The 72,089-nt window shown below is 43.0% G+C and overlaps 1 pseudogene; it reads left to right on the forward strand.

Annotated features, from left to right (window-relative positions):
* The first annotated feature begins 28,125 nt into the window (after positions 1-28,125).
* On the forward strand, positions 28,126-55,718 carry LOC123426975 (annotated as a pseudogene).
* Positions 55,719-72,089: the final 16,371 nt, after the last annotated feature.

Below are 72,089 nucleotides of genomic sequence, written 5' to 3' on the forward strand. Positions count from 1 at the left end.
AAATACCTCAAGGATGTTCTGAGGAAATTCGACATGCATGAATGCAGAGGTGCCAAGACTCCAATGCCTACCAACGGCCACCTCTGCACTGATGAAAATGGTAAAGAATTCGATCAGCACGTATATCGCCCCATGATTGGCTCTTTACTGTATTTGTGTGCATCTAGGCCAGATATAATACTTAGTGTTTGCATGTGTGCACGTTTTCAAGCAAAACCGAAGGAATCACACCATAAGGCTGTGAAGGATATTCTTCGATACTTAGCTCACACACCAACAATAGGATTACGGTACCCCAAGGGCTCAAATCTTCATCTTGTGGGATATTCTGATTCTGATTATGCTGGTGACCGTGTGGATCGCAAGTCAACCTCTGGCACATGTCATTTCCTCGGAAGATCACTAGTCTACTGGTCCTCAATGAAGCAGAACTGCGTTTCACACTCCACTGCCAAAGCTGAGTACATTGTTGTTGGTTCATGTTGTTCTCAAATCCTATGGATGAAGCAAACCTTCAAGGACTACGGCATCAACATGAAGAATGTGCCTCTCTACTGCGACAATGAGAGTGCAATCAAGATTCCGTACAACCCAGAACAACACTCGAAGACCAAGCACATCCAGATTCGTCATCATTTTCTTCGGGACCATGTCCTCAAGGGCAATATCCTCATCGACCATGTGAAGACTGACGATCAACTGGCAGATATCTTCACTAAGTCCTTGGATGAGAAAAGGTTTTGCAAGTTGCGGTGTGAGCTAAATATCTTAGGGTCTTCAAATGTTTTGTAAAAACATGCACACATCCTAACACTTATGCAAAATTGATGACTTAGATGTGCAACACAGGATGAATCGATTTTCTTCAACCAATAAAGAATATCACTCTTAGTGTGAGGAAATCAACGAAGAAATTGATTCTTAGGGCCCTATGACAATTGTACGCGGGGTCCGAAATCAATATTCTTATATGGTGGGTCACGCCACCACCCAACTTGAAATTCCTCAAGTTGAATTTCTTCAAAGCTGAATTTCTTCAAAAGTTGATTTTCTTCAAAACAGTTGCTCTTCAACCTTGTTTTTCTTCAAAACTGAAATTCATCATCATGACGCTTTGTCACAAAATCCTCATGTTAATCAAAATCTTCAAAAAAACACTTGATGATTTTCATTTACCTAGATAGACTGTGATTTCAATGTCCTCAACAACATTCACTTATAGCTATTTCTTCAATTTGATATTTCATCTAAGTGAATGTGATTGGACCCTACTTTCCCTCTATGCTACTCTCACCCAGTCTATTCACTTCTTCATATGCGTTCTACTTGAAACTTTGTTCAAAATCCTCACCGCGTCCTTGTCAGGTGATGATTTTGTAACAAAATCCTCAAATCTTCAAAAATATTTTTTTGTTGTTACACAGTAACTGAACCCCACTTTCCCCGTTCGGATAACCACGATGTTCACGATCCCCACCGCTTCGGTCGTGGGCTACACGTGTCTTGCGGAGACGTAGAGACAGGGGCTATTTGGTCCGACAATTTTGCGCCAACAGTTACCACATGGCTATGAATATGTCCCCATCTCCATTCGGTGAAATCTTCTTCGTCCCATCGCCCTCGTGCTACAGAAAAGCTCAAAAGCCCTACCGCCACCGCTAGAATTCTCGACGCCGGCGAGGAAATTCTTGACTGCCTCGACCTCTCCGTCGCCGAAACCACGCCGAAACCGGACCATCTTCGTCCGCCGACGCCGTAGCTGTCCTCTGTTGCCGAGTTAGGGCGCAGTGGACTCGCACCGAAGAGCATCTACTGCTACTTCCTTCTCTGTTCTTCATGCGCGCTATCTAGGGTAAATAAAACCCTATTTTTACAGCTCTTTTGATCTACTATTTTACCGCAGAGATGTGAAATATGTTTTTCCTCAAGTATCCATCAGTTTCTTTTCCTCAAACACTGCTTATTCCTCAACTATTGATGAACTTCACTAAGCATCTAAAATCTTCACGAGATTCCTCAATTGTGCAAATTTTCGAATCTGTACAACAGTGGAACCCACGAATAGTGTGCTTAGACGAATTCCCCATCCACTGGTCAAATTCCTCAACCTTTAATTTTTTTTATTTCATCAAATCTGAGAATGCATATGAGCTCTCCAAATTCCTCGCAACTATACTCTGTTCACAGGTACAAACATTTCAGCTGATGAATCTCTAGGTTCTCATCAACTTAACTCATTTGCAGCGTTTCTTGAAGAAAATCTGCAAGTTTCATCTGAATCCTCAAGAGTTCAATTTCCTCAGCAAAAGCCTTAGCTGAAGAAAATGGAATGTGAAAGGAAGCAAAAGGGTGGCAAGAAGCTCGAGCAGAACACTGCCATTGATATCCCTGAGGATATATACTTGGAATATTGCATTCCTGATGAGCAAGAGACTATGCCCAAGAGGAAGATAAGGCTTCAAAAGATAGAACACCGATGGGCTAAGGAGTGGAAGGAATACAGATTTGTCACTCCCACGTATGCGAAGAAATTCGCTCTGAAGCCTCCTGGCAAACGACCTCCTCTTGAAGATTATCAAGATGCACACCCCTCAAGCCTCAAGACAATTGATGACTATCCTGAAGAAAAGTCAAAACATTTGTCAAAGCTTCAGAAGCAAGCAGAAGCCGCCGTGAGGAAATTCAATGAAGAATCTGCTGCTGCTGCAACTACCGCCACCTCCTGTGTAGCTGAAACTTCTGGTATGGCCATTCCTAAAATGAAGTCTGTGCCACCGAAACCAAAGGCTTCAAAGCCTGAGGAGAAAATGCCTCAGAAAGTTGCACCAGCATCCGCACCAAAACCCTCAGCACCACCGAAGGCTTCAAAGCGTGAACAGAAGCAGATTGTGAAGCAACTGCCCACTGTCTCCAGTTCCTCTGTTCCATCTCCAACAAGCTCCAAGACAAAGTCTTCGCCGACTCCCCTGAAGACTAAAGTGACTGCTGGGAGAGGAACCAGACGAAGCCCTAGCAAAATCATCAAAGTCCCTTCTGCATCAGAAGGTAGTGATGAATATGATGATAAGACTGTGCAAGCCATTATCAGAAACAAGCAGGAGAGGGTAGCACAAGCTTCACGCAGCTCCATTCCTCTAGCTATGGACCCAAAAGTCCTCTTCGATTACATCAACATGTCGTATGAGGACCCCAACACTCCAATCGATGATTTGAAGCTTCATCCACGCATCAGCCACATGGTGGCCAGATTCATCAACGAGGCCAAGTGGAAAGAGCAGCTAGCCAAACAAGCTAAGGTTGCAAAGCTCAAAAAGGAGAAATTCCTCAGACAGAATCTCCACAACCTGACGCCCGATGCACTTGTGTCCACACGGGCAGAATTGAAGACTTTGACTAACAAGTACACTAAGCTCTCTGATCGTCAAAGTCTCAAAAACAATTTCATCAAATTTGCCACTGACGCAGTTGATGACTACAACAAGAAGGCTGCCCCTCCAGCAACAACACCTCAGCTTCTTATTGAGGAACCAGCTGATGAAACTGCTCATGCTGAGGAAATTCCTCAAGAAAGTCGTGCTGATGAACCGGCTATTGAGGAAATTGTGAAGGAAAATCCAGCTGATGACTCTGCTACAGCTGGTGAAACTTCTCTAGCTGCTTCTAAGCCAGCCGATGACTCTGAACCAGCTGATGAAACCGTTTTAGCTGAGAAAACGCCTTTACCAAAAGCTTCAAAAGTGAAGAAAATGACTCCGTCTGCATCAGACGTGATGGAGACCAGAGCTCCTGAAAAGGAAGCCAAGAAGAGAAAACCTTCCTCTCCAGAAGAATCAACTGAGGCCAAGCGCCTCAAATCTCTTAATGAAAATGCACCTCTGGATCCTGTGCCTCTCAACGTTGCTCCATCTTATGAGATGACTCCCTTCTAAAGAGAAGGCAAGGAGCACTTCGCTGATGAGGAAATGAAGAATGCTGAGTTTGTGGAACACACTGATGAGGCAATTCGAATTGATGATAGTCCTCAGACCTTCATTCCTCCTGAAGAAACCACTCTAGGATCAGCTGCACCAGCTGATTATTCTGGCTCCTCCACCAAGCAAGCTCCTCAAGCTGAGGAAAAACAAAGTGAAAATCCTCAGCCTGATGAAATCCAAAATCCTGAGAAAAATCCACAACCCGAGGCTCAGGATGACCGAATTCTTCCTCCTGAGCAAAATCCTCAACCGGAGGCTCAGGATGAACCAATTCCTCCTCCAGAGCAAAATCATCAACCAGAAGCTCCCGTTGATGACATTCCTCAACCAGAGCAAGGTCCTCAGCCTGAAGCATAAGCAGATGAAATTCCTCATCCTGAGGAACATGATGAGGAAAATGCACCAGATCCAGAGAATGCTCGCGTCGTCATCAATCCAGAAACTGCGATGATTGTCTCTCCTCAAGGCAAGACGCAAAATCTTCAGCCGATGCAGCGTCAGCGTTCTCCAAGCGGCGGAAGTTTCAAAAGGAATCCTTCTTTGAAGAACACATGTTCTTCATTGGAGAAAATCCCTATGACAAGCCTCGCATCAGGCATCTGAAGTTTTGGACCAGGACACAGCTCAACTTCTATGCATCTGTGTTGTGTGGAAGAAACAAGATTTTCCAGCACAGGCTTATTCCTCACGTTGAGCTTGAAGAAATTCCTTGCTTCGCCCGAGTCCTCAACGTTCTTTATGAAGCAGGACTGATCCCTATGTGCTCAGATATCTGCGATTGGAACAATGACATTGTTCTTCAATTCTATGCAACTCTACACATCTCTGGAGATCCAACAGACATCAACACTTGGGTGCTGGCTTGGATGATGCAGAACACACACTTCAAGGCTCCTGCCAATGAGCTGTTGTGTGAACTTCCAGTGTCAATTCCCTCAGAGCAGGCAGTCAAGTTGTATGATGAACGTGAGATGGCAAACAAGCTGATGGAAGTCCTCATGAAGCTTTTGGCTAAGGGGAAACCACCAAGAACAATCTTCCTGGTCCATGAGTTGAAGTATGAACCCATGACGGTTTACAGAATCCTGTGAAGTGTTCTTCTGCCTATCAAGGGTCATGATGATGAAGAAGACGTCGTAGGCATCATGAAGAATATCCTCCTCAACATCATACATAGCATTCCCATCAACATCCATGATTTCTTCTTAAGGATTCTGGCGGAAAATGCTATGTCCCCTTTTGACCTGAAGATTTACGCTCCATGGATCATGAGATTCATCAGACGCAGGTCAAGCATCAACTATCACGCTGATTTCAACAATCATATAGGTTATATGCCTCCTCTAAGGGTCAACGAGACGACTTTCGAGCCTGTTGAAAGAAAAGGCAAGTCTGTCATTGATGAATGCAGTCGGCCCCTTGATGTCCAGTTCCGAGATCGAGATGCTTATTCCTCATTGGATGACGCTGAAACCCATCCACCAAGTCCTGTTGCTCCAAGGGTGATGAATACCAGAGAGCTTCTTCTCAGTCTTCACCAAAAGGTGGATCGGAATCACAAGTGGGTCAAATGCCAGTTCGGCGCCATTGCGAAAACCCTCAATGAAACACAAAATGCCGTGAAGCTTAACCATCATTATCTTCATGAGGTTTTTGATCGCACCTGGGCCACACTGACTCATTTGAAGACTCCAGCAGAACTTGAAGAATTGGACTTTGTGCAGGTCTTCGACTGGTCATGGCAACAAACAAGAAATTCAGGCCAATTCTAGTTCGAGACCTTGAGGACAGTTCTTTTTCTTTATTCTGCACTGCTGAATCAGATGAAGATCAACAAGATACTGCCACTGGTCCAAAGAGGAAGTCTGCTCCCAAGAATCCTCACATGTCTTCCTCAACTGCCAAGAATTGAAAGTCTTCACGGGCGTTAGTCCTCAGTTTGTCCCTTTTTGTCACTTGATGACAAAGGGGGAGAAATCTGAGTGTTAGTCTTCACGCGGGATATATTTTGGGGGCTTATAAACTTTATCTAAGTTACAAACTCTTGGCTCTTCTCAAGTGTTTTATGTAATGAGTTGTAACTTAAGCCCGATGGTACTCTAACGCTTTTGAACATTTTTCTTCGCATGCTTATTCCTCAAAATTTTAATGCACGCATGCTGGAAGTCGTCAGATACCATTTGTCATCATGCATCCTCAATTTCTTCATACTATATGTCGTATGTATGCATGATTTACAAGACTCAGGGGGAGATCTCCATGATATAAATCATCAATGTCCATTTGCTGTGAAAAGCAAAATCCTCAAGATAGGCACATATTCAGGGGGAGTCTCTCTGAATCTTGATTTCAAATTCCTCAAATGAGTATTTACACTTCATATTTTTATCCCCGTTGAAGACTTAACCTAATTGTCATCAACCACCAAAAAGGGGGAGATTGTAAGTGCATCTAGTGCCCCTTAGTGATTTTGGTGGTTTGAAGACTTATAGGTTAAGTATCTAATGTGTTCGTAAGTGTACACATGATCTATAAGTTGCTGAGGAGTTTTAAATATTTGATGAATATCGACCCCTAAATGTGTATATCTTCGGCTGAAGAAATTGGTCTGAAGCTAAAGAATTGAATCGCGAAGAAATTGCGATGAAATTGATATTCCTCATGAAGATATTGAAAATGAGGAGTTCGGTGCGTCCTGGAGAAAATCAATCTGAATACTTCGAAGCATGAAGATTTATCCTTTCTATTTTATTTTCTTCACACTTGAGTAATAGGAACACCGTACTGTTAAAGGGGGTCAAAGTAACACATTGGAATGAATTTCCTCATGATGCTTAACCCAAGCCTAATCCTACCAAAAGCCTCATGTGAGGAATATGAGAGACATGAGGACTCTCATAGTTGAGGGTCCCTACCGATAGCGATAGTCGCGCCACATCATTGGTCTTATCCACACCAACTGTCATATTATTTAAGGGCATTAATGTCAAATCATGTCGGGATACTCACAGGCTATAAATAGCCGCCCCCACAACCTTTAGTTGGTTGGCTGCTCTGTTAGAAACTGACACTTGTCATAAGAGCAACCCAAATTCCTCAGAGTCTTCGAGAGTAATTCATCAGTGAGAAAATACCCCAAACACCAAACCACAAACCGGAAACCAAGTGATTGAGCATCACTGAAGAAGTTGTTCCTGTGTGGGACTGAAGCCTTTTACCTTTGAGGACTCTACATCCTCCAGACGGTTAGGCGTTATGGTTGAGAGCAATCCAGCAGTCAATTGTGGATCACCAGGTGACCAAGTTTGTGAGGGTTTGGAAGTCCGCCCTGAAGACTTACCACGAGTGTTGGGAGAGGACTGTGTGTTCTTAGCCCAAGGAGAATAAGGTAGGGACTGTGTGTATTTTGGTTTCAATACCAAGCCGCTCCAAACCAGATGTACAACTGTCATAGCAGTTGGAACTCGGTCATCAACCACTGTCTTCACTATGAAACGGGTTCTATTTCTTCAACTATTTACATTCTTTAGCTTGTGTGTTGATGATTTTCACTGCCACTGTTTGACGAATTTGCTGAAGACTTTCTCTGAAATTCTTAACCCCAAATTCTTCACGCGAGTTAATCATCATCTGCTTTCTTCGTGCCTGCGTATTGTGCAAACTGTTTTTCATATTCCTCACCCTGAAAAACTGTTGTAGTGATACTTTGCACTCCTGATCTTTTTGTTGTTTCCGCTGCAAGTTAGTCATCAGAGAGGAATTTCCTCAAAAGGAATTTCCTCAGTGATGAAATTCTAAAAACTCCTATTCACACCCCCTCTAGTCGATATAACGCACTTTCAATCATAGGGTTTACTCTCTGTCCTCTTCTAGGAGATCAAGACTATTTTAACGTGTTGCCTCAGCTTCAACTTCATTGTATTGTTCCACTCGGCAGGATTGTGACGCAGGTCACTCGCCAAAACGGCTTCAGACATGTACACCATGAAGAAGGGAGTGTGATTGGTGGAGTGATTCAGGGTCGCTCGCATGTCCCATAGGATGGACGACAACACTTTGACCTAGGCCCTTGTAGCGTACTTTAGGTCCCTCATTAGTCTAGGGATTCAATCCTTGTAAAATCAATCCATTCGATCGCACTGCTTGTCCATTCGACTGTGGCTTAGGCACGAAGGCATACTTAACCCAAGCGCCCTGGGAGTAGCATAACTCGCAGAATTCATCAGAATCAAAGTTGGACCCATTGTGAGTGATGATATCATGTGGAACTCCGAATGTGAAGATAATCTGCCGAATGAAGCTAACACTAGTCGCTGAATCCAGGCTTTTGATGGGCTTCGCTTCGACCCACTTGGTCAACTTATCGGCCGCCACTTGAAGGTGGGTGAATCCACTCGTCCTGGTCCTTAGGGGGCGACCATTTTGAGTCCTGACACGGCAAATGGCCAGGTGAGAAAAATTGTCTTTAGTGCGGGTGCAGGCTTATGTGATTGATTCTTGCAGAACTCGCATCCTACACATAGTTCAACCAAATCTCTTGTTGCCTAATTGGCTCGGGCCCAATAAAAACCCGATCACAAGGCTTTGGCAACCAACGTCTGGGAGGACGCATGGTAAATATCGTGTAAGATTTGTAGCCCTTCCTCTAGGGAAATGCATTTCTAGCTGACTTATGTAGTGTTTTTCTTGTATAGCTGGTCTCCCATTAGTTCGAAAGATTTAGGCTGTCGGACAATTCGACACGATTCATCTTCCTCTTCTGGGAGCTCTTGCCAGATCAACTATGCTAACTAAGGTTGATTCCACTCAGGAGTGATTAGCCGCATCTCGTGGATCAAGTCGATCACTTCTAGAACGTCAACCTCAGTCGAATTTGATGGGACGACTACCTGTGGGGGCTCCTTAGTGAATGGATCATGTTTAATTTTAGGGGCGTGAAGAAGTTCCAGGAGCACGCCCTTTGGAACGGCTCGCCGTGTGGATCTGATCTTGGCCACGTCATCTGCCGCCTGGTTCTTGGCCTGGGGTAAATGGTGTAGCTCCAAGACTTTTGAATTCTTCTCCAGCTTCCTGACTGTGTTGGAATAACCAGTCATGGATGGGCTCCAAATGTCCCACTTGTTCATCACCTGATTGACAATGAGGTCTGAATCACCATTGGCCATCAAACGGTGAATGCCGAGTGAGATGGTCATACGAAGCCCATACATGAGATCTTTGTACTCGGCCTCATTGTTAGATGAATCAAAGTCGACTAGAGTATGTAGCTTAGTTGGTCTCCCCTGGGGGAAACAAGAACGACTCTAGCCCCGAGCCATGGAGCAACTTGGATCCATGGAAGAACATAGTCCAATGCTCGAGGATACTTGGTGCTGGCTGCTCTTGTTATATCCTTTCGGCCAAGAAATCTACCAGGGCTTGAGACATGATCGCCTTCTTGGCTTCAAATTTGATCTCCGACGAGAGGAGCTCAATTGCCCATTTGGCCACTCTGCCAGTTGCATCTCTGTTATGCAGGATTTCCGACAGGGGGGCATCGCTGATAAGTGTGACCGAGTGATCTTTGAAGTAATGAACCACCTTCTTCACCGCCAGCTAAATACCATAGACCATCTTTTGGTAGTGTGGATTCCTTTGTTTAGAGGGGGTCAAGACTGATGAAATGTATTAGATGGGTCTTTGAACCTTGTATGGCTTGCCTCACTCCTCACGCTCCATAGTGATGACCACTTAGCTAGTGGTTGCACTATACAGGAGTAATGTCTCTCAGCTGGACAGAGCAGCTAACACCGGCTGGGTGGAGAGCAAGGCCTTGAGTTGATCGAATGCGACTTGTGCTTCAGGGTTCCACTCGGATCTATCAGATTTTTTCAATAATTGGTAAAATGCAGTGCATTTTCACCGAGTCTTCAGATGAAGCTAAACACGGCCGCAAGGCAACCTATGAGCCTTTGCACATCATGTAAGCGCTCTTGTCATCTCATTTGGACTATAGCGCTGATTTTCTCAGGGTTAGCATCGACCCCATGTTCGAAAGCGAAGAACCCGAGTAACTTGTCATCCGACACCTGAAAAGTACACTTGGTTGGATTGAGCTTGATTCCAAAATGTCGTAGGTTCGCAAAGGTTTCAGCGAGGTCATTCAAGAGGTCGGAACCTTTCCTAGACTTGACCACTTTGTCATCCATATACGCTTCCATGTTCCGACTAACCTACTTCTGCAAGCACTTATCAATCATGCGTTGGATAGTGGCTCCGGTGTTTTTAGGACGAATGGCATAGTTATGCAGCCGAAACACCTGAATGGGGTGATGAATGCTGTTTTTATGACATTTGGCACATACATTTGGATCTAGTGGTACCCGGAGTACGCATCCAGGAATGATAGAAGTTCACTATCGGCAGTGGAATCTACAGTCTAATCTATGCGTGATAGAGGGAAATGATCTTTCGGGCAGGCCAGATTGAGGTGCTAGAAGTCAATACACATATGGAGTAAATTGTTCTTCTTGGGCACCATGATCACATTCGCGAGCCACTCAGAGTGGTAAACCTCGCGAATGAACTTAGCCACTAGGAGCCGAGCGAACTCCTCGCCAATCGCCTTGTGCTTTCCTGCGAAGGAACAACGCAAGTGTTCCTTGACGGGCTTGACCTTGGAGTTCACTCGGAGACGGTGCTCAGACAGCTCCTTGGGAACGCCTGGCATGTCAGACGGCTTCCATGTGAAGATGTCCCAGTTCTCATGGAGGAACAAGATGAGCTCGGATTCATATTTTTCATTGAGTGATGTGGAGATATTCGTCATGGAAGCACTCAAATCATTGGGATGAATGTGGACCTGCTTGGTTTTGCCGGCCGAATAAAAAGCAGATTTTATAGATGGTTGCTTCGACATGAGAAAGCCAGTAGCATCCATTGTTTTCTTGTATCCATCGAGCTCGACTACGAGCACTTGTTCGTTGGCGATTTTGGCGCCCTGTTGGAGGCACTCCTGAGCTACCTTCCGATTTCCAGTAACCGTGATTACGCCTCCTGGCCCTAGCATCTTAATACTAAGATACACTAACATGGTCTAGACATGAAACTTGCATAGGCGAGCCTACCCAGGACTATGTGATAGGCGCTACGGAAGTCCACCACCTCGAAGGTCAGTCGCTCCTTCTGGTAATTTTCCTCACCACCGAACACGATATTCAGGGCGATCTATCCGACTGATTCTGCCTTCTTCTCGGGAATGACCCGTGGAAGTGCATGTTTCTCTTGCTCAATTGGGACAACGGAATGTCCATTGCCTTGAGCGTGTCGGCATATATGATGTTGAGGCCACAACCTCCATCAATTATGACCTTGCACAGTTGGACTTTGTTGATAGTCGGATCGACAACCAGCGCCTACCGCCCAGGGGAGGATATGTGGGCTGGATGATTAGACTGGTCGAATGTGATGGTCATCTTTTCCCAATCAAATTATTTGGTGGCAGTTAGAACTGCCATGTTAACCTCTGGATTGAAGACCTTTAGTCAGCTCTTTCTCTCAATGTTGGGGAAGATTATGAGGTTCTTTTTGACATTTGGGTACCCAGAGGCATCCTCTCCTTCTTCGCCATTCTCCTTTTCCCTCAAGGGGTCTCTGCCCATCTCCTATGAGAGCTAGCAACAATCTCGAGCGATGTGCTTAAGGTAGATAGGGTTGCCTTCGTCATCCCTCTTGGTATGGATTTGGCATGCATCCAAGAGGTCATTCTTGGGTTCAGTATTCTTTTTTGGCCGCCCAATCCTTCTTTTTCTTCTACTTGGACTTCCCTTGGCCTTGTCGGGGGACAACGACGACTTCAGCCTTGCCCAATGCACCGACCTTTCGTTTATGCTTTTTCCATGTGTTACCCCCTGAGTAACACTCGGCCCTTGCCGCTACGGTGGCGTTCTTGTTGTTGGGGAACGTCGCATGGGAAACAAAAAATTTCCTACGCGCACGAAGACCTATCATGGTGATGTCCATCTATGAGAGGGGATTTCCGATCTACGTACCCTTGTAGATCGCACATCAGAAGCGTTAGTGAACGCGGTTGATGTAGTGGAACGTCCTCACATCCCTCGATCCGCCCCGCGAACCGTCCCACGAACCGTCCCGCGATCCGTCCCACGATCTAGTGCCGAACGGACGGCACCTCCCCGTTCAGCACACGTACAGCTTGACGATGATCTCGGCCTTCTTGATCGAGCAAGAGAGACGGAGAGGTAGATGAGTTCTCCGGCAGCGTGACGGCGCTCCGGAGGTTGGTGGTGATCTAATCTTAGCAGGGCTCCGCCCAAGCTCCGCAGAAACGCGATCTAGAGGTAAAACCGTGGAGATATGTGTTCGGGCTGCCGTAGCAAAGTTGTGTCAAATCAGCCCTAAAACCTCCGTATATATAGGGGGAAGAGGGGGAGCCTTACCTTGGGGTCCAAGGACCCCCAAGGACTTCGGCCGAGCCAAGGGGGGCAACCCTCCCCTTCCAAACCGAGTCCAACTAGGTTTGGAAGGAGGAGTCCTTCCCCCTTTTCCCACCTCCTCTTTTTTTTCTTTTTTCTTTGATTTTCTTCCTATGGCGCATAGGGCCTTCTTGGGCTGTCCCACCAGCCCAGTAAGGGCTGGTGCGCCACCCCCAAGGCCTATGGGCTTCCCCGGGGTGGGTTGCCCCCCCGGTGAACAATCGGAACCCATTCGTCATTCCCGGTAACTCCGAAAACCTTCCGGTAATCAAATGAGGTCATCCTATATATCAATCTTCGTTTCCGGACCATTCCGGAAACCCTCGTGACGTCCGTGATCTCATCCGGGACTCCGAACAACATTCGGTAACCAACCATATAACTCAAATACACATAAAACAACGTCGAACCTTAAGTGTGCAGACCCTGCGGGTTCGAGAACTATGTAGACATACCCGAGTGACTCCTCGGTCAATATCCAATAGCGGGACCTGGAAGCCCATATTGTATCCTACATATTCTACGAAGATCTTATCGTTTGAACCTTAGTGCCAAGGATTCATATAATTCCGTATATCATTCCCTTTGTCCTTCGGTATGTTACTTGCCCGAGATTCGATCGTCAGTATCCGCATACCTATTTCAATCTCGTTTACCGGCAAGTCTCTTTACTCGTTCCGTAATGCAAGATCCCGCAACTTACACTATGTCACATTGCTTGCAAGGCTTGTGTGTGATGTTGTATTACCGAGTGGGCCCCGAGATACCTCTCCGTCACACGGAGTGACAAATCCCAGTCTCGATCCATACTAACTCAACTAACACCTTCGGGGATACGTGTAGAGCATCTTTATAGTCACCCAGTTACGTTGTGACGTTTGATACACACAAAGCATTCCTCTGGTGTCAGTGAGTTATATGATCTCATGGTCATAGGAACAAATACTTGACATGCAGAAAACAGTAGCAACAAAATGACACGATCAGCATGCTACGTCTATTAGTTTGGGTCTAGTCCATCCCGCGATTCTCCTAATGACGTGATCCAGTTATCAAGCAACAATACCTTGTTCTTAATCAGAAGACCCTGACTATCTTTGATCAACTGGCTAGCCAACTAGAGGCTTGCTAGGGACAGTGTTTTTTCTATCTATCCACACATGTATATAAGTCTTCATTCAATACAATTATAGCATGGATAATAAACGATTATCATGAACTAAGAAATATAATAATAACTAATTTATTATTTCCTCTAGGGCATATTTCCAACAGTCTCCCACTTGCACTAGAGTCAATAATCTAGTTCACATCACCATGTGATTCCAACGAATCCAACACCCATATATTTATGGGGTCTGATCACGTCTTGCTCGTGAGAGAGGTTTTAGTCAACGGTTCTGAAACTTTCAAGTCCGTGTGTTCTTTACAAAACTTTATGTCATCTTATAGATGCTGCTACTATGTGCTATTCGGAAATACTCCAAATATCTACTCTACTATAAGAATTTGTTTCACTACTCATAGTTATTCGGATTAGTGTCAAAGCTTGCATCGACGTAACCCTTTACGATGAACTCTTTAACCACCTCCATAATCGAGAAAAATTCCTTAGTCTATCAGTTACTAAGGATAAATTTTGACCGCTGCTAGTGATTCAATCATGGATCACTCTGTGTACCTCTCAACAGAGTGCAAGGCACACATCAGGTGCGGTACTCAACATGGCATACTTTAGAGCCTACGGCTAAGGCATAGAAGACGACCTTCGTCTATTCTCTTTATTCTGCCGTGGTCGCGTTTTGAGTCTTACTCAAATTCACACCTCACAACGCAACCAAGAACTCCTTCTTTGCTGATCTATTTTGAACTCCTTCAAAACTTGTCAAGGCATGCATTTTGTTGAAACTTCTATTAAGCGTTTTGATCTATCTCCATAGATCTTGATGCTCAATGTTCAAGTAGCTCAATCCAGGTATTCCTTTGAAAACTCCTTTCAAACAACCTTGTATGCTTTACAGAAATTCTACATTACTTCTGATCCACAATATGTCAACCACATATACTTATCAGAAATTCTATAGTGCTCCCACTCACTTCTTTGGAAATACAAGTTTCTCATAAACCTTGTACAAACCCAAAAGCTTTGTTCACCTCATCAAAGTGTATATTCCAACTCCGAGATACTTGCACCAGTCCATTGAAGGATCACTGGAGTTTGCATACTTGTTAGTATCTTTAGGATCGATAAAACCTTATGGTTGTATCACATACAATGTTTGCTCAAGGAAACCGTTGAGGAAACAATGTTTTGACATCCTATGTGCAATATTTCATAAATAATGCAGCAACTACTAACGTAATTCCAACAGACTTTTAGCATCGCTACGAGTGAGAAAGTCTCATCATAGTCAACTGTTTGATCTTGTCAGAAACATCTTTGCGACAAGTCGAGCTTTTCTTAATAGTGACTTATCACCATCGTCGTCTGTCTTCCTTACAAAGATCCATCTTTACTCAATAGTCTTACTACCATCAAGTAGTTCCTCCAAAGTCTACACTTTGTTTTATATATGGATCCTCTCTCGGATTTCATGGCCTCAAGCCATTGGACGGAATCCGGGCCCACCATTGCTCCTCCATAACTCGTAGGTTCACTGTTGCTCAACAACATGACCTCCAAGACAGGGTTACCGTACCACTCTGCAGTAGTACGCGACCTTGTCAACCTACGAGGTTTGTAGTAACTTGATCCGATGCTCGATGATCACCCTCATCAGCTTTCACTTCAATTGGTGTAGGCGCCACAGGAACAACTTCCTGCGCCCTGCTACACACTGGTCAAAGTGACGGTTCAATAACCTCATCAAGTTCTACCACCCTCCCACTCAATTCTTTCGAGAGAAACCTTTCCTCGAGAAAGGATCCGTTTCTAGAAACAAACACTTTGCTTTCGGATCTGAGATAGGAGATGTACCCAACTGTTTTGGATATCCTATGAAGATGCATTTATCCGCTTTGGGTTCGAGCTTATCAGACTGAAACTTTTTCACATTAGTGTCGAAGCCCCAAACTTTCAAGAAACGACGGTTTAGATTTCTCTAAACCTCAGTCTATACTTTGTCATCTCAACGGAAATACGCGGTGCCCTATTTTAAAGTGAATGCGATTGTCTCTAATGCATAACCCATAAACGATAGTGGTATTTCGATAAGAGACATCATAGTATGCACCATACCAAATTGTGCGTGGCTATGACATTCAGACACATCATCACACTATGATGTTCCAGGTGGCATGAACTGCGAAACAATTTCCACATTGTCATAACTGCGTACCAAAACTCGTAACTCAGATATTCATTTCTACGATCATATCGTAGACAGTTTATCCTTTTGTTACGATGAAATTCACTCTGAAACAGAATTGAACTATTCAATATTTCAGACTTGTGATTCATTAAGAAAATACTCTTGTATCTGCTCAAATATTCATTGAAGTAAGAACATAATGATATCCACTGCGTGCCTCAACACCCAATGGACTGCATACATCAAAATGTATCACTTCCAACAAGTTACTATGTTGTTTCATCTCAATGAAAACAAGGCCTTGCTCATGTGGTATGATTTGCATGTCACTAGTGATTCAAAATCAAGTGAGTATAAAGATCCATCAGCATGGAGCCTCTTCATGTAATTTATACCAACATGACCCAAGCGGAAGTGCCACAAGTAAGTGGTACTATCATCATTACCTCGTGTCTTTTGGCACCAATATCATGAACATGTGTAACACTACGATCGAGATTCAATGAACCATTGAAGGTGATTATTCAAGCAAATAGAGTAACCATTATTGTCTTTAAATGAATAATCGTATTACAATAAACACGATCCAATCATGTTCATGCTTAACGCATGCACCAAATAACAATTATTTAGGTTTAACACCAATCCCGATGGTAGAGGGAGCGTGCGACGTTTTGATCATATCAATCTTGGAAACACTTCCAACATGTATCGTCACCTCGCCTTTAGCTAGTCTCTGTTTATGCCGTAGCTATCATTTCGTGTTACTAATCACTTAGCAACCGAACCGGTATCCAATACCCTCATGCTATTAGGAGTACTAATAAAGTACACATCATGTATATCAAATATACTTCTTTCGACTTTTGCCAGCCTACTTATCTACCAAGTATCTAGAGTTGCTCCGCCTCAGTGACTGTTCCCCTCATTACAGCAGCACTTAGTCTCAGGTTTGGGTTTAATCTTGGGTCTCTTCATTAGTACAGCAACTGTTTTGCCATTTCACGAAGTATCCCTTCTAGCCCTTGCCTTTCTCGAAACTTAGTGGTTTTACTAACCATCAACTATTGACGCTCCTTCTTGATTTCTACTTTCGCAGTGTCAAACATCGCGAATCACTCGAAGATCATTGTATATATCCTTGATATGTTATAGTTCATCACTAAGCTCTCACAGCTTGGTGGCAGTGACTTTGGATAACTATCACTATCTCATCTGGAAGATTAACCCCCACTTGATTCAAGCGATTGTCGTACTCAGACAATCTGAGCACACGCTCAACGATTGAGATTTTCTCCTTTACTTTCTGGACAAAGAATCTTGTCGGAGGTCTCGTACCTCTTAACAAGGGAACGAGCATGAAATCACAATTTCATCTCTTTAGAACATCACTTATGTTCCGTGACGTTTCCAAACGTCTTCGGCGCCTTGCTTCTAAGACATTAAGTATTTTGCACTGAACTATCGTGTAGTCATCAGAAACGTGTATGTCAGATGTTGACAGCATCCACAGATGACGCTCGAGGTGCAGCACACTGAGTGGTGCATTAAGGACGTAAGCCTTCTGCGCAGCAACGAGGACAATCCTCTTCAAAGTTTGCTACTATCAACTTTCAACTAAATTTTCTCTAGGAACATATTAAAACAGTAGAGCTATAGCGCAAGCTACATCGTAATTCATAAAGACCATTAGACTATGTTCATGAAAATTAGTTCAATTAATCATATTACTTAAGAACTCCCACTCAAAAAAGTACATCTCTCTAGTCATTTGAGTGGTACATGATCCAAATCCACTATCTCAAGTCCGATCATCACGTGAGTCAAGAATAGTTTCAGTGGTAAGCATCTCTATGCTAATCATATCAACTATACAATTCATGCTCGACCATTCGGTCTCATGTGTTCCGAGGCCATGTCTGCACATGCTAGGCTTGTCAAGCTTAACCCGAGTGTTCCGCGTGTGCAACTGTTTTGCACCCGTTGTATGTGAACGTTGAGTCTATCAAACCCGATCATCACGTGGTGTCTCGAAACGAAGAACTGTCGCAACGGTGCACAGTCGGGAGAACACAATTTCGTCTTGAAATTTTAGTGAGAGATCACCTCATAAGGCTACCGTCGTTCTAAGCAAGATAAGGTGCATAAAGGATTAACATCACATGCAATTCATAAGTGACATGATATGGCCATCATCATGCGCTTCTTGATCTCCATCACCAAAGCACCGGCACGATCTTCTTGTCACCGGCGCCACACCATGATCTCCATCAACGTGTCGCCATCGGGGTTGTCGTGCTACTCATGCTATTACTACTAAAGCTACATCCTAGCAAAATAGTAAACGCATCTGCAAACACAAACGTTAGTATAAAGACAACCCTATGGCTCATGCCGGTTGCCGTACGATCGACGTGCAAGTCGATATTATCTATTACAACATGATCATCTCATACATCCAATATATCACATCACATCGTTGGCCATATCACATCACAAGCATACCTTGCAAAAACAAGTTAGACGTCCTCTAATTTTGTTGTTGCATGTTTTACGTGGTGACCATGGGTATCTAGTAGGATCGCATCTTACTTACGCAAACACCACAATGGAGATATATGAATTTCTATTTAACCTCATCCAAGGACCTCCTCGGTCAAATCCGATTCAACTAAAGTTGGAGAAACTGACACTTGCCAGTCATCTTTGAGCAACGGGGATACTCGTAGCGATGAAACCAGTCTCTCGTAAGCGTACGAGTAATGTCGGTCCAAGCCGCTTCAATCCAACAATACCGCGGAATCAAGAAAAGACTAAGGAGGGCAGCAAAACGCACATCACCGCACACAAAAACTTTTGTGTTCTACTCGAGAAGACATCTACGCATGAACCTAGCTCATGATGCCACTGTTGGGGAACGTCGCATGGGAAACAAAAAATTTCCTACGCGCACGAAGACCTATCATGGTGATGTCCATCTACGAGAGGGGATTTCCGATCTACGTACCCTTGTAGATCGCACATCAGAAGTGTTAGTGAACGCGGTTGATGTAGTGGAACGTCCTCACGTCCCTCGATCCGCCCCGCGAACCGTCCCGCGATCTGTCCCACGATCTAGTGCCGAACGGACGGCACCTCCGCGTTCAGCACACGTACAGCTCGACGATGATCTCGGCCTTCTTGATCCAGCAAGAGAGACAGAGAGGTAGATGAGTTCTCCGGCAGCGTGACGGCGCTCCGGAGGTTGGTGGTGATCTAATCTCAGCAGGGCTCCGCCCGAGCTCCGTAGAAACGAGATCTAGAGGTAAAACCGTGGAGATATGTGTTCGGGCTGCCGTGGCAAAGTTGTGTCAAATCAGCCCTAAAACCTCCGTATATATAGGGGGAAGAGGGGGAGCCTTGCCTTGGGGTCCAAGGACCCCCAAGGACTTCGGCCGATCCAAGGGGGGCAACCTTCCCCTTCCAAACCGAGTCCAACTAGGTTTGGAAGGTGGAGTCCTTCCCCCTTTTCCCACCTCCTCTTTTTTTTCTTTGATTTTCTTCCTATGGCGCATAGGGCCTTCTTGGGCTGTCCCACCAGCCCACTAAGGGCTGGTGCACCACCCCCAAGGCCTAAGGGCTTCCCCGGGGTGGGTTGCCCCCCCCCCCCGGTGAACACCCGGAACCCATTCGTCATTCCCGGTACATTCGCGGTAACTCCGAAAACCATCTGGTAATCAAATGAGGTCATCCTATATATCAATCTTCGTTTCCGGAACATTCCAGAAACCCTCGTGACGTCCGTGATCTCATCCGGGACTCCGAACAACATTTAGTAACCAACCATATAACTCAAATACGCATAAAACAACGTCGAACCTTAAGTGTGCAGACCCTGCGGGTTCGAGAACTATGTAGACATGACCCGAGTGACTCCTCGATCAATATCCAATAGCGGGACTTGGATGCCCATATTGGATCCTGCATATTCTACGAAGATCTTATCGTTTGAACTTTAGTGCCTAGGATTCATATAATCCCGTATGTCATTCCCTTTGTCCTTCGGTATGTTACTTGCCCGAGATTCGATCGTCAGTATCCGCATACCTATTTCAATCTCGTTTACCGGCAAGTCTCTTTACTCGTTCCGTAATACAAGATCCCGCAACTTACACTAAGTCACATTGCTTGCAAGGCTTGTGTGTGATGTTGTATTACCGAGTGGGCCCTGAGATACCTCTCCGTCACACGGAGTGACAAATCCCAGTCTCGATCCATACTAACTCAACTAACACCTTCGGAGATACCTATAGAGCATCTTTATAGTCACCCAGTTACGTTGCGACATTTGATACACACAAAGCATTCCTCCGGTGTCAGTGAGTTATATGATCTCATGGTCATAGGAACAAATACTTGACACGCAGAAAACAGTAGCAACAAAATGACACGATCAACATGCTACGTCTATTAGTTTGGGTCTAGTCCATCACGTGATTCTCCTAATGACGTGATCCAGTTATCAAGCAACAATACCTTGTTCATAATCAGAAGACCCTGACTATCTTTGATCAACTTGCTAGCCAACTAGAGGCTTGCTAGGGACAGTGTTTTGTCTATGTATCCACACATGTATATAAGTCTTCATTCAATACAGTTATAGCATGGATAATAAACGATTATCATGAACTAAGAAATATAATAATAACTAATTTATTACTGCCTCTAGGGCATATTTCCAACACTTGTTCCTTGTCATTCGTGTATCAATTGGTGATCTCCATGACGCGACTAAGGCATAGATGCGTAACCCGACCAAACTTGAAGATCAACTCTCTATACCGAGTGCCTGCCTTGAAGGCGCACATGGCTTGGTGCTCACTTACATTTTCCATCGTGTTGTGCAGCATGGTCCATTGTTGGATGTACTCGCAGATATTTCATTGCTTTTCTGGATGCAGAGATGCAACTTTGTCAAACCATCGGGGTGCTTGTAAGTGCCCTCTAATGTTTTGACAAACACTCAAACTTAGTCATCCTAGCCGTCGATACTGCTGGCGGGTAGCTTGTTAGGCCATGCCCTTGCCGACCCCTCCAACATGAGGGGTAGGTGCTTCATCGCGATGAAGTCGTCACCACTGCCGATCTGGATGGCCACTCGGTAATCCTCAAGCCAGGTTTCCATCTTTGAAACGCCATTAAATTTGCTGATCCGTGTAACTAACTTGTAGTTGCTGGAGATTTCCGATTCACAAATGTGCCTACCGAAGCAATCGAGGTCGGAGACGCCTTGTCCGCCCGGGTGCTCCCTGCCGGCTCGAGCTTGGTTAACCACGCCCAGGGCTTTGATGGAGATCGCATTGAGCGAGGGAGCGCGACGGTGGTCTTCTCCGTAACCCCTGCATTGCTTGGGGCTTGGCCTACAGTCTTTTTCGTGGCGCCATGTGCCATCATAGGATCAGTGTCAAGTGAACCACTCCTTGGAGGAGGTGTCCGATTGTGAATCCGATCATCGCACCACCGATTCGCATACTGGCCTCTTGGAGGAGGATGTGTTCTTTCGTGCCTTTCGGGTGCATAAGAGCTATCAGCCGACTGCATCCTATCCACCCAGATAGACCTGTTGTGAATTTGGTGGTGCAACCGGGACACCACACAGTTGTGCTATAAGGCGGTCTTCAGCACAACCTGGATCTGCCGAATGCCTTCCCCAGCCACGAACCCACTCGACTGAATAGAATCAGCGATCCGAGTGGCCGCAACCAACTTGTGCAGCGGTGTACGCATCACCTATATGTTATGTTGGCGGTCGTTCGAGAACAACTCCCTGTGGTTGCGACTGGAGCTGGGCTGATCTCCTCACGCGTCTTTAGTGTCAAGTAGGAGGACTCTCACTAGGCGTGCTCGATGACGTAGCTAGGACCCGGAGATTGGGAGATTGACACGGGAATGAGGCTCCATCCGCGAGACCTTGTTTTCGGATCAATCGCCTGATCGTAGTGGTAGATCTCCTTTTGTGCTTAGAACGTACTCAATGTAACCCTGGGAGTATACAAACAGAAAATATTGGGTACTTTCTGTAAAATATTAAGGCTTCATCATTTCTTGATGAAAATCCGCACGAGCCCACACTCGTCTATCTTTACTTCCTACACTCTACGGGAACGCTTGCCGGTGCGCGCATCTCAGCCACGAACGCCTTCAGGAACAAATCATTGGCAACATCCCAGCGACACTGCCGATAGGGTCATTTTTTTTGTCCTTGCCGCGACTACTTGGAGTTTTTAGCTAAGACACCCAAGTGCTCAACAATTTTGACAAGGGCCTTATAGGTCGCTTGCCAGTACACGCATCTTCATGATGGGTGTATTTACGATTAAGTCCTTCATATCTCGGTGATGACACCGCTATAGGCATGGCCACTTCATCATCCTTGCCGCAGTTTCTCGGGGTGTTGAGCATGCTCAAAAACAACTAAGCGTGCAACAATTTTGACAAAAGCCTCTCATGTGCAAGTCTTATTACACGAGCGCTAACTTAGTCATGGGAAAAGAAGTAACTTTTGAGAAATTTTTACTTAGCTTTCTCTCACCGCCTTCCTTGCCGCCAGGTGGTTGTTGCTGCGTGTGTAGATGTCCATATGGTCACTCCCCCCGGAAGACTTGCATGTGGGGGTTCTTCTCCCTTTTAAGAAAAAAGAAGAAGAAAAAATAAAGGAGGCTAGGAACCTTGGCGATCTGATAGCCACCTTATACAAGTGATGGGGGACCACAACATTTTACGCAAAAATACAAAACATAAATATGTACTTTGACAAAGGGTTGGAGAATACTTAGCTTTATTTACTATGCACATGGTCATCACCTCGCTTTGTACAATGGATTGCACACCTTGTCGGGAGACTTGTAAAAAAGTGGTTGTTCGGGTGGACCGACAACTGTGCCTTACGGGTAGAACTTGCAAAGATGCTCAATATTCTAAGAATTCTAAATCCAGGTGTCGTCTTTGGTGTCCAGGTGGACATCACCAGGCCTGGTGACTTGTACAACCCGGTAAGTGCCTTCCCACTTCAGCATCAACTTGTTGAATCCCTTTGCATACTGAACCCGTCAAAGAACAAGGTCATCTTCCTCAACACTCCTCGAGCGCGCCTTGCGGATGCGATAACGGTGCAAGGCTTGCTAGTACCGAGTGGCATGCAGTGCAGCCTAGAAATGATCTTCCTCGAGGAGCATGGCATCATCTTGCCGTAACCGCTCTTGCTGGTCCTCGTTAAAGGCCTCCACTCTATGTGACCCATATGTGAGTTACGTGGGGAGCAATGCTTCCTCCCATAGACAAGGGAGAAGGGTGTCGTGCCGGCGGCTCGATTTGTTGTCGTTCTGATTGACCAAAGAACCTGTGGCAGCTCATCAACCCAACGCCTTCCATGCTTGTTTAGCTCCGGAAGACTTCAACGTTTTCTCTCTCTTCTTGGTTGTTGATCCTTGGGTGAGCAACTGACGCAAAGCCGATCTTGGCGCCAATGTCTCCGCAGTATTGCATGAAGGTGTTGCTGGTGAACTGTGTGTCGTTGTCGGTGATGACCCCGTTGGGCATGTCGAATGGGCAAACTATTCCTTTGAGAAAATTGACTGTTGCTTGTTGTGTTACCTTTCTCACCGGCTCTACCTCAGTCCACTTTGTGAACTAGTCGAGTGCAATGAATAAGAATTTGAAGCCCCGGGTAGTATGGGGGAAGGGCCCGACTATGTCGAGCCCCCAGACTGAGAATGGTCAAGAGAGCGGTATGATGTGAAGGTCTTGTGTTGGTTGATGTGTTTTCTTGGCATGATGCTAGCATGCTTCACACATCATCAGCACCGCGAAGGCGTCTTTAAGGGCGGTCGGCCAATATAAACCTTGCTGGAACACCATTCCGACAAGGGCCACCGACCCGATGTGGCAGCGAAAAACCCCTCCATCTTCCTCTGCCAATAGCTGATATCCTTCCTCCCGACAAATGCACCTCAATTTCAACCTATTTGGTCTGCTTCTGTAGAGGACATTGTCCATGAAAAAGTACATACTTCACAGCGGGGCTACTCTTTCCACCCGCTCTTGATCCTCAGGGAGGTATCCTACCAGGAGGAATCGAACAATTTGTTGTGCCCATGTCATAGCCTTGGGCTCGACGACAAGGACTAAAGGCGTTTCTTCTACTATGGGAGCGCTGGCTTCGACGGCAAGGGCCATCGGGCCATCGGAGCTTGCTGCTCATTTGCATGTGTTCTGTCGTCCTTGGCAACCTTCTTTGCAACCACTGGTGGCTCTGTTTGGAAATATTCACCAGAGTTGACCTTCCTTTTCTTGGCTCGCCGATGTGATGGCGTGATGGATGGCTGAGTGAGTCGGAGTACAAAGGTGTCTGGTTCCACGGGCGGCTTCTGAGTGGCTCGTTTTGATAGCTCATTGGAAATGTCATTGTCCGCACGGGTGGCATGCTCCATTCGCAGACCATCAAAACGCTCCTCCAACTTCCTCACTTCATCCAAATATTCTTCCATTAGAGTACTGTAGTAATCCTTGTTTACCTGGCTCATAACCAACTATGAATACCCTCGGCCTATCAACTTCCTAATACCAAGGTTGGCTACTACCCGTAGTCTGGAAAGCAATCCTTCATACCCAGTTGTCTTGCTAGTTGATATCGCTCCAGGAAAATACATCTGGATTACATACTTGATGTGCTCTCTGGTGGGCTTGAGAAGCAGCACTCTGGCACCGGTGTCTTGTAGCAAAAAAGCCTCGTTAAAGTACATGATCCACTCTTGAAGCGCTTCCTTTCCATGAAAGTTTATTTCTGGTATTTCTTCATATGGAGTTAGCGTCCGTTCATCAATGAACTCTGTCAGGGCTTTCCTTTGTATAGTTGTTGTTCTTTCAAAACTCAGGTCAAAGCTAGCCAGTTCTCGAGCCCGCTCGACAGTCTTGTCGGTTGCTTCCGGGTTCCTAAGGATTCGTTGCAGCTGTAGGCGTTTGACGACGGTGATGTGGTGCGCTTGGAAGTAGTGGCAAATCATCCGAGAGGCCATGAGAAGGACGAAAATTAGTTTCTGTATACCAGAGTATCTTGATCTAGCCCCCTGTAGGAGGGAGATGACAAAGTATACTAGCCACTGCAGCACCTTCTTTCTTTGCACAACCTGTCAAACTGCCTCGTGTGATGCATCCTTGATGTTGGCTCCTTGGCTTGTCGAAGATGTCCCTGGTTTGCCGCTTGCAACCTCAGGGGTTGTAGCCTCATCTTCCTCACCTTCCCTCTCCCTCACCAGTGCAACGCTAATCTCTTTGTTTGTCTCCTTCATATATAGGAGCAAGGACTCCTCTGGTTTAGGTGCGACTAGGATTGGTGTACATGACATGTATTCCTTCAAATCTCATAGTGCCACCTCCGCTTTTGGGGTCCTTGTCATGGGATCTGCCTTCTTCAAGATTTTGAAGAACGGCAAACCTCACTCCATGGTTTTGGAAATAAACCTACTGAGGGCAATGATGTAGCCCGCCAAACGACGTACCTCCTTGACGCGCTTTGGACCTTCCAACTGCTCGATTGCTTCAATGTTGGTGAGGTTGGTTTCTATCCTGTGATGTGACACAAAGAACCTGAGGTGCTTGCCAGATGGGATGCCTAACATGTACTTCTCGGGGTTGAGCTGCAAATTGATCTTGCACAAATTTCCAAAGGTTTCTTCTAGGTCTTCAACCAGCGTTGACTCATCCTTGGTTTGGACCACAATGTCATCCATATAGGCTTCCACATTCCAGTGTAACTGTGGACCAAGACCACTTTGGACAGCCCTCACGAAAGTTGATCCAACACTCTTGAGTCCAAATGGCATGCGCTTGAAGCAGTACGTGCCATAGGGAGTGATGAATTGTGTTTTCTCTTCGTCTTCCCTGGCCAGGAAAATCTGGTGATAATCGGAGTAGGCGTCAAGGAAGCACAAACGGTCGCAGCCAGTGGTCAACTCCACTATCAAGTCAATGCGTGGCAAGGGAAAGGGGTCCTTCATATAGGCCGTATTGACATCAGTGAATTTGATGCAAAGTCTCCAGTTCCGTTCGCCTTGCTCACTACCACACGATTTGCCAACCATGTTGGGTGAAGGACACCTCTAACCAGGCCTGATGCTTCTAGTTTCTTAATCTCTTCAGCAATGATCTCTTGCTATCCTACTGCTTGCTTCTAGACCTTTTGCTTGATGGGGCATGTGTGGGGGCACACGAGAAGGTGTTGTTTGATCACCTCCCTAGGAATACCAGGGATGTCAGATGGTTTCCAGGCAAACACATAGACATTCGCTCGCATGAACGAGACAAGGACGCTTTCCTATTTGTTGTCGAGGGTGGCACTTATGGTGAAAATGCACCCTTGCCATGTTCCCGCGCAGCCACTTGCTTCTACTTAGGATTGGCCACTTTGTTTTCCTTGCTCCTGGTGGCAGAAGTCTCACGTAAGTCCATGACGGGTGTGTCGCACTCTGCGGTTTGCTTCGCGGAGTCCTTACGAGATTCGCCAGAAGTCTTGGTCTTGTTCTCCCCCCGGGAGTTTTGCCAGCAAGAGTGAGTGCCTTGTCGACAGATGCTGCAACTGCCTCCCGTTATAGCTTGTCGATATAGAGGACCACGCCTTGTTATTAGCGTGGATGGTGATGATGCTCATCGGACCTGGTATCTTGAGTGTGTTGTAGGCATGATGGAATGCCACCATGAACTTCGCCAGCGTTGGTCGGCCCAAGATCCCACTGTATGGCAAGGACATATTGGCAACATCAAAGGTTAACCTTTGTGTCCTAAAGTTGAGCTCGCTGCCAAACGCAATGGCAGAGTGATCTTCCCCTTGTGCTACAGTCTTCCTAGGTTTACCACGTGGAAGGACCCCGTCATCTTGAGACCCGTATCACGAATCTGCAACTGGTTGATCATGTCGGGCAGGACCATGTTCATACCAGCCCCACTGTTGACCAAAATTGATGTGAACCTCAGGTTGCGAATCGTTGGTGAAACCAACAATGGCACACACCCGACGGCAGTGGTGCACTCGGGGTGATCCGTTGCATCAAAGATGATGGTAGTGTAGGACTATTTGAGGGGCTTCCTTGCCTCTAAGCTGGTTCTACTGCATTGAATTCATGGGCCCACTGCTTGAGATGCTTGTGGGAGGAGTTCCAAGATGTACCTCCTTCAACGCACATATCATCTACACCCTTCTAGTACTCCTAGCTAACAAATCCTTCTCCGTCCTCATCATCATCCGCTGCTTCATCATCTGATTTCTTGTATGGGCCTCGAGCAGGTTTCTCTTTCTGCCAATTGGCCTTGCCACAGGGGCCGACATGGTTCTTCTTGCCGGATAAACCGACACCATCCTGGCCCTTCTCCTTGTCACTCCTTTCATACTCTTCTTTCTGCTTCTCAGCAAGTTCTCTACTTGGCAGAACTCGGTGATGTCGTGGCCCTTGGTGAGGTGGATCTTGCAGTATAGCCTGCTGGTCTTTTCTCCTATCGTGGCCTCTTCGTCTCTGAACCAGGCAGCAACGTCCATGCCGTACCCCTCAGACTTGGTCTTCTAGTCGGTACTAGAGTTGTCGACACTGTCGACAACCATAACTACCTTTCCCTTGTGCTTCCGATTACACGTCTGCCCCTTCTTTGTGGAAGCGAGCATGCTCTCGTCATCATCTGAGTTGACTTCTCCACCCGTGTCCTCTCTGGGGAGCCTTCTTCCTTCTTCATCCTGTGCACATTTGTCATCCATAGCGTAGATCTCGCAATGTCCCGCACCTTGTTGATGCTCATCTCCTCGCGCATTCGGCAATTGCGTACATTCGTATGGAACGCAGCAATCACCGCGGTAGAGTGGATGTCAGGGATGTTGTCATGTACACGGCTGAACCTATGAATGTACTTGCAGAGGGTCATCCATATCTATGAGAGATCACATGCAAATCACTAGGCTGCCCCGGGAGTTTACGGCCCCCATGGTATCCGCCAACAAATTGGTTGCACAAATCCGCCTAGGAGTACATAGACCCGTCTGCCAAGTTCATTAGCCAACTCCTCATGTTGAGCTTGAGCTCCAGTGGGAGTGGTTGGAGAGCACTTTCTCATCGTGTCCCTTGGCAACTTGCACCAATATGGTGTAGATGCCAGGAACTCTGATGGGCTAACCTTGTCGTCGTACTTGTCTGACAGTTCTGCCTTGAAGGTTCTCCTAGAGGGCCAGTGGACTTGCCGCGGCTCGTAGGTGAATGTCGGGCAACCAAACATGTAATGAGTGTTGGCTCGTCGACAACTGGATCCGTGCGGTCATCCGATTGGTGACACGTCTCCCATCGCCTCTCAATGGTGGTGCGCGTGTCCTCCTTGCACGTGTCCTTCAAGACCTGGCGTTGGTCTCTCTTCTGTCGCGAGTCTCTTGGGCATAGGACATCTCGTCTTGCACGTCGGTCCGGCGGGAAGTTTGTTGTTGTTGTTGGGCAACTATACCATAGGTTCCTTGCTTGCACCGCATCTAGTGTGGGCCTCGTCACAGCCGCATGGCGTGCGTGCGAAGGCCCCGCTATATCTAGACTATCACAGTTCTCAAAGCTCACCTGGCTTTGTATAATCACCCTCGAGTCCTCCATGTTGTCTAGTACAGGTCAGAGTTCAACAACAGCTGGGCCTGTGACAGGGCTTCCCCGGCGGTTTTGGGCAAGGAGTGGTTCGAGGCTTGGGTGGCGCTCTTACTCTTGGCATTGCTAGGAGGAGCGCTCCCTCGTCTTGCTGTACGTGCATTCCCTCCTCGAGAGGTTGACGCGAATCTTGACCCTTTGCACCCTGAGAATGGCGCGCTGAGGTCTTCTCCGCACGCCTGTTGAGGTCGCCTCCCCTTGGATGCTGGTTGCGTTTGTCTTGTGAAGCACATGGCGGAAGCACCGTTGCATGCATCATGGCATTAGCCGTGGCTTTTGCCATCATTGCTGATGTAGCGTCACCTTCGGACATCGTCGGTGCATCCTCGGAAGCTACGACTACTGGGTCTGGATCGTAGCTCACGAAGCTTCGTGCGGTATTGTGGTTGTGCTATCTAGTGTGGTGTGCATGATGGTCGTCCCTGCCTTAATCGCCCATAGCATCTAGCGAGGGCAACTTAGACAAACACAAGATGGTTGTTGATGCTCCCCTGGACTTCTTGGGTGCCATTGTGAAAGCACATATGCTCCCTTGGTGGTTTTCATAAATCTTGACAACATACACTGTCTCTTGGACTAATACTTTTACCTAGTATATTTCAGGAATAGTCCACACACATGCATTGGCTAAGGATTGTGTGGAGAAGCACCAAGGAAGGAAAGGAATGGGATTGGCCAAGATTGAAGCTACAAGACTCTACATTTTATATTTGTGAGAAATCACATTTGAGTCCATAGGAAAGCCAATACTATGAAAAGGGGGTGAGGTATCTATGATGAATTGGTTTCTCAAGTTCTTAGAGATAGCCACCAAAAATACTCAACCATTCTCCCACAAAATTCTCTGTCCAAAGCCTAAACATCTTCCACTTGGCCCTACTGATTTTTAGAGACAAAACATATGCCAAACCCTAGAATCACGGTACCAACAACTTCCACTTTGGTGCCGCCGAAAATCAGTGACCAACTTTCTAGTCTATCGATTTCAAGAATCAGAATTTCCAATTTTTGAAATTGGTCTCACCAAGATTTAGAAACTGCCCTAGGTCGCCATATCGCTATCACCGATATTCCTATATCGTTTTCACTGAGAATCCGAAACTTGCCACATTTATTGCAACTAGGTGCCACCGAGATTAATTTTGGTTTCATCGAGTTGGGAAATAATGTTGTAATTGTTGGATTTTTGGAGATGCCTATACATACCCCTCCACCACCTCGCACTTGTAGAGTAAGGACTGAGAACCCACACACACACACACTTGCCCTATCAATTTTCCTGAGAGAGAGAGAGAGCAACCTGCTCATGTGTTGAGATCAAGATATTCCATTCCTACCATTTGAAACTTGATCTCTATCCTCCCCAAGTTGCTTTCCACCCAATCAATGTCTTCTACCTAAGCCAAATCTATGAGAGAAGATTGAGTGTTGAGGAGACTATCTTTTGAAGCACAAGAGCAAGGAGTTCATCGTTCTACGGCATTTATTATCTTTTGGAGGGTCGTGCCTATTAGATTGGTTAGGTGTCCCTTGGGAGCCCCCTACTTTGTGTTGTGGAGTTAAACCAAGAAGTTTGTATATTCAAGGAGATCGCCTACTTCGTGAAGATCTACCCCGAGTGAGGCTAGTCTTGTGTGGACATAATCCCCGGTGGAATAGACAAGGCCGCTTCTTCGTGGACCCCTTGTGGGTGGAGCACTTCATGGAATCTCACAGTTGTTACCCTCCGTGGGTTCAAGTCTTCACTAACGTGGAAATACGATAGCACCACCTATCGAAACCATGCCAAACATCATCATGTCGATCTTTACTTTTTATCTTCCTAAACTCTACTCTTTACTTATATGTGCAATGTCTTTACTTTTCGCTGCCATATATGTTGACTATCATGTGTAGGGTGCATTATACTTGTTAGAATTGCTAAAATATGGCAACAATTAAAATTGTGAAAAGGTTTGGTTTTAATTTATGCCAGTAGTCTATTCATCCTCCCTCTAGACATCCCTTCTAGTGATCTCACAATTGGTATGAGAGCTTTGGTCTCCATAGCCTTCGTTTAATCACCATTGGAGGAAGATGGATGTGTCTACTTTGGGGAATCTTAGATGTAGAGTGCATGTTCTGAGTGGATATTATTATGGACAATGGAAAGATGAAATGCTTGATATATTTGACGAATTCCTTTTGAGAAAATATGTTCAAATTCCCTATGTGCCTCCCATTTATCCCTTATATCCGTCTCATGATGAAGAAGTTAATATGCTTGGCAATCTTAAAATAGTTAATCTCGTCATTAAAGGAGTGTTAGGATATGTGCTTAATCAAATGAATAACTTCAATGTGCTTATACTTTGTGGAAAGATTTGGAGAAAAGATATTTCGGTTACTCCATGAAAAATCTTGATGTCAATTTCCAAAAATCTATTGCCTTTCACAAGATGAAGCCAAATGATCTAAATTTTCATAAATATTTATTTGATCTTCGTGACCTCATGCATGCTAAAGGAGATGCCATTGCCATTAATAACATCATTCTTGAAGCCATTCACATGCATAAACATGAACATTGTCATGGTCAACACTCTGACGAATCTCTTGATTCTTCTGACGAGGATATTCCATCTCACGATGATAATGTGGAGCATGTATAGTATGATGATGACGGGAAGTTTGACATAGAGTATGAGAAGACCATGAGGATCCTTAGTCTTATGGCAAACCTTAGAGATTACATGGTCGGAGAAAAGGGAGTGGATACTTGAAAGTGGATACACAGATCACATGATCGGAGATAAAGACATGTTTTATAAGATCACACTAAATGGTGGAAAATGAAGGTATGTAATTTTTGGTGACAACTCCAAGGGTATGGTACTTGGTCTTGGTAAGCTGTCCATATCTGATGATAGTTCCATTCAAAATGTCATGCTTGTTGAATCGCTTGGCTACAATCTTATTTCCGTATCTAGATTATCCGATTTTTGTTTTGATGTGCTATTTACGAAAGTTTATTTCCAAGTGTTTCATCTTGATAATCATAACATGATCTTTACTGGTTTTCATAGAGGCGATCTATAGATTGTTGATTTCGCTAAAAATCCAAACCTCGTACATGTCTTATTGCAAAATCTTCTAAAGTTTGGTTATGGAATAGAAGGCTAGGACATGTTGTTATGCGTCATCTTGGTGGTATTATCAAAGGTGATCATATTATTGGTGTTAAATATGTTATCTTTGAAAGAGAGAGACTTTGTAGTGCTAGTCAAGCAGGTAAACAAGTTGTTGGAAGTCACCCCGTGAAGAACACCATGACAACTAGAACACCACTTGAGTTGCTTCACTTGGATCTCTTTGGTCCCAATGCTTACAAGAGCCTCGGTGCAAATTCTTTTGGTGTAATTATTGTTGATGACCTATATAGATTTAGGTGGGTATTATTTCGTGATGACAAGTTCCTGGTACAAAAGATCTTCAATAACTTTGCTCGGAAAGCCCAAAATCAGTTTGAAGTGAAGATCAAAAAAGTTCGGAGCGACAATGGATTGGAGTTAAAGAAAACAAATGTGCATACTTTTCTTGATGAAGAAGGTATCTCACATGAATTGCCGGCAATGTACACACCTCAACAAAATGGAGTTGTTGAGAGGAAGAACCGGACTCTCATAGAGATGTCTAGAATGATGCTTGATACGTCCATCTTGCATCATTCTTTTATGTTGATACTTATCGCTTTATGGGCTGTTATTACACTTCACGGTACACTACTTATGCCTTTTCTCTTTTATTTTACAAGGTTTACATGAAGAGGGAGAATGCCGGCAGCTGGAATTCTGGCCTGAAAAAGGAGCAAGTTAGAGATATCTATTCTGCGCAACTCCAAAAGCCATAAAACAACGAGGAATTATTTTGGAATTTATGAAAAATACTGGGTAGAAGAAGTACTAGGGGGGAGCCATGAGGAGGCCACAAGCCTGCTAGGCGCGGCTTACCCCTCTAGCCGCGCCTAGGGGGCTTGTGGGCTCCCTGTTGGCCCTCTGGCTCCCCTCTTTTGCTATAAGGAGGGTTTCGTTCCAGAAAAAATCAAGAGGACGCTTTCGGGAGGAATCGCCGCTGCCACGAGGTGGAACTTGAGAAGAACCAATCTAGAGCTCCGGCAGGGCCGTCCTGCCGGGGAAACTTCCCTCCCGGAGGGGGAAATCATCGCCATCGTCATCACCAACACTCCTCTCATCGGAGGGGACTCATCACCATCAACATCCTCATCAGCACCATCTCATCTCCAAACACTAGTTCATCTCTTATAACCAATCTCTGTCTCGCGACTCCGATTGGTACTTGTAAGTTTGCTAGTAGTGTTAATTACTCATTGTAGTTAATGCTAGTTGGATTACTCGGTGCAAGATTATATGTTCAGATCCTTGATGCTATTCAATACCTCTCTGGTCATGAACATAATTATGCTTTGTGAGTAGTCACTTTTGTTCCTGAGGACATGGGATAAGTATTGCTATAAGTAGTCATGTGAATTTGGTATTCGTTCGATATTTTGATGCGTTGTATGTTGTTTTTCCTCTAGTGGTGTTATGTGCACGTCGACTACATAACACTTCACCATTATTTGGGCCTAGAGGTAGGCATTGGGAAGTAGTAAGTATATGATGGGTTGCTAGAGTGACAGAAGCTTAAACCCTAGTTTATGCGTTGCTTCGTAAGGGGCTGATTTGGATCCACTAGTTTAATGCTATGGTTACCCTTTGTCTTAATTCTTCTTTCGTAGTTGCGGATGCTTGCGAGAGGGGTTAATCATAAGTGGGATGTTTGTCCAAGTAAGGGCAGCACCCAAGCACGGGTCCACACACATATCAAACTATCAAAGTAGCGAACGCGAATCCTATGAACATGATGACAACTAGCTTGACAGAAATTCCCATGTGTCCTCGGGAGCGCTTTACCTCCTATAAGAGTTTGTCCATGCTTGTCCCTTGCTAAAAAAGGGATTGGGCCACCTTGCTGCACCTTTGCTACTTGTTACCTACTACCTGCTACGAATCATCTTATCACACAACTGTCTGTTACCGATAATTTCAGTGCTTGCAGAGAATACCTTGCTGAAAACCACTTGTCATATCCTTCTGCTCCTCGTTGGGTTCGACACACTTACTTATCAAAAGGTCTACGATAGATCCCCTACACTTGTGGGTCATCAAGACTCTTTTCTGGCGCTGTTGCCGGGGAGTGAAGCGCCTTTGGTAAGTGGAATTTTGTAAGGGAACATTTATATAGTGTGCTGAAATATATAGTCACTTGTCACTATGGAAACTAATACTTTGAGGAGTTTGTTCGGGGTATCTTGACCTCGAACGGACGCACAAGGAGTTGCTCCTCAACTTGCTGCACCTACTGAAAATACTTGTTATGAAATTCCTTAGGGTATGCTTGAGAAACTGGTGCCTAATCCTTTTAGGGTTTATTTAAGCTTTCAGGTTTGCCCGAGGATGACGTCAAGAAGAAGGTCTTTCCCTTATCTTTGGGGGATAAAGCATTGACATGGTATAGGCTATGTGATGATACTGGATCATGGAACTACAACCGATTGAAATTGGAATTTCATCAAAAGTTTTATCCTATGCATTTGGTACATCGTGATCGGAATTATATTTATAATTTTTGGCCTCGTGACAGAGAAAGTATCACTCAAGCTTGAGCGAGGCTTAAATCAATGTTATATTCGTGCCCTAACCATGAGCTCTCGAGAGAAATTATCATTCAGAACTTCTATGCTCGGCTTTCTCCTGATAATCGCACCATGCTTGACACTTCTTGTACCGGTTCTTTTATGAAGAGAGATATTGACTTCAAACGGAATTTATTGGAAAGAATTGAACGCAACTCTGAAGATTGGGAGTTTGAAGAACGTAAGGATTCAGGTATGAATCTCAAGTTTGATTGCGTTAAATCCTTTCTCGAAACAAATACTTTTTGTGATTTTAGCGCTAAATATGGACTTGACTCTGAGATAGTAGCTTCATTCTATGAATCATTTGCTGCTCATATTTATCTCCCTAAAGAGAAGTGGTTTAAATATCATCCTCCCTTAGAAGTCAATGTAGTTAAGCCCCATCCAGTTGAAGAAAAAGTAATTGCTTATAATGATCCTATTGTTCCCAGTGCTTACATTAAGATACCACCTTTCCCTGTTAGGATAAAGGATCATTCTAAAGTTTCAACTGTGATACGTATGGGCTACATTAGAACACCTACACCCCTGAACAAATTAGAGTTGAACCTACCATTGCTATTATCAAAGATCTCTTATCCGACAATGTTGATGGACATGATATTCAGTTCTCTGAAGATGCTGCTAGAATTGCTAAACCACATGCTAGAGACAAACATAGGCCTCTTGTTGCCACGCCTGTTGTTTCTGTTAAGATAGGAGATCATTGTTATCATGGTTAATGTGACGTGGGTGCTAGTGTTAGTGCAATACCTCAATCTTTATATGATGAAATTAAAGACAAGATTTCACCTGTCGAGATGGAACCCATTGATGTCACTATTCAACTTGCCAATAGAGATACTATCCGCCCTTTGGGAATTGTTAGAGATGTTGAAGTCTTGTGTGGTAAAACTAAGTATCCTGCTGATTTTCTCGTTCTTGCTACCACACAAGATAGCTTTTGTCCCATCATATTTGGCAGACCTTTTCTCAATACTATCAATGCTCATATTGACTGTGAGAAGCAAACTGTCACTGTTGGCTTTGAAGGTGTGTCACATGAGTTCAATTTCTCCAAGTTCGGTAGACAACCTCATGAAAAAGAGTTGTCTAGTAAGGATGAAATTATTGCTCTAGCTTCTATTGTTTTGCCTCCTATCGATCCTTTAGAGCAATACTTTCTTGAGCATGAAAATGATATGCATATTGATGAAAGGAATGAGATAGATAGAGTTATCTTTGAACAACATCCCATCCTTAATTATAATTTGCATGTTGAACTGCTTGGAGATCCACCCCCACGAAAGGGTGATCCCGTGTTCGAGCTTAAACAGTTGCCTGATACTCTTAAGTATGCTTATCTAGATGAAAAAGAGATATATCTTGTTATTATTAGTGCTAGCCTCTCAGAGCATGAAGAAAAGAAGTTATAAAAAACTCTGAGGAAGCACCGTGCTGCTATTGGATATACTCTTGATGATCTTAAGGGCATTAGTCGCACTCTGTGCCACCACAAAATTAAAGCCGATCCTGATTCCAAACCAGTTGCTGATCATAAACGGAGATTAAATCCTAAGATGAATGAGGTAGTAAGAAAAGAAATACTAAAGCTCCTGGAAGCAGGTATTATCTATCCTGTTGCTCATAGTGATTGGGTAAGTCCGGTGCATTGCGTCCCTAAGAAGGGAGGTATTACCGTTGTCCCTAATGATAAGGATGAATTGATCCCACAGAGGATTATTACTTGCTATAGGATGGTGATTGATTTTAGGAAATTGAATAAGTCCACTAGGAAAGATGATTACCCTTTGGCTTTTATTGACCAAATGCTAGAAAGATTGTCTAAACACACACACTTCTGCTTTCTAGATGGTTATTCTGGTTTCTCCCAAATACCTGTTGCACAATATGACTAGGAGAAAACCACTTTCACCTGCCTTTTCGTTACCTTTGCTTATAGACGTATGCCTTTTGTATTATGTAATGCACCTGCTACCTTTCAAAGATGTATGATGGCTATATTCTCTGACTTTTGTGAATAGATTGTTGAGGCTTTCATGGATGACTTCTCCGTTTACGGGTCTTCTTTTGATGATTGCCTCAGCAACCTTGATCGAGTTTGGCAGAGATGTAAAGATACCAATCTTGTCTTGAATTGGGAGAAGTGCCACTTTATTGTTAATGAAGGCATTGTCTTAGGACATAAAATTTCTGAAAGAGGTATTGAAGTCGATAAGGCTAAAGTTGATGCGATCGACAAAATGACATGCCCTACAGATATCAAAGGTATAAGAAGTTTCCTTGGTCATGCTGGTTTCTATAGAAGGTTCATTAAAGACTTCTCTAAGATTTCTAGGCCTCTTACCAATCTCTTGCAAAAGGATATTCCTTTTGTTTTTTACGATGATTGTGAGGAAGCCTTCGAAATACTTAAAAAGGCCTTGATAACTGTGCCTATTGTTCAACCACCTGATTGGAACTTACCTTTTGAAATCACGTGTGATGCTAGTGATTATGCTGTTGGCGTTGTTCTAGGACAAAGAGTTGATAAGAAGTTAAATGTTATTCACTATGCTAGTAAAACTCTAGACAGTGCCCAAAGAAACTATGCTACTACTGAAAAGGAATTTTTAGCAGTCGTGTTTGCATATGAAAAGTTCAGATCTTACATAGTTGATTCCAAATTAAGTATTCACACTGATCACGCTGCTATTAAGTATCTCATGGAAAAGAAGGATGGTAAACCTAGACTTATCAGATGGGTTCTCTTGCAACAAGAATTTGATTTGCATGTTGTTGATCGGAAGGGTGTTGAGAACCTCGTAGCAGATAACTTGTCTTGGTTGGAGAATGTTCTTGATGACCCACAACCTATTGATGATAGCTTTCGTGATGAACAATTGAATGTCATCAATGCTTCACATAGTACACCGTGGTATGCTGATTATGCAAATTATATCGTTGCCAAATATATACCACCTAGTTTCACATACCAACAAAAGAAGAAATTCTTCTTTGATTTGATACATTACTTTTGGGATGATCCTCAACTTTATAAAGAAGGAGTAGATGGTGTTATTAGACATTGTGTACCTGAGCATGAACAGGGACTGATCCTATAGAAGTGTCACTCCGAGGCTTACGAAGGACACCATGCGGGAGATAGAACTGCACACAATGTATTGCAATCAGGTTTCTATTGGCCCACTCTCTTCAAGGATGCTCGTAAGTTTGTCTTGTCTTGTGATGAATGTCAAAGAATAGGTAATATCAATAAACGTCAGGAAATGCCTATGAATTATTCACTTGTAATTGAACCATTTGATGTTTGGGGTTTTGATTATATGGGACCTATTCCAAAATCCAATGGGTATACTCATATCCTAGTTGTTGTTGATTACGTTACTAAGTGGGTAGAAGCTATCCCAACTAGTAGTGCTGATCACAACACCTCTATCAGGATGCTTAAAGAAGTTATTTTCCCTAGATTTGGAGTCCGTAGATATCTCATGACTGATAGTGGTTCACATTTCATTCATGGTGCTTTTCGTAAAACGCTTGCTAAGTATGATGTCAACCATAGAGTTGCATCTCCCTATCATCCTCAGTCGAGTGGTCAAGTAGAGCTAAGCAATAGAGAGATTAAACTAATTCTGCAAAAGACTGTCAATAGGTCTAGAAAGAATTGGTCTAAGAAGCTTGCTGATGCACTGTGGGCTTATAGAACTTCTTATAAGAATCCCATGGGCATGTCTCCGTACAAAATGGTTTACGGTAAAGCATGTCATTTACCTCTTGAGCTAGAGCATAAGGCTTATTTGGCAATCAAAGAGCTCAACTTTGATTTCAAACTTGCTGGTGAGAAGAGGTTATTTGATATTATCTCACTTGATGAATGGAGAGCTCAGGCATATGAACATGCCAAGTTGTTCAACGAAAAGGTTAAGAGGTGGCATGATAAAAGGATACAAATGCGTGAGTTCAATGTAGGTGATTATGTCTTGCTATATAATTCTCGTTTAAGATTTTTTGCACGCAAGCATCTCTCTCAGTCGGAAGGTCCATATATTGTTGAGGAAGTATATCGTTCCGGTGCCATCAAGATCAACAACACGGAAGGTAATTTTCCGAGAGTGGTAAATGGGCAAAGAATCAAGCATTATATCTCACATACTCGCATAAATATTGAAAGCAATATTATCAATACCATAACTCCGAAGGAGTACATAAGGGATATTTATCAGCCTATTTCAGACTCCGAAAACGAAGAGGTATGTGATTCGGTAAGTAAACCGACTCCAAAACTTTTCCAGTAGGAGTTTTTCTCCGTTTTGGAATTTTTAGAAAAATAGAAAAATTTAAAGTAGTCCGGAAAGCGCACGAGGAGGCAACAATCCTGCAGGCGCGGGCCATCCCCCTGCCCGCGTCAGGGGGGCTTGTGACCACCTCGTGTGCCTCCCGGACTTCGTTTTCTTGCGGTGTACTCCTTCTAGTCGGGAAAAATTCATTATATATTCTCTCGAAAGGTCTGACCTCCGTATCACGCAATTATCCTCTGTTTTCGTTTCGAGCTATTGTGCACACAGATCTAGATTGCTATGGCGTGACCAAAAGCTCCAAAGGACAAGTTCTTCGAGAAGGTCATCAATCCCTACCTCGCGGGAGTGTTGCAACACCCTCAATCTATCGAGATGCGTGAGGGGTGCTGCACATCCGTGATGTTGAGGTGCCCAAGAAGACCGGAAGCGTGGAGGCCAGGATCGAAGCAATGGAGCCGCAAGTCTTCAAGTGCCAAGGGATGGTGGAACATGGACTCAACGCCAACCACATGATGATCACGGAGTTCACCAACAAGCACAAGATCGATGCCAATGACATCGGGAAGCACCTCTCCAGGCTCTATGACAGGATTGATCACCTCCAAGCAGAGATCTATGTCCCGCTGAACCAAAACTGTGAGTATGAGTATAGATTTAAATCAATACGGTTGGCTGCAGATTTGAGGATTCCGGAGACTCGATCATCTTTCCATGATGGAGCACCTATTCCATGGAAGACGGAGGATCAATCCCAGGTTGCAACAACTCCACCACCATCACCTCCGAAGGAAGACAACTAAGCACGGGTATGGGCAATCCCCTTGGCTTATGCCAAGCTTGGGGGAGTTGCCCCGGTATCGTATCACCATCACATCTTCTGCCTTTACCTTTTTCTTGGTTCGATCCTTTTTGGTTTTATCTTTCTCTAGTAGAATAAAGTTCTTAGTCTTCTAGGTTTGAGTTTTTCTTTGTGTCACCCCCAGTGTATTCGAGCTCGTGAGTCATATAATAAAGAGTGTTTTAGTTAAGGGCCTTGCTTCATGCCATGATCTAAAGAAAAAATGATAAAAGAACAAAAGCATGAAAGATCATGTAATGATCTTATGGGAAGTGATGTCTTCACATATAAAAAGAATGTTGATTGAAACTTGTTGTGGGTGGACAAACATCGACCTTGGACATTGTTGCAATTAATAGGAAGAGATAAAGAAAGAGAGGTTCAGATATAAATATATCATCTTTGACACCGTCTATGGTTGGGAACACTCATTAAACTATTACAAGATTAGAAGTAGATGTTGGACAAGGAAGACAACATAATGAATTATGTTTGCTTGGTTTGGAACAATGTCATATGACTTGAGATCCCTTAGCATGTGATGCTTGCTTCCACCTCATATCAGCCAAAACTTCTGCACCAAGTAGAGATACTACTTGTGCATCCATAAACCTTCAACCCAGTTTCGCCATGAGAGTCCACCATACCTACTTATGGATTGAATAAGATCCCTCAAGTAAGTTGTCATCGGTGCAAGCAATAAAAATTGCTCCCTAAATTTGTATGATCTATTAGTGTGTGGAAAATAAGCTTTGCACGAACCTACGATGAGGAAGACATAAAAGCGACGAACTGCATAATAAAGTTCTTTATCACAGGAGGCAATATAAAGTGATGTTCCTTCACACTAACACGCCACACATCCAAACCTCAAAAGCGCATGACAACCTCTGCTTCCCTCTGCGAAGGGCCTATCTTGTACCTTTACTTTTTGTCCTTAAAAGTGTCAGGGTGATTGACACCAATTCCTTATTTCGCCTTTATCTTGGCTAACATCATATGCTAGGGAAAGATATATATTCATATGTCAACTTGGAAGTAAGTATTCATGAATTATTATTGTTGACATTACCCTTGAGGTAAATAGTTGGGAGGCGAAACTATAAGCCCCTATCATTCTCTATGTCCAATTGAAACTTTGATCTCATGAGTACCATGTGAGTTTTGGCAATTGTAGAAGACTAAAAATTGATTGAGTATGTGGATTTGCTTTACACTCTCTTATTTGACTCTTTCCGATGTTATGATAAATTGCAATTGCTTCAATGACTAAAGGCTATTGGTTGTTAATTCTCAATAAGGTTCTTGATCCATACTTTACTTTGTGAAGGAATTATCACTTTAGCATAAGAGTTTATATGATGATATTGATGTTCTAATTATGTTCATGATGCTTACATGTCAGTATCTTGTTATTTCGACACCTCTATCTCTAAAATGTGGGCATATTTATTGATCTCGGCTTCCGCTTGAGGACAAGCGAGGTCTAAGCTTGGGGGAGTTGATACGTCCATTTTGCATCATGCTTTTTATGTTGATATTTATCGCTTTGTGGCATGTTATTACACTTCACGGTACAATACTTATGCCTTTTCTCTTTTATTTTACAAGGTTTACATGAAGAGGGAGATTGCCGGCAGCTGGAATTCTGGCCTAAAAAAGGAGAAAGTTTGAGATACCTATTCTGCGCAACTCCAAAAGTCGTGAAAATCAACGAGGAATTATTTTGGAATTTATAAAAAATACTGGGTGGAAGAAGTACCAGAGGGGAGCCACCAGGAGGCCACAAGCCTGCTAGGCGCGGCCTACCAACTAGCCACGCCTAGGGGGCTTGTGGGCTCCCTGTTGGCCCTCTGGCTCCCCTCTTTTGCTATAAGGATTTTTTTTTTCCAGAAAAAAATCAAGAGGAGGCTTTCGGGAGGAATCGCCGCCGCCACGAGGCGAAACTTGAGCAGAACCAATCTAGAGCTCCGGCAGGGCCGTCCTGCCGGGGAAACTTCCCTCCCGAAGGGGGAAATCATCGCCATCGTCATCACCAACACTCCTCTCGTCGGAGGGGACTCATCACCATCAACATCTTCATCAGCACCATCTCATCTCCAAACCCTAGTTCATCTCTTGTAACCAATCTCCGTCTCGTGACTCCGATTGGTACTTGTAAGGTTGCTAGTAGTGTTAATTACTCTTTGTAGTTGATGCTAGTTGGATTACTCGGTGGAAGATTATATGTTTAGATCCTTGATGCTATTCAATACCTCTGTAGTCATGAACATAATTATGCTTTGTGAGTAGTCACTTTTGTTCCCGAGGACATGGGATAAGTCTTGCTATAAGTAGTCATGTGAATTTGGTATTCCTTCGATACTTTGATGCGTTGTATGTTGTTTTTCCTCTAGTGGTGTTATGTGAACGTCGACTACATAGCACTTCACCATTATTTGGGCCTAGAGGAAGGCATTGGGAAGTAGTAAGTAGATGATGGGTTGCTAGAGTGACAGAAGCTTAAACCCTAGTTTATGCGTTGCTTCGTAAGGGGCTGATTTGGATCCACTAGTTTAATGCTACGGTTAGACTTTGTCTTAGTTCTTCTTTCGTAGTTGCGGATGCTTGCGAGAGGGGTTAATCATAAGTGGGATGTTTGTCCATGTAAGGGCAGCACCCAAGCACCGGTCCACCCACATATCAAACTATCAAAGTAGCGAACGCGAATCATATGAACATGATGAAAACTAGCTTGACAGAAATTCCCATGTGTCCTCGAGAGTGCTTTACCTCCTATAAGAGTTTGTCCAGGCTTGTACCTTGATACAAAAGGGATTGGGCCACCTTGCTTGACCTTTTCTACTTGCTACCTGCTACTTTCTATGAATCGTCTTATCACACAACTATCTGTTACCGATAATTTCAGTGCTTGCAGAGAATACCTTGCTGAAAACCACTTGTCAGATCTTTCTGCTCCTTGTTGGGTTCGACACTCTTACTTATCGAAAGGACTACGATTGATCCCCTACACTTGTGGGTCATCAATGCTTGACGAATACATGCCGCCAAGACACTTTTCGGCAGAAGCCATCGAAACAGCTTGTCATGCCACGAACCGACTCTACCTACACAAGATTCTAGATAAAACGTCATATGATCTACTCACACGTAACAAACCCCAAGTTCTATACTTTTGAGAATTCTGATCAAAGTGTCATATTCTTTATAAGCATCGTTGTTCTAAATTTGCTCCTAAATCTCATGAAGGTTTCCTACTTGGTTACAGATCAAACTCTCACACTTACCATGTCTACAACAACTTAACTCAAAAAGAGGAAGAGATGGTAGATGTGAAGTTGATGAATCTAATGGTTTCCAACTCTAACAATTTCCAAATGATGTAAGTGATAAGGTACCTTCAGAAGCCATCCAAGACTTGCCTATTAGCAAGATTCGTCCCATGGAGGTGAAGGAAAGTACTTCATTAACACAAGTGGAAGCTCCCACTTTGCGTCAAGGCGAACCACAAAACAACATGAAGGCATCCACAAGCGGTACACGCCATGATGAAGAGGAGGAAGAAGTACATCATGATGATCTACCTCAACCTTCCTCACCACCATCTCAAGGAGATGACACCTTCAACGACAACGAATAAGAAGATCATGAGGAAGCTCCACCATCCAATAGGAAACAACTTTCACGAGTTGGATCAAGAGTGGACAAGGATCACCCACTGAATCAAATATTCAGTGACATACAAACTGGGAGAATCACCCGCTCTAAAACTCGTTTAGCTAAATTTTGTGAGAATTACTCATTTATCTCTAGCATTGAGCCTATGAAGGTTGAAGAAATACTTCAAGACCCGGATTGGTTGAATGCCATGCATGAAGACCTACACATCTTCGAGAGGAATGAAGTTTGGACACTCGTGGAAAAGCCCAAGGACGAGGACAACATCATCATACAAAATGGGTGTTTTGGAACAAGAAATATGAAGACGGTTAAGTTGTACGCAACAAGGCACGTCTCGTTGCTCAAGGTTACGCTCAAGTTGAAGGTGTGGACTACGGTTTGACCTATGCCCCTGTTGCTATATTTGAGGCCATTCGTATTCTTCTCGCTTATGCCAATAACCATGATATTACTCTTTACCAAATGGATATCAAAATTGATTTTCTGAATGGTGAAATTGATGTGGAAGTTTATGTCAAACAACCTACCGGCTTTGTGAACCCTAAGAAACCTTATCATGTTTACAAACTTCGTAAAGCTTTATATGGACTCAAACAAGCCCCTCAAGCTTGGTACAAATGCCTAACAAAGTTCCAAATTTGAAAAGGGTTTTGAGATTGGTAAAACTAACACATCCTTATTCACCAAAAGAGTTAATGGTGAACTATTTGTGTGCCAAATATGTGTGGATGATATTGTATTTGGTTCTAGTAACCCACATTTTAGTGAAAAGTTTGGAAGGTTTATGTTCGTGAAGTATGAGATGTCTATGATGTGTGAGCTTAAATTTTTCCTTTGTTTGCACATCAAACAAACGGGAGAAAGTACATTTATCTCTAAAACCAAGTACACCAAGAACTTGATCAAAAAGTTCAACAAGCAAGAATGCAAGGGTATGAAAACTCCCATGCCTACTAGTGGACATGTTTATCTCACTAAGGAGGACAAATTGGTTGATAAAAAGGTTTATCGATCAATGATAGTTTCATTTCTATATATATGTGCCTCCCGTCCGAATATCATGTTGAGCGTTTGCATGTGTGCCCGATATCAAGCGGCACCTAAGGGGTGTCATCTAAAGGTTGTGACAAGAATTGTGAGATACTTCATACATACGCCAAACTTGTTGTTATTCCTGTTGGCTATTCCGACTCGGACTATGCCGGAGATAAGGTTGGTAGAAAATACACCTTTGGTACATGTCAATTTCTTGGGAGATCTCTTGTCTCTCGGTCATCCAAGAAACAAAACTAGGTATTATTATCTATCGCCGAAGCGGAATACATTGCCGCCGGATCAAGTTGTGCGCAATTACTATGCACGACGCAAACTCTTAAGTATTATGGAATTTATGGGAAACATGCTCTGTTGTTGTGTGACAATGAAAGTGCAATTAAAATTGACCATAATCCCATGCAACATTCTCGAACTAAACATATTCAAGTGCGACATCATTTCATTCATGATCATGTTGGTAAAAGAGATACTAATCTCAAGCACGTTCGTACCGACAAAATTGGCTGGTATCTTTACCAAGCCACTTGATGAGAAAGTGTTTTGTCACTTGAGGAGTGAGTTGAACATCATTGATGCTTCAAACTTGAGCTAGACTCACTTGGATGCATGCAAGGGCATGAGCTTACTTGTTTATTACATGATGCTATCGATATGACACTATCTTATATCTTGGAAAGCTATGCTCCCTTGTATTGCAACTAACCCTTTGTGTACTTGGAATAAGTACACTCCACAATATTTCCATAAACTCACATCACAAGCAATCTTGTCGGAGATGAAGGAAGAAGACAACAAAATCATATCCTTGACAACTATTTGATAAAAAGTTCACTCTTGTTATTTGTATATATTATGCTCTTCCTTGCGTGAATAACCAATGTAGGTGAAAAGTGAACCAAAACAAAAAGGATAGCTCCAAACTCAACATGATCTTCATCAACATTGAGCATCCACGACAAGTTCACATACATGCCACGTCATCAACATCATTCAAAGGTATGTATTCATATCCTTGATAATGATGTACGCCAAGTCATGAGGTAAAGAAACTCAAGTGGTATGAAGACATTAAAATGCTTAACCAAATAATGGCAACTCCATTTTGCGCTTTACTATGAGTATGACCTATGATCAAGCAATCTTGCTTGGCTCCTCAAGTCAATATACTCTAATATAGGTGACCTAGTCACCACCCAACATCTAGATGAAGATTCTTGTATGGCTCATATTTATGTTTCATGATTTCTTGGAACCATTCAGTTCTCATCTATATGTATGTATATATTTCAAAAGAAGAACTTCATCAGGGGAGAAACTTCAATGATCCCAGACACAATATAAGGGGGAGTCATCTAGGATCCCTAACTCAAGGTGGAGAAATATCAAGGAACCCTTGTCCATACTAAAAGGGGGGATTTCAAGGAACCCTTATTCATACTGGAAGGGGGAGAAAAGTTCAAGGAACCCTTATCTATACTCAAGGGGAGAAGAATCAAGGAACCCTTATCAAAGAAAGAAGAATCTAGGACCCCTTACTCTCAATGAACCCTTATCCTGTGACCTTTTAGGAAATTAATGCCAAAGGCGGAGATATATCAAAGCATCTAAATGCTTATATCAAAGGGCAGATCTACCAAAGGGGAGATCTGCCAAAGGAGGAGATATATCAAAGCCTACACATTCGGAGGGAGAGATACCATTAAGGGGGAGAGATATATAAACTTGTATTTCCTATTTTGGATAGAACTTGTCCTTACCTACCTACTCCCAATATCTACATGCCATGATTCAAGGGGAGAGGAAATCTTACATGTTCACATTCACAGAAGAAAGTTATAAATATTCTTCGAGACATATCTAATATCAAATCATACTCTCAATATAAGTTCCATGTCTTGGTACTATTGAAGCTCTTTGCATCTTTAAAATAGAATACCCTTGTGTTATCTAACATTTGTTTTCCCAAGTATACTACTATCGCTAAGATGCTAAAGAAACTCAAGGTAAGTATATGCATCATATCCATGTTCAAGATGATCTCTTGTCTCTTGCACATATTGTTTGCAAGAGTGTGTCTTGAACATGGAAGTATTTCATTCACATATGTTTGATGCATATATCTAAGATTCAAATGACTTGTCTTGTCCCTTCTACTATGTGTGTGCTCATGTAGTCCAAAACTAACATCTCTTAAAGGGGGACTGCACACAATTAGGGGGAGCTTGTATTAGTCATGTATCTTTCAAAGCTGTCATATTCTACTACTTATCTTTATTTGAAGCTTTGATTGTATGTTGTCATAAATTACAATAAAGGGGGAGATTGGAAGCACATATGCTCCCTTGGTGGTTTTGATAATTCATGACAACATACATTGTCTCTTGGACTAACACTTTTACCTAGTATATTTCAGGAATAGTCCATAGACATGCATTAGCTAAGGATTGTATGGAGAAGCCCCAATGAAGGAAATGAATAGGATTGGCCAAGCTTCAAGCTACAAGACTCTACATTTTATATTTCTAAGAAATCACAATTGAGTCCATAGGAAAACCAATACTATTAAAAGGGGGCGAGGTATCTATGGTAAATTGGTTGCTCAAGTGCTTTGAGAAAGCCACCAAAACTACTCACCATTCTCCCACAAAATTCTCTGCCTAAAGCCTAAACATCAAAATCGATGCCACCAACATTTTACACTAGGGCCTACTAATTTCTCAAAGGAAAAACCTATGCCAAACCCTAGAATCTCGGTACCACCAACGTCCACTTTTGTGCCACCAAAAACAATGACCAACTTTCTGGTCTGACTTTTTCAAGAATCAGAATTTCTGAGTTTTCAAATCGGTCTCACTGAGATTTGGAAACTGACATAGGTCACCATATTGGTACCACCAAGATTCCTATATCGGTCTCATCGAGAATTATAAAGTTGCCACATTTAGTGCAACTCGGTGCCACTGAGATTCATTTCTGTTTCATCGAGTTGGGTGATAATTATGTAACGGTTGGATTTTTGGAGATGCCTATTTATACCCCTCCACCACCTCTCACTCGTAGAGAATACACACACACTTGCCTTATCAGTTTTCTTGAGAGAGAACCACCAAATGATGTCTTGAGATCAAGATATTCCATTCCTACCATTCAAAACTTGATGTCTAGCCTCCAAAGTTGCTTTCCACCCAATCAATCTTTTCCACCCAATCAAAATCTGTGAGAGAGTGATTGAATGTTGAGGAGACTATCTTTTGAAGCACCAAGGCAAGGAGTTCATCACTCTATCGTATCTATTACCTTTTGGAGGGTGTTGCCTCCTAGATTAGTTAGGTGTCGCTTGGGAGCCTCCTACTCCGTGTTGTGGAGTTGAACCAAGAAGTTTGTATAGGAAAGGTGATTGCCTACTTCATCAAGATCTACCTCCATGGACGTAAGCCATGGTGGAATATACAAGGCCACTTCTTCGTGGACCCCTTATGGGTGAAGCCCTTCATGGACTATCGCAGCTGTTAACCTCTGTGGGTTGGAGTCTCCACCAACATGGACATACGATATCACCACCTATCGGAACCATGCCAAAAATCAGTCTGTCCATCTTTGCTTTTGATCTTCATAAACTCTACTCTTTACTTACATGTGCAATGTATTTCCTTTCCCCTGCCATATATGTTGACTACCATGTGTAGGGTGCACTAGGCTTGTTAGAATTCTTGAAATCCGCCAGCAATTAAAATTGGGAAAAGGCTAGGTTTTATTTTATCCAAGTAGTCTATTCACCCCCCCTCTAGACATCCCTTATAATGATCCCACACATGGGCTTAATGAAGATGTTGAGGAACAAACTCAGCATCGACGAAGATTCATGCACCGAATCCCCCCTACCTGGTGCACCAAGGATGTCGGGGAAACTAAAAATCTATGGGACCGACAATGCCCCTTTCTGCAGTTCTATGGGGATATTGGGCGCACAAAGAGCATCACTCACGGTTGCATGCATAGTGGTTTAGACAGGTTTGGGCCTCTAGGGAGCTTAAACCCATATGTCATGTGTTTTGGTGGATTATGTATGTGTTCATAGTACAGGAGCGCTCATCCGGCAAGGACGCGCAAGGGTTCCACCTACGAGTGTAGAATGAACAGATAGTAGACCCATGTAAAGGAACCCTTGGTCCTCCTTTTAGAGTCCAAGGGGTTGCCATGGTGGCTAAAATGGTCTGTAAGTGGGTAAACATTCCACATGATAGCTGCCAAAACTACTGGTAGGAGCTATAGTGGGAAATGCCTAACTCAGACGGACTGGGACTGGTGCATTAAATGAGTCCTGAGGTGGCGCGTTGGCGATGTTCCTCGGCAAGGATTGCCTCTCCTTCACTGTCGTTCGCCTAGCTACCTCTTATTCTTTTGCCATGTCGTAGGACGGGCGTCATTAAAACTTTCATTACTCCACCGAGCTGCCACATGCCTCGGCCAGCTCCATCTGACCACATGACCACTTGATACCTAGCTTATGTAGACAATCAGCCCACTGACGTGAAGCAATGTGCTGGTTGGTGGAGGCCTTGGCAGGGACGCTCAATGTTGGGTCTTCTTCTACCGGCAAGGAGGCTTGTCGGTTGTCTTTGGTCTTTGCTGCATGTTGCTTGGAGGTTGGTCGACAAGGTCTTGTTGGCCCGGAGGCCGCGGTTGCATGTGTACAACTCTTGGTACTAAGGGCCCCGTATCTTAGTACACCGACAACATGAGTACAAAAAGAAAGAAGGCACGACAGCTAAGTGTTACTTCTCTGGCGATGATGAAATCCAGCGCTAGTGCTAGGGTTTGGAGCTCGAGAGCAGAGACTTGGAGGTAAGAGTAATAATTGAGCCCGGGGCAAGTATTTATAAGGAGGGGTGGAACAAGAATATCCAAAAAAATGTACGGGTATGCCCCGGACTCTTTCGCTTAGTGGGGCATGTGGCATGCATGCAATATGTGTGACAACCCACTACCTCCGATGTGTAGCGACAAACGTGCGAAATGAGGCGGTAAGAGTGGTAAAAGATAAGAGTGAAAATTTAAGTGTTTGGTTGGATTTGTCTTTAAGAGACACGAATATTGTGAATACAATCAACACGTGTCAATTGCAATGCATATAATTGGAGTTGAACAGTGTTACGAGAGATAAGCGTAGATGATCTTTAAGGGCCTGATCACATTTTCCTAGATAAAACTCAAAGATATAGCTATAGGTAAGAAGTTGTAGAGGACCGAACTCCATAGTGTCTCATATGATATATTCAAATGACAAGTGTTCTGGTTCAAACACAAACATAAAATACGAAGACAAACTTAGTTTCTTGAAGCCATAGATAAGAATACGAAGACGAAAGGAATGCCTTCAGGAGGGGTTGGAGCCGTTGCCCACCGTATAAGAATGTTTGACCCAGCCACGACCCACAATTATCATGGCGCTCTGAAGTTATATTATTTGTTAATGTATTCACACTTAGTGTGTATAACTCCATTTGTTGTACACATATGTTACTTCATGTGTTGTGCATCAAAGTCATCGAAGTGCATGAGTGTTAGGATGTGTGTGCATTCACTAGACATTTGAGGATTCAAAGAAACTTAGCTCACACCGCAATTTGCAAAACCTCTTCTCATCCAAAGGCCTTGTGAAGATATCAATCAATTGCTCTTCTGTCTTCACGTCCTTGATGGCGATGTCTCTCCTCCACACATGATCATGAAGGAAATGATGTCGTATGACTCGTATCTCAATGTTCTTTGTCTTTGAGTGTTGTACTCGGTTGTGGGCGATCTTGATAGCACTCTCATTGTCACAGTAGAGCGGTACCTTTCTTTTTGTTGATGTTGAAAGCACCATTAGTCCATAAGGTGGTTTTGGTAATTAAGCATAACATATGCATCACTTGACTAATGATCTTATCCAAGTATATTCTAGAAAAGTTCAAAGATGCATTGGCTATAGGATTGTGAGGAGATGCCCCTTGATGCAAGAAGACTCTACATTTTCCATTTGTGAGAAATCACGTTAGGTCCATAGGAAAGCAAATACTATTAAAAGGGGGTGAGGTATTATGATGAATTGGTTGCTAAAGTTCTTAGAGGTAGCCACGAAAAATATTCACTCATTCTCCCACAAAATGCCTCTGTCCAAAGCTAAACCTGCAAAATCGATGCCACCAACTATTTCCATTCGGCGCTACAGATTTTACACTTGACAAATCCTATGCCAAACCCTACCATCTTGGTACCACCAACTTTCACATTGGTGCCACCGAGATTCACTGACCAACTTTCTGTTGAGAAGATTTCAAGAATCGGAATTTCTGAGTTAGAAATTGGTCTCATTGAGATTTGGAAACTGGTCTAGGTCATCGTATAGGTACCACCGAGGTTCCTATATCGGTCTCATCGAGAATTCAAAAGTTGCCACATTTAGTGCAACTCGGTACCACCGAGAGTCATTTCGGTGTCACCGAGTTGGAAAATAACGTTGTAACGGTTGGATTTTGGGGAATGTGCAAATATACACCTCCACCTACCTCTCTTTCGCAGGGGAGGCACTTAGAACAAACTTACACTTGCCAGATCCATTTTTCTGAGAGAGAGCCACCTACTCATGTGTTGATATCAAGAGATTCCATTCCAACCATTTGAACCTCGATTTCTAGCCTCCCCAAGTTGCTTTCCACAACAATCTCTCCTACTCATGCCAGATCTGTGAGAGAGTGATTGAGTGTTGAGGAGACTATCTTTAGAAGCTCAAGAGCAATGAGTTCATCGTTCTTCCGCATCTATTACCTTTTGGAGGCTGGGGCCTCCTAGATTGGTTAGGTGTCGCTTGGGAGCCTCCTACTTCGTGTTGTGGAGTTGAACCAAGATGTTTGTAAGGTCTAGGAGATCGCCTACTTCGTGAAGATCTACAGTGACTGAGGCTGGTCCTTTGTGGATGGAATCAGTGGTGGAATAGACAAGGCCGCTTCTTCGTGGACCCCGTGTGGGTGTAGCCCTCCGTGGTCGCTCGCAATCATTACCCTCTGTGGGTTGAATTCTCCACTAACATGGATGTACGATACCGCCACCTATCAGAATCATGCCAAAAATCATCGTGTCGACATTTGCATTTGATCTCCCTACCTTACCCTCTACTTTATATTTAAATCACTTACTTTCCGCTGCTATACTCTTAGATGTGCATGTGTAGGGTGAACTTGGCTAGTCATAATTGCTAAAACTAGCCTACAACTATATTTGGGAAAAGGCTAAGTTTTTATCTTGTCAAGTAGTCTAATCTCTCCCCCTCTAGACATAGTTTTGATCCTACAAGTGGTACCAGAGCTTTGGTATCCATTGCATTGGTTTCACAACCTAGGAGAGTGTGACGTCTAGTGAGGGAAATTATCACCGTAGAGGTCCATATATCGATGGTACTAATTTTTCTAGTTGGAAGCATAAGATGAAAATGCATATTCTTGGTCATAATATTGTCGTTTGGGACGTTGTTCGTGTTGGTGTGCAAGGTGATTTCTTTGGAGAAGGAAAAGAACCAGATCATGATGGGACAGCAGATGATTTGAAGATGTTGCAATACAATGCTCAAGCCTATGATATCCTCTTCAACTGCTTGTGTGCTGAAGAATTCAACAAAATCAGTCGCCTTGAGAATGTATAGGAAATTTGAGATACTTTGGTTAATATGCACGAAGGAACCGATTCTGTCAGGGAATCTAATTTGGGTGTGCTTCAAAGTCAACTTGACAACTTCAATATGAAGGATGGTGAAGGAGTCGCTGAGATGTATTCTAGGCTAGCTCTCATCACAAATGAGATTGCCGGCTTAGGTAGTGAACAGATGACCGATAAATTCATCATTCAGAAGATACTTAGAGCCTTGGATGGAAGATACGACATCATGTGCACATTAATCCAATTGATGCCAAACTACAAGGATGTCAAGCCAACTAAAGTCATTGGAAGGATTGTTGCTCATGAAATGTCTCTCAAGGACAAAGATGAGTTGCACAACAAGTCAAGCGGTGCTTACAAAGCTTCAAGTGATACTCCCGCTACTTCAAGTGACAACCTTGTTACCAATGAAGAGATCAGCCTCATGGTCAGAAAATTCAACAACTTTTACAAGAGTAGAGGCAAACAAATAAGCTCAAGCTCAAGATATGATTAGAAGCGTTCATCTAGTCGTGACCGACACTACTACAACCGTGCAAAGCTCGGACACTATTCCAACAAGTGCTCAGCTCCCCACAAACGAGGAGAAGAGTCACCTAGAAGACAAAGCTCAAGAAATCATTCACCTCGCAGAGAGAGAAGGAGTAGAGAAGATCATTATGAACAAAGACACTCCCGGATAGGCAAAGAATCAGAGAAGAAAGACAAGTACACAAAGAGTAGTCCTAGAAGAAGATATCAAACTCACGTTGGTGAATGGGTTTCGGGCTCTGAGTCTGACAACCAATCTGAGAGAAGCTATCACTCCAACTCCGACTATAGTCAAGATGAAGATGTTGCCGGTATTGCAATCATTTCCTCCAACTCCTACGACTTATTTGATTAACCAAATGAAGGGATTGGAAACTACTTCATGGAAAAAGGCCCCAAGGTATGACACCCCGAGTACTTTGACTTTGATAGTGGTGAGGATAACTTGTTAGGAGAATATGACTTGCTCTTTGATAAGACTAGTGATAACATTGAAAATGAACTTGAAAATAAAAATGCTAGTCAAGAGAAATCAAATGATGATGATAAGAAATAAATTGATTGACTAATTAAATAATTAAACACTCTTAAGTTAGTTCATGAAATTACTCTAGAAGATCATAGAGAGCTTGCAAGATCTCATGAGAAGCTAATCCTCGAGAAGCTTAATTAAGAGCAAGAACAGGAGTTTCTAAAAGAAATCAATGATGATGTTCGAAAGAAGGGTTCTTCTTATCTCGCCAAACGATTACTCTTGTCAACTTTTGTTCAACAAGTTAAACCTAAGAACACTAGTAACAAAGGCAAGAAATTTCTTCATCTAGTAACAACAATGCTAAAGATAGATCAATTCATGTTGTTGCTAGTAGCTCTCTTTATTGCACTATTGATTCTCTCACCCAAGTTACACTTGAGCAAGAAAACGATTTATTGAAAGGGATTATAGAGAGAGGTGTCTTCAAGAGTCTTGTCGGAAGTAAGCAATTCGAGGAAATTATGCGCAAGCAAGGACGACATCAGAAGAAGCAAGGTGTTGGCTACTTCAATGTCAACAGAGATGTTTGGGAAGAAGTTCCATATCCCATTCCCAAGTTTGTTCCTCAAGAGAAGTATGATCCTACTACTCCCAATGGAACAAGCTCTCAAGATGACCTTCTACCACAAGACCACAAGGGCAAGGGAAAGCTTCAAGAGGAGATTGACTTATTTGAGGAAGAACTCTAAGCTGAGGTCGAGTGGATTCACAAGGACACTTCTAAAACTACCTCATCTAGTGCTACCACAACTCCAAGGATCCCCATCAAGGTCATGTGGGTACCCAATAGGAAGAACTATAAAGTTCTTGAGGGGTGACTCCGCCAATGAAATTCACTCTTATTCATTTTGACAAGAACTATATGCAATCAACTCCAACCATCTACATTAGTTCAAGGAGTCACACATTTCCTGAAAGGTGAGCAAGGGGCAAGGTATTAATGCATATTTGGATGTCACCTCCCATGTATTTTACTCTATCTCCATAGATATCCTTGCATTTGTTCATTTTGCTTTGGGACTAACCCATGTAGGTGAGAAGGGTAAGAAACAACAAGGATTTATCCCATCTCAAGATGATCTTCATCAACAATGAGCATCCACCACTACTACACATACTTGAAGTCTTCTACGACAACACCCAAGGTTAGTTTATCCCTCTTAGGGGGGATGTCACATCTATGGGGACCTTTACTCTAAGACATGAGTATAAGCGTCTCCTAAATGATGTGAACACATTAATGTTTTATGTAAAAGTGGTAACCCCACTTGTGCTTAATCGATGAGTATGACCAATGATCAAGTATTCTTGCTTGGATCCTAAGTCAATATACTCATATCTAGATGACTTTGTTATCGACAAAGTGCTTGATAGATGCTAGGATGTTTGTGCATGTTCACCTTGTTTTATTTGATATCTTATTGTGTGAGCATGTTGGTATGCATATTCTGCTCATTCGAGGATATCCAATTGTTGTTATTTGGCTTTCTATTTCTTTTTGCCAATTGGGTATACAAGACTTCCTAAGTACCTTTCTCTAGCTATCTATACTTTCTTGTCTTAAATTCTTTTCATGATTCATCACAAAATTTGAGCAAGCACTTTAGGGACACTCTATGTGAGGAGCACTCATAGATCCCTCTCGACAAGGACTGAATTCCAAAACCTCCCAAAGTGCATCTCGTTGTGACCAATCTCAAAATCTTGGTCCCACCGAAGCCTAGGGTTGATCAGGTTTTCTCATATCGGTACCACTGGATCATTCTTTTTGGATTCACTGAGTTTCTTTGTCACCTCACAGTTAAGGAACTTGGTGGCACTGAAAATTCAATCTCAGTGTCACCGACAGCAAGGAGATAGATATCCAGCACAACCCGACGGTTGAAATTCTTCTTCAAACATTGTGTGTTGTCCCTCCTCGCTGTCGCGCCCTAGTCCTCTGGACTTCTTCTTGATACTACCGTGCGCCCTCTCCACCAGAGTCCTCGCCGCCGATGGAATCTTCACCAGCGTTGCCGCCGTAGCGGATCCTCGCCGAGTTAGGATACATATCTTTTCCTTTTTGCACTCTACTAAATCTGATTCTTGCGCAAATAGGCACTCAAAAATCTGCCCAATTGCTACTAATTCTACCGAGAAGAGAATTAATATAGTTTAGCAAGCAATGAAAAATTTAGTGTTAAAAGTCCGCAAAATTGAATATCGGTGTCACCGATTCATAAAGTTCTCGGTGGAACCGAGTTCTCCTTTTCGATGAAACCAAAAAGGGTGCCAAGTTTGTGTTAATGAGAACATATTTCTCGGTGGCTCCAAATTTTTTGACTCGGTGGAACCAAAATCCCCCTTTGCTGAATGTTAAAACTAAGTTTTTGAGAGTACAAAATTTTCAAAAACTTCTGCAATTTTGTAATGCTCATCCATTCCAGCTCTTCTATATCTTTTCGCATGGTCTGCATGTGTGCTTGTTTGCTAGTCTGCTTGTCTGCTTGGTCTTGCGAGAATGTTAGGTTTAGAGGATAGTCAAAACAACTTCAGTGAGCCTAGTGGTGAAATGGACCCACGCACTAGTCCTGAGAGGACACCTTTTGACCCAGGTACTCCAAGCTCCCATGGCTTTCCCAAGGCAGCTACCAGGTCTAGGAGGAAGATTAATTTTGATGAAGAAGTTGTTGACTTCATCCTTGAGGAATCTGCTCCCGAGAAGGAGAAGGAGAAGACCATAGTCAGGAAGACTGTGAGGAAGACACTAGATCACCAAAATCTAGGCTTGCAAAGAATCCATGTCAGAACAGAGCCAGAAATAGGAATGTCTATGTTGTTGGGAGGCCAACCTCAATGTATGAAGATCCAGCAGAAGCTGCTCATGATGAGGACGAAGAAATTATAGCCGAGGTTCCTCCTCCCAAGAAGAGAAAGCTGATGGTTGATGCTATGCCTTAGAAGTTTGTCCCCAAGACTTTAGAACCTAAGGCTAAGAAGTCTATAGCTCCCAAGTAGACTACAAAGTATATTCCTGCAGCTGAAAAGAACGAAGGCTCTGCATCCAGAGATTTTGCTACAAAGGAAGATGAGGATGCCCCTCTGCTTATGAAGCTGAGAGCTCATCTGCCAACCCATGATGCTTCTCACCCTTCTACTGAGGACATGAAGAAGAGGAAAGATCAAGGTCTGAGGAAATGGAGATCTGTTGATCTATATGCTGTGAGAAGGAGAACTGTTGTTGATCTTCGCTTTCACACAAGGGAACGACAAGATTTCTATGAGACTAATTTGTTTGATAAGAGTCCAGCAGTCAGCGACATGAGATATGTCAATTGGAAATACATCAAGGCCAATGAAGATTTATATTCCCCATGTGATAGAAAATTTCAGGATGGTTGATATTGAAGATTTTGTTGGCAAACAGATGTGTTCTTGAAATGATGAAATGATCATGCAATTCCGTTCCACCGCTCACTTCTATTCTGATGGAAGAATTGTTTGTATGACTCAGGGTCACCGGTATGAGTCTAAAGTTAACAAATGGGCCACTATCATTGGTGCTCCATAGGCACAATTAAGAAGGATATTTGGATGTGTATTCAAAATCAAGATGAAGCACAACACCATGGCCAAAATGTAAAAGCCAGTGCCCCATGAGTTTGTGCAATCGCACAAGTTTGGCACTGTCTATTTCTTTGTAACACCCTGTTTTTAACTCTCCTGACTGATTTGACTTTTCACAAAAATTAGGACCAATTAATTTTTTTGTGAATGCTTGTGATATTTGCTTGCTTGCCTATTGCTTATGTTTGAATCCAATGCTCCTACTACTCTCCAGACTCAGCTCCTTGACCCAAACCCTTGCCCAATGATCATGCAATGTGTGTAGTACCAGAAACTATTTTTACCAAATATTATCTTCACCAAAAAGCATTTCCTTGATTTAAGCTTTCAAAATCCGTGAGTTGGTATTTGTACTACAAGTCCTCAAATTAGGGAAGTTATTTTTCACCAAATGTTTTATTTAAAACCTATTATCAAAATTACTTCCCAAAACCACGATATTATTATTTTAAAAGTTATTTTACTATTTTATTTAAATGCCTTCCTATGAGGCCAGAAATGGTCTCTTATGAAGGAAAGTTATTTTTATTGCTTTTAAAATATTAAATAAAATTTGAGGAAACTCAGTGGACATATATATTCCATATATATGGGGTTCAACACATAGTCGTGTTCGAAATATTCCGCAAACCCCTTCAAAACCCTTCCTGCCTATTTCAAGCTTTTGGAATATTTCTATAAAAAATATTCTCAATAAATTCCTATAAAATTCTAGAATGTCACATATGATATATGTGATGATCTTGCCAAGTTTCATCTCAATCCAGGTTGATTTTATTCCCCTAATTATTCTAAAACCCTATGTGTCCAGATCAAAATTTAAGCAACTCTACATTGCCAAGTGTCTCCAATTGTGCTCAAATGTGGTGGACATGTTCTAATACTCCAATAATGCTTCCACACCAAGTGGAGCACCAAGTAGAATAGAAGAACTTGTCCCAAGCCCCTCAAAACCCTCTCTGCTGATTTCTGACTTTGGGAAACTTTACATTATAAAGTTTCTCCAATTGACCCGAAACTTTTTGGGCATGTTTCAATGCTCAAATAATGCTCCCACATCAAACATTGGATTTGTGGGAATTGATTTGAATAGTTTTGTAAGAAGGAGGCCATTTCTACCCATTTCATGGGTTTTCCAAGTCTACATTGGAAACCTTGTCGACCAAATCCTAAATTTGGGGCCCAAACTTATTTTCATCTATTATTTGATCATGTTAAGTTTCACATCAATTGAAGTCCATCTGGTAGCCCTGACACTCATGAAACACCTTGAGTGCACTCACCAAAGTGGCTACTTTGGACCCATCCACTATTACCCTTGAGCTTAAACTTTTACCACAACTGTCTATAGTTACATTTTACTTCTAGTAACTTTGCCATGGCCTTTGGTCAATTATTGGAGGGAGACTCCATGTAGCTACCTCTCATTTTTACCCTTAGATCACCATTTTTACCCCTCTTCCTATACTCCCGCTTAATCCAAATCCCTCACATCCTTCAATGGCATCCCTACTATGTCAATGCTTCATTTCAAACAAAGAGATGGCATGCTTGATGTCAGTTGTGCTTCCCTGGCAACGGCGCCAGGAATAGTCGTGGCAACGGCGCCAGGAATAGTCGTGTCGACGGCACCAGGAATCCTTCTGCTGCGGCTACGCCTTAAGGGACTTCCTAGGCAAATATGCAAAGGATTTCCCCCGTGGCCTTGGAGCCTTGCGTTTGTGTTCCCTCGAAGCGGAAAGGGTGATGTAGCACAACGGTGGTAAGTATTTCTCCCAGTTTGAGAACCAAGGTATCGGTCCAGTGGAGGAGTATCACAAGATCCAGCACAAACACAAAGAACCTGCTCCCAACGCTATGAAGGGGTTGTCAATCCCTTATATATTGTTTGCCAAGTGAGAACTGAAAGCAACAAAGTAACAAAGCAAAGTAAAAGCAAAAGTGGAAACGACAGATGTGAATAGACCCGGGGGCCATAGTGTTTACTAGTAGCTTCTCTCATGAAAGCAAGTAGACGGTGGGTGAGCAAATTACTGTCGAGCAATTGATAGAACCGCGCAAAGTCGTGAAGTCATCTATGGCAATGATTATATCTATAGGCATCATGTCCAAAACAAGTAGACCGATATTGTCTGCGTCTACTACTATTACTCCACACGTCGACTGCTATCCAGCATGCATCTAGTGTATTAAGTCCAAAATAACAGAGCTACGCTTTAAGCAAGATGACATGATGTAGATGGACAATCTCATATCAACGACAGAGCCCACCATGTTAACCTTGATGGCAACTACTTAATGTGTGCCTTGCCGCCCCTACTGTTACTGGGAAAGGTCACCACATGGTAGAACCCAAAACCAAGCACTTCTCCCATTGGAAGAATCATAGATCTAGTTGGCCAAACAAAACCCAAGACTCGGAGTGACTTACAAGGATATCAAATCATGCATATAAGAAATCAGCAAAGACTCAAATATATATCATAGATAATCTGATCACAAATCCACAATTCATCGGATCTCGACAAACACACCGCCAAAGAAGATTACATCGGATAGATCTCCATGAAGATCATGGAGAACTTTGTATTGAAGATCCAAGAGAGAGAAGAAGCCATCTAGCTACTAACTACGGACCCGTAGGTCTGAAGTGAACTACTCACGAGTCATTGGAGGGGCGATGATGATGATCAAGAAGCCCTCCAACTCCAAAGTCCCCTCCGGTAGGGTGTCAGGAAGGGTCTCGAGATGAGATCTCACGGAAATAGAAGCTTGCGGCAGCGGAAAAGTATTTTCGAGGCTCCCATGATTTTTTGCTGTATTTTAGGGAATATATAGGCCAAAGATCTAGGTCAGGGGGCGCTCAGGTAGGCCACAAGCCCTGCCACCACCGCCTCCCCCTGGTGGCGGAGTGGGGCTTGTGGGCTCCATGGAGCCCTCCTGGCTTGGCCCACAGCCCCCCTGATCTTCTTCCATTCGGAAAAAATCATTTCGGGGATTTTATTCTGTTTGGATTCCGTTCCTTAATCAGATCTGAAAAGAGCCAAAAACACAGACAAAAACAGGAACTGGCACTGAATTAATAAGTTAGTCCCAAAAAACATATAAAAGGTACATAAAACATTCAAATATGACAAGATAACAGCATGAAACCATCAAAAATTATAGATACGTTGGAGACGTATCAATGCTCATGTAGGAAAAAATGAGCAGCACATCTACAAGTTCATTTCTGGCTGAATTGTAGCTTTGTACAACAAGTACTAGCTACCTTCCTTTGCTTGAGCTCATACTTGGCAGTGTTGTAGTCCTTGCATATCTAACACTGCCACACATTGATTTTCCCTAAGACTCCCCATTTGAGACCCACTTTTCTTAGCTCTAAGTTTGTTGTTGTAAACTTAACCTTAGTCAAAACCCATTCAAACCAGCTCCATTAGAGACCAAACTCCTCAATCTCCTTCCTGCATGCATGCCTTACGTGTTGGATCTGTTTGACTGGTCATGAGCGCCCTGTAGACATTAGTGGCCACGGTGACCATGTTGGCAGCATGCAATCACGGTGCTCTACCCCTTGTTCTCTTGTTGTAGCTCGTTTCCAGCCGTTGTTGCGTGTCTCAGAGAACCAGGGCATCCCCCTTAACTAGTCCAATCCCTTCCAGACACCTAGAAGCAGCCAAGTTTCCCAAGGGACGCGTGTCTACCCCCATGCCAGAGAGCACCGAGAGCTTCCAAGCTTCCCTCGGATGCCCCCTCCCATTTACCCTCTTCCCCGAGCCAGTGTTGCCTCCTGCATCTCTCCCTCTCTCCCTGGAGCACCCCGGAGCTCCCTCTAGGCCTCTATCTCCATGCATGCACGACAATCGCCAAAGCCCCATCGACGCACTACATCCAGTCGTTTCTGCATAAACCAAGTGTGAGTGTGTGTGTTCAAGGTGTTATCTGGAAGAGTTGATATGACCAAGTTTGGTGACTTGGCATATCGGGTGAACCCAAAGTGTTTAGCCCTCAACACATATGTTGATATCTGTAACGTGTTCTTCTAAATACCATCTAGATTATGATGCATATCCATACCCGTCTATGATCATCTTTATTTACCTGCAAAGCTTGTTTTCCGCAAATGCTGCATATCACTTATTATCGTACCAACTGCATTATCCGCATCATGGGATGTTTGCGAGTACATTCAAAGAACTCATTGGATTTCCATTTGTTATTTCATTGAGCTGGTATGAGGGATCATGATATGGTGAATATTAACTTGGTGACGTTCCTACGAGCTAGGACGCTTCCCAGTCAAAATGCCTGTAGGTTAAGGCTGATGGCATGGGTTCACGCTTTTGACCAATATTTCCGCTATTGGTCCAGTTCGGTGTGGTGGCATTCATGGTTCAATATATGTAAGACTTGACCGCAAAGATCATTTATTGTATCAAACGGTATGTATGGATGTAATACTCTTGTTATTCAGTTTATGTGTGTTCAGTTTATGTGTGTTCGGTATGTATGGGTTCACTTGGTGACGTTCATTCGGCAATCTCGACTCGTAAGTCGGGGTCCCCACAGAGCTGGTATCAGAGCCATCCTGACTGTTGGAAGCCCTTAGCTAGCACGGACGTTAGTTAGGACAAGACTGATTTCCAGACCCTTGAAAAATACTTGCAAAACCTGTATATTTCCCACCTCTCCTAAATCTTCAAAGAAAGTGAACGCTATACCTTAGCCTTCCACCCTTATTCTCTGATACTCCTCATCTACTTTTTCAAAACTGGCGAATGGTCGCTAGCACCCTTCTGCCCTCTCACCGCTGGATTACTTAAAATCCTTGTGGGCAACTTGGAAGGTAGCAACCTTTCCAAACAATCACCCACGTGCATGGAAGACGGGAAGGCAATGCTACGACCAGACGACACCAACAGAAGCTACCTCCAGGAGAAATAAGGACGAGACCCATAAAATGGCGACACCCTTAACACTGTTCCGGGGTGATGCCACCTTCGCCTACGATGATCAGGACATACTATGTGTTGGACCATAAACTGCATCGCTAATAAAGCGACCCTGTCAACATTAAGTTTGTGTCGACCACCACTTGTGGATGAGAACCTCCCTAGTTGGTCCGCCTCACCTTAGTGAGCAGGAAAACGGTTCTCTTCATCCCCCGCTCTAGGTGTCGATATTATCATCAAAGTTACTAACATGTCGAAACTCTACCACGCCTTGCTGATGTCATTGCATAATGGTCGTCCCCTTGGAACTCTCGACGCCTGGGAAGACAAGAAGACAATGAAAAGATTATGAAGACAACAGAAGACCCTATCAACGACAGCCAGGAGGAACCACTGTCGTCTGCAGCTCACCAGACGGGAAGTCATCAAGAACTCTTTTCAACTCAACCCGAGTCGTTTCGGCAAGCAACAACAAAAGACGTGGCACCACCACGAGAAGGCCGAGAAGACTTAGTGGAATCCTCTCCAGAGCACGAAGCAAGCACAACTATCGAGTCTGATAACCCAGGGTAGGGTGATCTATAAATCCTCTACACGAAGTCGAGTCCGTGAAATGGTTTGGATGGGACCATGTTTTGTGTTGCTTGTTTTTGTTTGTTTGTGCTTTGATATAAGTCGCACTTTTGCTCTAGGCAATGAGCATGCGATTTTATCACCTGCCTCATCTTGATGTTTGAGTTGACTTTTCCAACACTTATTTGATTGCACTTGCACAGTAGCACCTCTTAGGCACTCCCCTCTGTGCTACTCTCTCTCTCTCTCTCACCCCTCTCGACAACTGAAGACCAGCAAGACAAGATGCACCAGGGATCCACTTTGACGGACAGCTCACACTGAAGACACTGACTATACCATGCTTAACCACACACAACCCGTAGGACTTATGCTTTCCCTCAAGATCGGAAACCCTCTCTAAACCAGACTAATCTCCACAAGCCTTTCTGGCTCAAATTTCTGGTCACGTGTCTAAAACACGGATTTGCCAGAACACCCGCCGAGCCCCGATAAACCCCTGTTTAACACCGGGTTCTTTATGGAACAAATGATCACAGTGAACGAGTATCCTTCATTCTTAAGCTAGCACCATAACCCTGATGCCATAAGAAGGACTCTTCTCGAATATAAAGTATTGCACTAAGGTCTGTTGTGATGATGATAGGTGCCTTGAGGATATCTAGACTATCTTGGTGGATCGTAAGACCCTTATAAAGGTAGGTGAACTTGGTGGAACAAGTTGATATAGTTGCATAACCTACATGTTCACGCTCAGACAAGGACATGCGGAGCATTCGAAGCTGTATCATCAAGCACCTCAACACCACAGAAGCAACATGGGGACATGAAGACTACCTCCTACTCAAGATTTTGTATTCCTCCAACACCTAGCCTAGAAATCTCGGGGACGAGATTTTATTAAGGGGATAAGGTCTGTAACACCCTCTATTTAACTCTCCTGACTGATTTGACTTTTCTCAAAAATTAGGACCAATTAAAATTTTTGTGAATGCTTGTGATGTTTGATGTGATGTTTGCTTGCTTGCCTATTGCTTGTGTTTGAATCCAATGCTCCTACTACTCTCCAGACTCAGCTCCTTGACCCAATCCCTTGCCTAATGATCATGCCATGTGTGTAGTACCAGAAACTAATTTTTACCAAATATTATCTTCACCAAAAGCATTTCCTTGATTTAAGCTTTCAAAACCCCTCAGTTGGGATTTGTACTACAAGTCCACAAATTAGGGAAGTTATTTTTCACCGAATGTTTTATTTAATACATATTATCAAAAGTGCTTCCCAAAATCACAATATTATAATTTTAAAAGTTATTTTACTATTTTATTTAAACTAGTTGGGTGGCCCGCGCAATTGTGTGGCTAGACCTATGTGTTTTAGTTTTGCATTTTCTCTGTCGATTAGTTTTTCTTATTATGAACTGTTCTTTCTAAATGATCTTTCATCATATTACTTTATATTTTTTCCATTCCATTTCAATCCCTGTGCCTCTATATTCTTATCATTTTTACAAAATTTTACGGGAAAGATTGTGCATAGCCTTGTGTCATGTAGGAAAGGCCGTGAACGGGCAATGCCAAAAATCTCTATTGAGTGTATTACTATTGGTGATGTTATCAATGTTATAAAAATCACATGACTAATTAATGACACTAAGGTCAATTTATTCCATGCAAAACTACTGAGCATCAAACTAATTTTCATATTGCATCCTCTTCACACATCAAATATATTTCCGCACACAATATTTTGAGAAACTTTCCACTAAGAAATTTGGATGGTTCATGATATGTATGATCTTACTTTTCATATTATTTTAATATTTGAATATGTTATCTTTTATTATTTGGGTCAATTCACTGATATAGTAGTACTATTAAATACAGAAACAAAATAGACATAAAAATGCATGGCATAAATTTGTTGTCTCCTGATAAATATGATTATTGCTTCCGTACAAAGTTCTTTGCATTTTGGTGCATTGGATTGTAAGTTTGTAACCAAGGACCTGTCTTACTCAAATTAAAAGATAAACGGGTACTCATATATGTGTCTTCTATGCAAAACTATAGACCGGTGAATGACTTCCTATTTTCCACTCCGCATCCATGGGGTGTGCCTTTCCAACCATAAATTCTAAGGCACTTTACATTGATCATTCATACATATATATCTGCCATCTACTCTTATCATTGGGCCTATTTTTTTACTCCTGCAGGACCATGAGTTTTATATACTTCCATGTACACCTTAATCAAATTTCTTATGTCCATTGCCCTTCTAAGACAATGTAACTTCAGTTTATATTTATTGGAAATTGCCATATATTATCTCTTACTCAATCTGGTTATGGCTTCTAGCCTCAACTCGTGGTTCCTTGGTCCATACATGGTATCATACTTGCCTTGTACATCATTTTGTAATTGCATATATCATTTCATTCTTCCAAAATTTACAACATTAACTCCTACATGTCATTTTCGTTGCTAATATTTTCTGTACCGACATACATATGTGTTTATATCATCAAGGCCATGCATATTAATAAATCCAGGAAACTGATGCATGTTCATGTTCCTTTACACTGGTCCTTCATCGCAATATTTCTATTTTATGCAATTATTTATTCCACATTAGTGTTGTTTTGTATAAAAAATAAAATATTAATGTGTATATTTAACTTATTTTGAAATTTTGCTAGCTATGTATTACACATAGAGTTTCTTATTTATAAAATGGAGATGCAGTCTTTATCCACCAAATAAGAGTCTTATCCAAAACAAATATTAAAACTGTATTTCGAAGGAAAACTATATAGACATTGGGCATTGTATAATTTTGTGAAGACTTTTAATGCATGTGGTGTGGCTTTGCAGCACAAATGTGGGGCGCCCTCCCATAATTCGACATCCCTTTTGTTTGTCCATCACCATTTTCCACATATTTTCCTCATAGTCCATCATGACAGTACTATTTTTGGAAATGCCCCTATAATACACGTAATGTAAATACATGAGGTCTTGTGTGATATTATTTTGTAAAACGAAGACAGAGTTGGTACGATCATATAGACATATTAGGTACGTAGTAGCTAGCTGGTGCATATGAAAGAATCAATTAGCTTACGTGTTCACGTCCAGACACATGCATCGCGGGTGTTTGTGCTCGGCTGAGGCCCCAGATCGGATTTTCCCCTTGAATTAACTTAATCGTACGACCAATTGGTGCATATGAAAGAATCAATTAACTTAAGCTTACGTGTTCACGCGTGATGCCACCATTGCAAGTCAGCGACCATGCGGCCACGCTGCTGTGCTCCTATCCCGTGACACGCCCTCTGCCGTTGTCGTCTGCGTTGTAGGCTAGCAGCTACTATACGACTATAAATATCTCTCCTCAAGCCAGTAATAGCACAACCATATCCATCTTGAAATCATATAGACTACCACCTGCATGGCAACAGTGTCAGTGCGTGGGCCGTGCACTGGTGAGATCGTACAAAGCATGAGGTTGTCAAGGGTCTTGGCTTCTTGCTTCCAGAAGGTGGGCACCTTACCCGCACAAAAAAACTGGACACGTACGTACACACGTATGGTAAATACGATCAATAGAACTGGTATAAGTATCCGTTTATGTCTAACCCGTTTTATCTCCAGACTTTCTCCTTCCAAATTAACCGATCTTCATGTCAATCTGAACTGGTCTGAATCTTGTAGTATTGAATGATGTCATCTTACTTTTAAAGGAAAAATGGACCAGATTTAGTCTAATTTGTGCAGATAATAGATGAGTCAAGTTGGGCCAGACTGGACTTGATGTGCGTGAGCTAAATTGAGTTACATTAAATATGAGCCATCAAAAACAACTTAATTAATCTGGGTCCACTTAATAAAAGGCAGATATTTCTGATTATTGTGGGATTTTCTAGCTAATTCTTTATTTTTGATCCACATTTTTCTTTTAGTATATAATAGATAGATAGATAGATGCCTTCCTGTGAGCCCGAAATGGCCACTTATGAACGGAAGTTATTTTTATTGCTTTCAAAATATTTAATAAAAATTGAGGAAATTCACTGGACATGTATATGAGCTTCAACACATGGTCATGTTCAAAATATTGCGCAAACCCCTTCCTGCCTATTTCAAGCTTTTGGAATATTTCTATAAGAAATATGCTCAATAAATTTCTGTAAAATTCTAGCTCTCACATATGATATATGTGATGATCTTGTCAAGTTTCATCTCAATCCAAGTTAATTTGGTTCCCCTAATTATTCTAAAATCCTATCTGTCTAGATCCAAATTTAAGCAACTCTACATTGCCAAGTGTCTTCAATTGGGCTCACATTTGGTGGTCATGTTCTGATACTCCAATAATGCATCCACACCAAGTGGTGCATCAAGGAGAATAGAAGAACTTGTCCCAAGCCCCTCAAAACCCTCTCTGCTGATTTGTGACTTTGGGAAACTTTACATTATAAAGTTTCCAAATTCACCCCAAACTTTTTGGGCATGTTTAATGCTTAAGTAATGCCCCCACACCAAACATTGGATTTGTGGGAATTGATTTGAATAGTTTTGTAAGCAAAAGGCCATTTCTGCCCATTTAATGGGTTTTCCAAGTCTACATTGGAAACCTTATCCACCAAATCCTAAATTTGGTGCCCAAGCTTATTTTCATCTATTATTTGATCCTGTTAAGTTTCACATCAATTGAATTCCATCTGGTAGCTGTAACACTCATCAAACACCTTGTGTGCACTCACCAAAGTGACTAATTTGGACTTTTACACTATTACCCTTGAGCTTAAACTTTTACCATAGCTCTCTATAGTTACATTTTACCTCGAGTAGCTTTCCCATGGCCTCTGGTGAATTATTGGAGGGAGACTCCATGTAGCTACCTCTCATTTTTACCCTTAGATCACCATTTTTACCCCTCACTACAGGAATTAGCTTCTTTGCCGTCTGCCATCACAGACGGCAAAGAGTATATCACAGACGACAAAGACAATATCACAGACGGTAAAGAATCTCACGGTCGGCAAAAATTTTGCATCAGCCTACGACGGCATTGCAGCTTCTTTGCCGTCTGTCTCACCAAAGCGGACGACAAATAACTTTGCCGTCAGCTTTTCATAAGAGCAGTCGGCAAAGTGGTCGAGACGGCAGCCGACAGGCGTTGCCTCCGTTTGGGGCTAACGGAGGCTTTGCCGTCTGCCTCCCCTCTTCTGTGCCGTCTGCCTCCCTCCCTCTTCTTTGTCGTCTGCCTCCCCCTCCTCCTCCCCCCTCCTCTGTGCCGTCTGCCTTCCCCTCTTCTTTGCCGTCAGCCTCCACCTCCTCCCCCCTCCTTTGTGCCCTCTTCTTTGCCGTCTGCCCCCCTGGAAGCAGACGACAACGATACTATATGGCCAGCTGCTACTGCCCAGGTTGCACAGTTGGGCGCCACGTGGCACCTTTGCCGTCGGTCAGCTGATGGCAAAGGCCTTTTCCATCAGCTGGCAGATGGCAAAGAGCCTATATTGTCACATTTTAGTTTATTTTTTCTATTTCACAGCACATAAACATATTATTCATAGCACATATATGATAAATAAGTCACAACACATATATGATATACATATAAAGCTCATCAATGCCATTTGTTCATCAACGTACCTCCCATATATCAAAAGAACCAACACATACAAAGTTTCATCCATATATACATACATATAGTTGCACATATATTGTTCATCCATATATACATATACATATAGTTCTACATTGTTCATCAACTCAAATAAAAACGGGAACTAAAGCACTCCAATGCCAGCTTCCATGCATGTAGTACATCCAATCTGCAAAATGGGAATAAGAAAGTCAGAAGAAGAAGAACAACAACATATATATGACAAATAAGCTAAATTGAAGAAGAAAGAGAAGAAGCAAGAAGAGAACAAGGAGAAGAAAAACAAGAAGGAGTAGGAGGAGGAGGAGGAGGAGGAGGAGGGGAAGGAGAAGGAGAAGGAGGAGGAGAAGAAGAAAAAAGAAGAAGAGAAGAAGAAGGAGAAGAAGAAGGAGAAGAAGGAGGAGAAGAAGGAGGAGAGAAGAAGACGGAGAACAAGGAGGGCTCCTTCCCCTCCTTCTCCTTCTTCTTCTCTTCTTCTCCTCCTTCTCCTTCTTCTTCTCCTTCTCCTTCTCCTTCTCTTCTTCTTCTCTTCTTCTTCTTCTTCTTCCTTCTTTTCATTTCTCCTCTTCTTGAAGCTAAATTAGCTAACTATGTCTTTTTGGAGCTAAATGGGCTAATTATGTCATTATAGAAGAAAACAAGCTAAGTATATAATATTAATGAGCTAACAAAGGTTCTTATGCCATTTTGAGGTTATTATGGCATTTTGGAGCTAAATGGGATAATTATGTCATTGTTGGGGAAATTAAGGCAAGGAGAATATGAAAGAGGAGAAGAAAGAGGAGGAGGAGGAGAAGAAGAAGAAGAAATAAAGAATAAGGAGGAGAAGGAGGAGGAGGAGAAGGACTAGAAGGTCCTTGGCCTTCTCCTCCTTCTCCTTCTCCTCCTCCTCCTCCTCCTTTTCCTTCTTCTCCTCCTCCTTCTTCTCCTTCTCCTTATCTTCTCTTTCACTTCTTCTTTTTCTTCTTCCTTTTCATTTCTCCTCTTCTCCTCTTCTTGGGGCTAAATTAGCTAACTATGTCTTTGTGGAGCTAAATGGACTAATTATCCCATTTTAGAGGAAAACAAGCAAAATATATAATATTACTGAGCTAACCAAGGTTCTTATGCCATGTAAAGCTTATTATGGCATTTTGGAGCTAAATGGGCTTATTATGTCATTGTTGGGGAAATTAAGGCAAGGAGAATATGAAAGAGGAGAAGAAAGAGGAGGAGGAGGAGAATAAGAAGAAATATAGAAGAAGTAGGAGAAGGAGGAGGAGGAGAAGAAGGACTAGAAGGTCCTTGTCCTTCTCCTCCTTCTCCTTCTTCTCTTCTTCTTCTTCTTCTTTTCTTCTTATTCTTCTTTCTTTTCATTTTTCCTATTTCTTCTCCTCTTCTCCTCTTCTTGGAGCTAAATTAGCTAACTATGTCTTTTTGGAGCTGAATAGGCTAATTATGTCATTGTTGGGGAAAACAAGCTAAGTGTATAGTATTAATGAGCTAACCAAGGTTCTTATGCCATTTTCAGCTAATTATGGAATTTTGGAGCTAAATGGCCTAATTATGTCATTGTTGGGGAAATTAAGGCAAGGAGAATATGAAAGAGGAGAAGAAAGAGGAGGAGGAGGAGAAAGACTAGAAGGTCCTTGGCCTTCTCCTCCTTCTCCTCCTCCTCCCCCTTCTTCTCCTCCTCCTTCTTCTCCTTCTCCTTCTCTTCTCTTTCTTTTCTTCTTTTTGTTCTTCCTTTTCATTTCTCCTATTCTCCTATTCTTGGAGCTAAATTATCTAACTATGTCTTTGTGGAGCTAAATGGGCTAATTATCCCATTTTAGAGGAAAACAAGCTAAGTATATAATATTAATGAGCTAACCAAGGTTCTTATGCCATTTTGAGCTTATTATGGCATTTTGGAGCTAAATGGGCTAATTATGTCATTGTTGGGGAAATTAAGACAAGGAGAATATGAAAGAGGAGAAGAAAGAGGAGGAGGAGAAGAAGAAGAAATAAAGAAGAAGGAGGAGAAGGAGGAGTAGGAGGAGAAGGACTAGAAGGTCCTTGGCCTTCTCCTCCTCCTCCTCCTCCTGCTTCTCCTTCTTCTCTTCTTCTTCTTCTTCTTCTTTATTTTCATTTTTCCTATTTCTTCTCCTCTTCTCCTCTTCTTGGAGCTAAATTAGCTAACTATGTCTTTTTGGAGCTAAATGAGCTAATTCTGTCATTGTTGGGGAAACAAGCTAAGTATATAATATTAATGAGCTAACCAAGGTTCTTATGCCATTTTGAGCTTATTATGGAATATTGGAGCTAAATGGCTGAATTATGTCATTGTTGGGGAAATTAAGGCAACGATAATATGAAATAGGAGAAGAAAGAGGAGGAGGAGGAGAATAATAAGAAATAAAGAAGAAGGAGGAGAAGGAGGACGAGGAGGAGAAGGACTAGAAGGTCCTTGGCCTTCTCCTCCTTCTCCTTCTCCTCCTCCTCCTCCTTCTCCTTCTCTTCTTCTTCTTCTTCTCTCTTTTCATTTTTCCTATTTTTTCTCCTCTTCTCCTCTTCTTGGAGCTAAATTAGCTAACTATGTCATTTTGGAGCTAAATGGGCTAATTATGTCATTTTAGAGGAAAACAAGCTAAGTATATAATATTAACGAGCTAACCAAGGTTCTTATGCCATTTTGAGCTTATTATGGTATTTTGGAGCTAAATGGGCTAATTATGTCATTGTTGGGGAAATTAAGGCAAGGAGAATATGAAAGAGGATAGGAAATAGGAGGAGGAGGAGAAGAATAAGAAATAAAGAATAAGGAGGAGAAGGAGGAGGAGGAGGAGGAGGAGAAGGACTAGAAGGTCCTTGGCCTTCTCCTCCTTCTCCTCCTCCTCCTCCTCCTCCTCCTCCTTCTTCTCTTCTTATTCTTCTTCTTCTTTATTTTCATTTTTCCTATTTCTTCTCCTCTTCTTGCAGCTAAATTAGCTAACTATGTCTTTTTGGAGCTAAATGGGCTAATTATGTCATTGTTGGGGAAAACAAACTAAGCATAATATTATTGAGCTAACCAAGGTTCATATGCCATTTTGACCTTATTATGACATTTTGGAGCTAAATGGGCTAATTATGTCATTGTTGGGGAAATTAAGGCAAGGATAATATGAAATAGGAGAAGAAAGAGGAGGAGGAGGAGAAGAAGAAGAAATAAAGAAGAAGGAGGAGAAGGACTAGAAGGTCCTTGGCCTTGTCCTCCTTCTCCTCCTCCTCCTCCTCCTTCTCCTTCTTCTCTTCTTCTTCTTCTTCTTTCTTTTCACTTTTCGTATTTCTTCTCCTCTTCTTGGAGCTAAATTAGCTAACTATGTCTTTTTGGAGCTAAATGGGATAATTATGTCATTGTTGGGAAAATTAAGGCAATGAGAATTATTAATACGGAGAAGAGGAACTTACCGTAGTGGTCATCGAGGAGGAGAAACACCTGGAGAAGGGTCATGCGATGCCGCTCGGGAGTTATTCTGCAGAATAGGTATTTTGCAATGTTATTAATACTAGTTTATAATGAAACTCACCGTGCCAATCGAAGAGAAGACGGGCATCGGCGGAGGGACTTGACCGCTCTTCTCGCATAGACCCTGAAGAGTGGGTCGTATTAGTTAGTAATGAAACAGACATTACACACATGATTTGGCTAATGTGAAAAAAACATACCACAAAAAGCTCGTACAGGGCCCATTGACCCACCTCATTCCGGGACCTCTCCTCCTCAATCAATCACGCCGTGGTCTGGTCCCTCTCATCAAGAGCAGCCTGACTTGCCAATCTCTTTTTCTCAAGAGCAGCCTGGCTTGCCAATCGCTCTTTATCAAGAGCAGCCTGGTTTGCCAATCTCTCTTTCTGAAGAGCAGTCTGAAACACCATTCCTCGTTACCACAGTAATGATCTATGGTGACACACATAATGAAATGGATGATAGTGTTCTTAGTCCGTACAACTAACCTCGATGGCAAGATCGACTGGCCGTGGACGACGCGTTATTTCAGGACGGCTGCTCGACTGGCGCGCCTTGATCTCCGGGAGAGTGAGTGGACAACGTATTATGCCATATCCAATGACAATCGAGCCATGGGGCCTCCCGCCACCAGATATCATCACCAGCTCTGGATCCAAAGGTTCCTGGCTAGGGTTAAAGTCATCCCCTTTCGTAGCCTTCCCCGCGTCCCTGTATGCCACGAGCTTGTGGTGGGATGATATGTTGGTGAAGTTATTGGGATCATCCAGGTCAGACTCAGAGAATGCCTTCGCCTTCTTGTACGAGGCAGTATGGGTCATGCCATAAAGGTCGTACAAGTGTGGCATCTCCGTCTTATTGTGATGCGCCTAAAAGAGAGGAACAAAATATTAGCATGAAGACTGAAATGCATGAATCATGAAGCAAATCACATACCCAGTTTCGTTCGAACTGAAGTAAGTTGGCGCTGCCTTGACGGTATGG

The sequence above is a fragment of the Hordeum vulgare genome, chromosome 2H (assembly GCF_904849725.1).
Source record: "Hordeum vulgare subsp. vulgare chromosome 2H, MorexV3_pseudomolecules_assembly, whole genome shotgun sequence".
Classification (NCBI taxonomy): Eukaryota; Viridiplantae; Streptophyta; class Magnoliopsida; order Poales; family Poaceae; genus Hordeum; species Hordeum vulgare.